Raw genomic sequence first — 72089 nt, forward strand, 5'->3', positions numbered from 1 at the left:
AAATAATACACAGTTTTAGACACTACTATGCAGCTTTGTACAATAAGGCACTTTGTAGAAGAATTGATCATGACACTACACGAGAAAGTCATAAGCCATCAATCTGGCATCAAAATGAGGGAATATGATTTATTTGGAGAATATTCAGGTGTGAGCCACATAAGTGTTCTGGGAAATGTAGTATAAAATATCCCCCAGCTAAAGTATTAATGCTGAGGTGAAAGTCATAGAAGTCACTCTGAAAAGGTGAGTAATTGCCATAAAGAGGAAGATTGGCACAACCACTTTTAATCATTGCAGCTACTTTTAATATATTTGCATTCTAAAAGGCTCTGCACAAAATACTGGACTAAAATATGTACCTGTTATCAATGAACATTTCCACAAGTTCGCTCTTTTTCCTCAACTATTATAACACAGGAACATCAAACAGAAGAATACGTCACCTGCCTATCACCGCACAACTCCTGCAATTAGGTTCTAAAACCACAAGATATTAAGCATTACGAGAATCTACCTCAATACAAAGATTTTATTCTTTGCCCATGCTAAAATATTCATTTTAATTGGAGAGACCTGTTGACAATGCTAATAGAAGGTCACAAATACAAGCACTAAGAAAAGATTAGTTGCACTGATGTCATGTACATTGTACTAGACATCAATATCTTTTTTTTCTCCTCCAAGTCAGACTCTTTTAAATCTATTTATTTTAACAAGGCAGATCTGAATAGATGAACATTTGAATTAATTAAATTGACCTACTTACATCGAAGTATTTTTTCATTCAGACCACCCATATTTTTAAAATGTCGGAAGTACGTGCATGACAATGGCTTTTTTTTTTTGATAGGCAAAGGAGCAATTATGTTAGTCATTTTAGTGTAAAGCAGTACCTTGCAAAAACAGAAAGGCAGGGCTGAAAAATGTTAAATGAAACTCTGTAATATAAAATTCTGTCTTGACATTTCAGAAAATGGCAAATTTTAAGAAGTGCCAACCATCACCCCCAACTACTCCTTACAAAGCTACATATTCAAAAGATTTAGGATAACTCAAGTATTTTCTGTGAGGACTCCATAACATTTTGAAGGCATCAGCATCAGAAGCACAGTGACAGAGGAAAAGTTGGCTTACAACAGAGCCTGGCCACTTGATAGGGTGACTAGATTTAAGCACTGCAGTTATCACAGCCTTGAACCAGTCGCCTTCTAGAATCATGCGTAACTACTCTCTTAGGAGTTTACTTCAGATCAGCTTTTATAAAACAATTTCCAGTCACCTCCAGCTTCATCATTCCTCTTTAAAGGGGTGGTTTCCTCCCATGGATCCCAGAAAAGAGATATACCTCAGGAAGTGGCAAAATAATCCTCTGTTCTCGATGTGTGAGACAACAGCATATTCCTTACGCTTTTAGAGGTAAACATGACTAAACACAGCTATCTAGGTAAATAAAGCCTACCAGAAAGTGGAAATGGGATATTAATAATGTAAAACAAGAAGGCAGTTCTTCTTCCCCCTCTCCAGATTTTGCCAGATAGAGAAAAGACTACAAAGTAAACTGAGAAAGATGCACTATGTAGTCACATTCTAAAACATGATAACTGCATAAGAGACTTACATTATTAGATTATCTGCTTTGGAGCTATAATTTTTGGCTGACAGATGACTGTATTTTCATTGAGTCATCCCCCTAACTCTGATGCAGTTTTTTGTTCTCTACAAATACACCTTTTTCCCACTGGCGAAAGGCAGTCTCCTTTGTGCTGCAGTTCTATCTTTGTTCCCTGCAGTGCCTGACAATGGGTTTTTGAGACAATATTGTTTAAAACATCTCACGTAGTGTGGATAATTATGAGTTTGCACAAGTCTATGTTGGCCATATCTACCCATTTATTCAAACACATATCAAAACCAGTAGGGTGCACTAACGAGATCCAACTGAGTGTGTAAGAATGTTATTATAACTCCCCTAGAATAAACATCTACTGCTGTGAACAACTCAAAGTCTTTAAATGCCATCAGCATGCGAGAAAATAGAAAATTACAAATCAATGTATACCACAGATTTAAGTGTATTTTCCAGCTGCCAAAATAAATTACTCTCATATGCACAACAGAGAACATCTGAAACAAATCAAGCTACGCAAATGCCTGATTGAATGAAGTATACAGCATGCAAAGACTCCCTAACAGTAGAACACTGAGAGTGTCATTTTTTGGAAGCAGTGCAGACAAACAACTATTGTAATTCAGTACTACTACTACTATTATTTACAATAATATTTATAATCTATTCTTGAGCATTTTCTCTAGCACCCTAATGATTTTTCATGTTTCTATCTTACCATAAATTTGCTGCTGCAATGCACATCTTGCTTTTTATTTCAGAAAATCATTTCTTACTACCTGTTACAATCATCTTTAAGCTCTCACTGGCATTTCATACTACTTAAGGTTAATCTACTTACTGCAAGCTACCTCCATTATGCCATATTATTGGGCTTCAATATAAACTGGACTATCCTTGGCCATCAGACATAAGAAATATTGTATAATTCTGTCATATTACTGTTGTGCCTCATTTACCCTCATCATATACATAATAGACTGTCCCTTGGCTACCTTCAGAGGCTGCACATCAATTTCAGAACCAGTGTAGCCCGTAGATTTAATTTATTTATTTTTTAATTCTGGAGGAGGACTTTCAAAAAAACATCTCAGATTGTTTACAAATTTTCAGCCTTGGGGCTGCCTTTTTTTTTTTTTTTAAATCAAATTATTTAACATTTCATTGTGTGCTGTGCAGAACAGTTAGAACACCCAAGCTAACATTTTGCTTCCAGTTCCCAAATTATATCAACACAGTCCTATACAAACACATTAGCCCTGTGTTGCCATAGCTATTCTTTTCCTTGAGCCTGCACACAGCTCTACAAGTCTATACTAAGGAAACACTTTGCCAAAGGTTGCACTGCCAAAAGTTTAATACAAACTATGAGATTTTCCAAACCCCATAATAAAAATAATACTTGGGATTACTCCCCCAAAACTTTGCCTTTTTGAGGTTTTTAAGTGAAGCAGAACATTTTTTGAATCTATCCAGCTTCATGTGGTACAGAAAACTGAGCAGTTCTAAGGGAGAACTAGACAAAAAATTGTTAAGATATCAAAGACAAATATCTACGTTATTTGCAGAGCAAGGATGATGGAGAGTTTAAAATTTATACAAATTGTTGGTTCACTGATGAAGATGTGCTGGCAAAAGAAAGATTTCAAAGCAATCTCTTGCTTCAAATTAGCTGAGCAACCATAATAATGAAGCAATAGGAAGTGAAATACAAACCACTTTATACAATCCTTCAAAGCAATGTCCAACTCTGACCCCACTTGAACATTTTACAGTGGAACCATCTCAACTCTTCCACCCAAAGTTTCTTTACATATCCCGTAAAAAATAACGCAGCAGGATATAGAAACACTGGGATTGACTCAGGTATAATGAAAATAAGGAGCCTGGAATAGATAGGAACTGCTGGAGGGCAGATGGATTGCTATAGAAAAAGCTGTTTAGAGCATGGTGCTAAATAACACCCAGGTCACAGGTTCAATCCCCATTCAATCCCTATACAGGCCATTCACTTAACTTGATGATCCTTGTGAGTCCCTTCCAATTCAGAATGTTCAGTGAAATCTGTGAAAACATTATTCAAGACAAAAATGCAGAATCCCCAGGATCAACAGTGAGTGTGAACTAGAACTGCACACTCAGTAACTGGCTCTTCAATGAGTGACTCTAGGGCGGTGATAACCAAGCACGTATCACCAAATAATCCTGACCTACAAACTAAAGGTTGTTCAGCAGTGCAACCCTACGGGGAGAGCAGTTCTGTAACCAGATGGGGAGAGCAGATACCCAGAAAGGACGTTTGCCTGACTACCCCTGGGTTTACTGCTGCAGTTTCAGGATACATGGACTGGAAAAAGGAAAATGGAAAAGGACATGAAAACTTCGCTTTGCCCAGCTAACCTAGCAAAATAGGAGCAGCAGTTCAGCTACTTTTATAATTCCTCTCAGCATCAATTTCCAATCATTAAAATTCACTTCTCAGGAAAAAAAGTGTTTTTCAGAAAGACCCCACAAAATTACCCTTCTCATAATAATCTGAGAAGGTAATCATTCCAAGGAGAAGTATTTTACCATTCATTATTACATGACTGCAGGTGCTTTAAGACAAGATCAGTAGTTTTTATGTAATGCTACAAAGATAAAGAAATTTTCCAATGAACACAAGCATACACCTTCTCAAAAAGTCAATGAGGGAAATATGAACACAGAAAGTAAATTATGTATTGACTGAACTTCAGACATTTCAAATATATGCTCACATGTTTAACTATGCTTATCACTTAAGCCCTGCTGGGATCAAACCCTTTCCCACAGATATGCTTCTGTCAATATTCTCACTGAAAAAAACCTCAGGACCTGAGGAAAAGCAGATGGTGAATTCATTCACAAAAATCTAAACAAGATGTATGCATCAATAGTCAAAGAGATTTTGTAGAAAACACCTTTCAAGTCACTGGTTAAAATTTAGTCAAAGAAATTCAACATAGATTTCTCTCATAATCAGGTAAAATATGCTAAAATACATATAAAATACTTATAAAATTTCAAGGCAGCAGAATAAGATAGGCCTCGTAACTGAAAAGCAGGCAACACAAGCATGAACTGCTTGCATGTCAAAACCTATCTCTCCCCACAGTTAACTGAAGATGTGAAAGTAATGAAGCTGCAGGTTTCCACTACTGTGGGATGAAATTTCTGGATGATGATCTAACTTGCTTCATCATCCTTACTATCTCTAGAAAAAGCAAAGCTGAAAGGACATCACTGGGGAGCTACTTGCCTATGTCTGAAGGTGACATTCCCAGGCTGAAGTTGCTGATGCACCCTGCACCATTCTTGACTCACTTAGAGCATCTCTGCCTAAAGAAAGTACTTTCCACAGCCTTATATCCACTTAAAATGCAAAGTAGGAAAAGCATCACCTGTAATATCAACAGGAGCTTTCTAAATCCAATGAATAAAATTAACCAATTTCAGTGTCAATTACAAAATTCCTTTTAAGCTAACTCATTAAACTCACTTATGTGCTCTCATTAAATTCCCCTTCATGCTAACATTCTTTAGTGGCAGGAACACACACACACACAGACACACTGAGGCTCAGAGAAGTTTCCTGATTGTTATCATGCAAGACCACAAGCCCCAGTCTGACCAGGTTATATACACCCTGCCAGAAACCCACCCAGAGTGAGGTTTTCCTGGGAGTAGTGGGTCTCTAAAAGGAAGCCCTTCCCTTGGGGCTGGGTACTAGACAAGGACACTTCCTGGGACTGAGTGCCCTCAATACTCCTCTTGTGGCAGTGATTTTCCTACTGGATACTCTTTAGTGACCCTTTGGGCAAAGCAAACCCAAGCACCCCTGAGTGAGAGGGCCTTCGGGAGGGTGGGGATGTTACTCCTTTTGTGTGCATCCATGACAATCAGAAACATGCCACAGAAGTTAAATTGAACTTCTTCACAAAAGCACCCCATCTTTTCTCCCCTCCCTATTTCTCTCCCTTCCCTGTTCTGCTAGATGACATAAATCTCACATGCCTGTGTGACTTCTCTTGCTGCCTCTCAAAGTTATGGAGCACAATGTGAAAATGAGCATTAGTGGAAGTTTCAGGGGAAAAGTGATGGTTTATGATTTATGTCTTTTAGAGAACAGATGACTAGAAAGTTCACAATGTCACTGTTGCCAGATTGCAGCTACATATTAAGTTAATGTTTCAGTTCACATATTCCTTACAAATGGTTGAAATCTGTTCCATAACCTGACCGATTCTGCCAGTAGTAAGAAGATGCTGCCCAAGTGACATACCCTGTATAAACTTTACTGGTTTATAAGTTTATATTACACTGCAATCTTCTGTCTCTCAGTTTCTGTAATCCATTGCTGTTTTCATCAAGGACATCAGGATTTGCCCCTACAACTGCTTAAGACAGTTCCATGCTTGTGGGGAGAGATCAAAAAAGATTTATGGCAGTAGCTATATGGCAAGACAATTTGCCTGACACTGATGAGGCTAAAAAAGATAAGGCAGCTCCCAGCAGCAAACCTGCCAAATAATTCAGCAGATAAACTAATCCTTCTATGATTCCCTCTATGAATACCACCAGGATTATGATAAGACAAAGGCAGAATCTGATGTAAGTGAGGGAAGAAACAGGTAAAGAAGCAGAAGTAGTAGAACAAAATAAGAGAAAAGAGGTAGGGATTGAAGTACAGAATTTTTTTCCACCTTCAGCTCCAGCCTTTATCCATGTTGTTACATATTCAACCTGTATCTTGCAGATTCCTGCTGCAGTTTCCAAGCTGCAAAGAGTAGCATATGTTGGCTACATTTGTTGTACCAGTCCTACACCACATTCCCTGAATCCTTAAGAGTGGCTCACAGCAAAGGACACAGGTCACTAGTAACACAGAAAGGCTTGTCGAAAAAAACCAGCAATTACTGCTCAGTAAACTGCTTCTGGACAAACTATGCATTCTGAGAGAGATGCTGGAAATAAAAGAAATTCACCTCTCCATAAGGAATACAACAGACCAGTGCATTCCATGGGCTATCCAAAATGACTTTCTGCTTCTACCCGAACTCCATCACTCTTTGGGGACTTGTCCCATGACAAGCTCTTTACCTTGATCCAAGAAAGCTCATGTCTAAGGCTCAAAGACCCTAGATTTATTTCACCTGTTTCCATGAACCTTAGCGGAGTTCCCTGTTGCTACAGTCATTTGCCACCTTCATGGGAAAGAGACACCTGAAGGAAGCCAAGGAGGGGAAGCATTCCTTTTCCTCAGAGAGCAGAACTTTGGAACTTGAGCTCTTCAGATGAAGTTAAGTCTCAGCATGCCATACAGGAAACATGGTAGCGACCTGTGCCTAAAAGTTATTAGGTTTTGCCTACACTATAAACCCTTAGTGATAAAAAAGGTCTTCGCTTTCTCATACCATCTTTACAGGATATAGCAGGAAATGGAAGTAGCAGGCAAGCATCTACAAGACAAAGTCATTCAATGGAAAGAGATTACAAAGACGGCCAGACGATCTTATCTTAGACCAGCTATTTAGGTGTCCTACAAAACACCATAACAGTAGAAGAAACGAATGCTTAACCTGCAGGTGACATTGTACAGGTGCCAGCTGCTTCCTGTGACAGAAATAGAGTGAACTGTCATGGGCCATTCTCTATGAGCAAGGCTTTGCATGCACACTTGTGTATGTTCCACATCACACTGAAACAAGAAAAAGGGACTGAAAGGATTAGATTGCTCTACACAGATATGCTGGGAATGTCTAATGCTTGGTGCTTCCACAAGGCTAGAAGAAAAAAATCACTAAGGGAATAAACTAAGAATTATTTGCTACAGTGACGTGACATAGGCCTCCAGAGACAGAACAAAAAAATCACAAAAACCCCAAAAGAATTCAAAAGAAGAGACAACCAAAAAACCAAAACAAACAAAACAAAACAAAAAAAAAAAAAAAAACAAAAAAAAAAAAAAAAAAAAGAGAAAGTGTGTGGAGGAGGTAGGAAACACAGACATCTTGTAGCTTAAAATCACATTAGGGTTTTGAAAAAAAAACAACTTCCAAAAACTCAGTCCGTGGAAAAAGATTCAAATTGAAGATTTAAAGGAGGCAGCAAATTATTTACATATAGAAAAAGTTAAGATTACCTGTTCATCAGTTTTCACAAACAGATACACACATATGCTCTACCTAGGTAAGAATGCCTACAATATGAGAATATAAATCTAACAAGAGCTTGACAAAATATTTTCTAATTACTCATTAGCAGTAAATCAACTTCTGTTATTCTTCTTTTAAAAACAGAATAAATTACTTTTTTGAAGAGGAATCTCAAAGAAAGCTCTAGTAGCTGCTACAACATTTGGATGGTATGCAATGCTTTCAGTAGACTAAGTCATAAATTTGAGGTAGTCTGGTAAGTTTCTATAGAGATTCTGGCCAAACAAGAGCAAGAATCAAGACTTTTTATTTGAATATCCAAGTATTAGTTGGAAACAAGCCATTTGCTTAAACAGAATTTTCAACAGTCAAGACAAAACTATCAACACAAATCAAAAATTTAAGGCTGCTTCTTCTTACTGAATATAATTCTGTCTAGTTTCACTGCAAGACCATTTATTTGAGCTCTCACAGAGACAGGCCATTATAAAGGACATCTACACTGGAAATCCTTACTGCTCAATTAGTTGGAATAAACATAAAGAGCTGAGCTAAAGCTCCAACCAAGACTCCAGTTTTAATAAATCCTGGAATAAATGTCCCATGTAACACAAATACGAATGTGCAGTCTGACTTGCAGATAGGACTCTCTTTGGATTTCAAAATTTGCAAACATTTTCCTCTTTGCACTGTAATATTACAGTACACAATTTGCACAAAATTACTGCAGGTGCAAAATGAGGAACCAAGGCATAACAGAAGAAATAAAGGAGAGCTCTGTGACAGTAAATTTAAATTCCACATATAAGTGCACCAAGTAGCTAAAATGGAAGGCCCCAAGTACATTAGCAATTACACTGTACTTGCAAACAGTGATTGTAGGGAGAAGCCAGAAAAAAGCTTCTGTTTCTCGAAAGTGATAAACTTTGTGAGTTTTTTTCCAGTTCTGCTTGCTGGCTAGTGAGAATGAGGCAATGTACTTACAGTAATGGATACATTCTGAATCCATGTTTTTTAGAAAGAATTCACTGCAGGTTGGCTCTTAACAGAACAGAGCTGCATAAAACCATGCAAACTTGTTCATATACTGTTTAATAACAAACAGGTTAACTACTTCAATCCAAAAGCATACCCTAAATCAACCTACAGAGGTCTCCAGCTGCATGAAACTGGAGTCCCAATCCTTATGATTATGATCCTTCAGAATGACTCTTCAGAAATACTGAGGAATACGGGCAAAAATCTGTGTGCTCCACAAATTCCTACATAGTTACAAAAAAGTGAAAACTGAAGGCTAAAGTAACTGCCTTCTGCTCATGCTTTGAGTAAGTAAGTTATAAACATGAAATGATGAGTTTCTTAAAAAAAAAGCATACTATCAATTACTTCTACTTAAAGACAGAGTTATTTCCAGTTCAATCTTCACCATGTGTCCTAAAATATGTCAAAGTGTAGCCCTGGTTCATGCCAGACATGTTTTGGTTTCTGAAATTCCTTTCCCAGGGAATTTTCGGTAAACAAGAGGCATGTTTTGCTAATGACAAGAATGTTTACATATTTCCCCTAGGAAGGGCTTCTTCTTGATGTCCCTCTGGTCTGACCAATGTGATTGAAGAGGTTTGTCTTCTTGTCACCAATCGAACTGGTCTGTGTAAAATAATATAAAAGAAGAAACATTTTCAGAGAATAAAGGAGTAATTTTTCAGCTTTCTGAAGTTGGAGTCTTTATGTCATTGTGGTGTACAATAGCGATATGAAAGCAAGTGCAAAACTTGAAATTAAAAAATTACTAAGTAATTTCATTACACCATTACTTTTTCATTAAATGTCTCTTCAGGATGGCAGAACACTAGTCTTACAAAGTTCTGCCTTTCATCACACACAAGTATTCCATTAATTACTCTACAGCAGAATTAAAACTGAAATTTTAAGACTCTTACATACATATGTCATTAAAACAAAACATGGTGGACATGTGGTATAGTTGCTATGATGAGGGTTTTTTCTCAAAAATATTGTTTTAATTACCATCTCATCCAGGTAGCAAGCTCAGAATAAAATTATTTAGTTACAGAGTACTTTACTATTCTTTCAAGGTTTTTATTAAACATTTTCACCAGGTACACAAGTGTACCTGTCTTTGCAACAGAGAAGCACTGATAATCACGATTAAGAATAATTAACTTTATTCATTATTTCCAGGTTTTTCCAAACATGGAGAGTTTTCAGTATACTAAGGTTTCAGGGTTTTGTTTGGGTTTTTTTTTTTAATCTATAATCTTTATTTTCAGATTCTTCTAAACATCAAGCGTTGTGAGGGGTAGAAGAATTATAAAAGAAAGGCCTCACAAAATCAGGCCTGCTCTGTTAAATTAATAGCTAACCTGCCATCTCTTCTAAGTGTAGTTAGGCAATTTGCAAGTTCCCATGCAAAAACAATCTTGGTATGAAAGGTTCCTTAACAAAACAACCTATTCTTGGGTTGAAAAGTAAGTGCATCTGTGAAATAGATAAAGGAAAAATGTAAACAACCTGAATCTTAGCATATACACACAAATCACCTACTGACCAAAAATTTAAGCTGTAAGAAAACTACCAGCCAACAGGTGTTGCACACAAGGTTTGTGAAAACTGTAGAAAATAAGTGATGTGAATAAAGAATTGGCTTTTCCCGCATGAAGAAAATGGAGTCTCAGCTAACTTATTACAATAATCAAGGGGGGTTTTTCTGCCATATTTCTAAGTATATTGTTTCTTTGGTACAGAGGAGATATTGATGATTCTGAGCTCTGATATGCTAAGCATTTGCATTAGCTTGAGGGGTTTGGTGGTGTTATTTTTTGTTCAATAGTTAAATATTTTGCAAACCCTGCAGATCAAACTGCTTTAATGTATTTCAATGAATAAACAGGGCATAACAGGGCTATTACACATTTTTCTCTACCTTGAATTTTTTGGGTAACATTTCATCAGGACAGCTGAATTTAACTTTATGACTGATTCAGGACAGAAATAATTGTAAACACATATTCTAAGTGGCTTATATGCAGAACAAAAGTAACTCTACCTATCAACAGATGATCAGTGTCTGACTCAGAAGCACATTTCCCTTCAATAGGTTCATCTCTCTTCAACTTAAACCCAGAAAGAACAACTCCCATTTTAGTTTTCTTCAATACATTTTAAAGACTTACAGTTTTAAACTTCATTATAAGCCCTCTACAACTGAAGCGGCATTAACACAAAGTATCGTTACTCCTTTTTCACTAACGTTTTTAGAGGCACAGCCTGAAAAAAAAATTTAAGCCATTTTAGAGTCTGAGAAAGAATAGAATAAGCAGTGCTTTGACGTTCAGAGTGATATATTACTCACTACACTCAACTCCCTAGTTATCTGTGTTACCACCATTTCCCCCTCTGACTTATGACAGATGCAAGAGACAGGATTTAACTTTTCATACCAATGTCCTTCCAACACACTACACGCAACCAGAGATTAAAACCTATCACTTGTTCTCATTTTAACTTCTTGAAACACTTTTTTTCTGTACAGTTTCTAATACAATTATGTTTGAGCTCAGATTCAGTTATCACAGCTTACTTAGACACAGCAGATCAGCTAGCCATAGTAATACGCAACAAAGGCAGAAGAGCAAATACTTTTACCTAGATCTCCTTCTAATTGCTTGAATACATTGAACAGTCTGGTAAATACAAGGTAGGCTCCTACATAACTGTTGCCAGGCAGTAAATCATTCAGATATGCCTAACATATAAAACTTGATCGCTTGCCTAGATTCTTTATGTGAAACAGAATTAAACCATTTCAGCTGACAATATCCTGTTTCTATATTTCTGTTAAACACTCAATCCCTAGTATCAGGTGCCCATGTACCAGGGGAGGGAAGAAAAAAAAAAAAAAGAGGATGATAGTCCTTGTCTCAAAAAGCAAGTAGATGACAATGAGAACAGTTTGAACAAAATCAAGACCATTCCTAAACACGTACTGGATGATTGCAAATCAAAACACACTTGCTAATCAGGGAGAGAGGCCAGGCAGGGAAAAGCAAAGCCAGTGAGACTATCCACCATAGAACTGCTTTCCATATTAAATCACAGGTACCAAAATGCACTTTGGAAGTGAAATGTATTATAAACACAATTGCAAAAAGAAGGGAAGAAAAAACAAAGCAACTGAAAGGCCAGTTGGAAGAAAAATACTGTGATTACTTGCCTGTGCTACAAAGTCTTCAGAATATATGGCTGCTATTAGCTTCCCACTATAGTAAGCCAACCACAGTAAAGAGCACTCTGATTCCAGAGTGGCACTGTTAAAATTAAAGACAATTGTTCAGATTATATAAACCAACAGTTCCAGCTCGTATCAATGGAATATCACATTAAATGCCCAAAAATATTAATGAACTGCTTATTGAAGACATTTTCCCTTTAGAAATACCTCCTAAAATATTTTTAAAAAATAAAGAAGGCACACAGCAGACATCTGGCAAAACAAGCATAAATGGCACAATTACCATTTAGATGTAGGTCTATTAAATGACAACTCCTCTACTGTTACAATCATCTCAAGAAAGCCCTTTCACTAAATCACTTTCACACTGATTCCTTTTCAATGCAATTTAAACTCCTTGTGTTAAATGAGCACTATTATATTTGCACTAAAATAAACATAAGTAAGTACTGTTTTTATGCTTGCCTACTGTGTAAATCACCCTCTAAAAATATCACAGTTCTGTCTGTTGCAGAGTACTTAAACATACACATTTAGAAGCTGGTAGGGGTTGTTCTATTTTTAATTGGATGAGCTGGTACCTGAAGTGTACAAATACAAGTAAAATCTTTAACTACAAGTGTTTATACTTCTTCTCACAGAAATTGTTTTACTAGTTGTATAAAGGATAAAATTACAACAAATACACTGTTCTGTCTTCAGTACGTAACACAAAATTATTAAAAGCAGCTGCAAGAAATCCTGAGGCATTAAAGGAAAAATGTGCTACAAGGCTTTTTGTCACGACCAATTGTGACATGACCAGATTTCAACTGGTGCTTCCATCTTTCCTGTTTGTTCTAATAATTGTCTTTTACTGTAGATTGGGACATGCAACTCACTCTACCATATTTTACACCAGGTATATAAAAGGGGACTTAGAAGACTAGATGATAATTTTATCAAAGCATCAGTTTTTGGAAGAGATGCTTTCTTTCATGAAATGGGCCACTGCAATTTACCTAATGTAAACCCTTCCCTCTTTCATGAAATGGGCCACTGCAGTTTACCTAATGTAAACCCTTTCCTCTGTGGAAGTTCTTATCATTTCTGGAGGTTGTAGAGTGTATATCCTTACTTATATAACAAAAGGAAGATGTGAGTTGAAGAAATGAAAGCCTGAGTTAAGGCATATGTAACTTACCAGGTTTGATCCTACAGGTGGTACCTACTGAATTTGCACAAGTTAAAAGCAACTGAAATCAAAGGAGTGGCATAAATATGAAATCAAGTTTAGGTCCATCTGAGGCCTGTTTCAGGACACATCCTTCATATCTTCAGAAAGGACACAATTATAGCCAGTGAAGATACAGGAGAACAGCTCTGCAACAGTTGGGTCCATTTTTTAAGATCTTGGAACAGTTTGCTTGGGTTTGCTGAATACACATGTCGTTTATGAAGAGCAGAAGTAAGCCAGCAATAACCTGAGGAAATTGCTCTGCCTTGTATCACCTTTTAGGTTGACAGAGCTGTCAAAAACTTAGTCTCATCCTAATCAATTCAGCTAGTAAACTTCTAAGCTACTAGATTAGCCTGTCAGGGGCAGGGACAGCATATTCTTGTTACACTTCCAACAGTGATGCCAGAATTTTCTATAGAACATTCAGTTGTATACAATAATCAAATACTTTAGAAATTGAAATTGCTTCTTAAAGGAAGTACTTTACTTTTATTTTAAAAAACCCTACACCCAGAAACATTGGAAATACAACAAAAATTCAGCTAGAATGAACAGCGACAGACCTTTCACCATTTGATGGCTGCTGGGTGCCCATTGACTTTGATAGCTTCACAGCAGTGAACAGAACATACTTGCACATTTCAAAGGAACAATGTAGCCAGAATAATTCTACATTTTTGTTTACAAGCTTAGCAGTAAGGCAAATGACTAAGACAACTTCAGGACTGAGCTACCATTTCCTTGCTAAAGCTGGTATCTCAAAGACTAAATCAAAACCAAAAATCTAGACAGGCCACTTGTCTGTGCAGATCACTTTCAGTGTCTGTCGTTCTGGCATTCATCACACCCAGCCCGCATGTTAAAACCTTTGTATCACTTCAAGGGATCCCTGTTCCCATTAGCAGTCAGTAAGAAAGAAGACAAAATACAGCTGATCATTCTTGCTATTCTGGCTAACAACCAAAGGCAGAAACATTTCCGCTGCTTCTTGGCTAAGGTTAACAAGGTGAACTAGAACTGAATCAGCCTCAGCTTATTGTCTTTGAAAGTTAAATTAAGAAACAACTCTCTGGCTGTAATATCTACCTCTGTAGCATGGAAAACAAGTGCTTACATATGAACATTGTTTGCACAAACCAATAAATGTATGTAAACAAATAAAGAGAGAATTTATTTTTAAGGAAATCACTACCATAATAAAGTCAGAGCAGTCAACAATAGAATTGTCCTTGATAGGTAAGGACACTGGACTCTCAATTTCATGTAATTCTTTAATTTTTTAAATATAGGAAGTAGAAAATTTGATCCTAAGTTACCCCAAGGAACAAGAAAGACCAGGCACATATATTCAATTTTTAATTGTATTCATATTGTTAGATAAACAGTATCAGATATACATTGTTTCCAAAACAACTGGATGTTACATACATTCAGTAAGAACAGACATCAGCTCAGGTTGGCTGATAATTGGACACTTACTCATAGGCCAATATGTGAGGCAAATATCTAGGCTCAAATCAGACAAGGTTAGAGCATGGGAAAACAGAACAAACAGGAATTTAAAGAAATGTCATAAATGGGTTTTACATATGACTTTCTTAACAAATGCCTTGACTGACATATTTTTCAAATCTGACTTGTCATCTACCCTTCCAATCTTTTACTAAAATACATTTAAGTTTAGTTTTTCTGGAAAAAGCATTTAACAAAACCTGTCATTTACCAATAACACTCCAACAAACCTGGAGCAAACAGCACACATGCTGTTTTATTACTAAGCATAAAAGTCAACGTTCTCAAAACCAGTGCTAAAACAAAGGCATCTTCACAGTATGGCTCTCAAAAGCAGCAATTCCTTAGCCATAGTAACAAGTGTCTATAAAGAAAAATCTTCCTAAAAGTAATTTCAGTATAGCCAGTGAGAAACAGACTAATGCTCAACAGAGCAGAAAGCCTCTCACTTAAACCAATATGCCTCTTTGATCCCTCAATTGCCTATTAAAAAAAATAGGCAATTGCACTTTTTACTGGAAAACTTGCAGGAACAGTCTTGCTTGTTGGTGTCAATCTTAAACATCAACAGTTTGTGTTTTTTTGTTGTGGGAGGGCTGTTTGTTTGGTTTGGTTTTTAAAGCAAGGAAATTAGTGACCTAATTAAGTCAGTAGTTTGTTCCATACCAGCTATTTACCTTTTTGGTGCTTACATAAAGCACCAAACTGACTATAATATATTCCTTGGTTTCTTCCAACCATACAAACTCAACACAGACTTTACCCTCTGAATCTGCATAGTCTGCGGTGTAAATATGACCCATGTAGTCATAAAGGCCGGATAACCTGGTAGACAATTCCATGTGGACTGGAGCACTAAAACACCAGAAGGGCTTTCCAGTTTCATCCAAGAGAGTCAGATCCATCACAAAGCAGTCCTACAAACACAAGCAGAAGAGATTATTTCCCCATGACCCGGTAAGTAGATCTGTCCCCGATGTTAGAAGAAACATAAAGGGTTCAGAGAGTTTTGTACGAAGGCTAAAACCTCAAAATAAAATTGATAATGGTTCACTGACCTACTGCAACAAATACTTACTTAGAGGTTTCCTACAGAAATCAAAATTGCAACCTACAGACATCAAATGCTGCAGAACAGAAGGTACCACTCCCAAACCAAATCAGGTATTATTTCTTGAACATTTTTAAGCCCTTAACATTTGTTTTTCTCAATTATTAGTTACTTTACCATTCAAATAATGATAGTCCCTTCAATATGAGAAAGCAACCTAAGTTTAATGTCGGCTGCTAAACTTGTGCAAACGTGGCAATGTTTGCAAAGATACTCAGGGACCACTCAAGGCAGAGCACACAAAATTACCCTTCCAAGACAGCTGTACACAGTACTTTTTGAAGGGCTCACAGCTTCAGTTCCCAAAAAGGTAATAGCAATAATCCTGATGTAATTCCTCCTCTTACAAATTCTTGAAAATATTTTTTTACAAGATTACACAACTAGATAATTTTAAAACGTTAATACCAATTCTTTGGTCTTTGCAAACTGATAGCTTTGCATATCCCTTAGAAGCATAGGAGTTGTGTATCATCGTTAGTATCAGCTGTTCCTTATTCTCTTGAGTTCTGAATCACTAAATGAATCAAATTATCTTAATTATGTTGTATCTGCAGTCCAAAAGCATAAACAAATCAACACCATCTTCCATGCCAAAAAAATTCATTTGGAATGCTTTATTTCTCTGTACCACATAGTTGTGCTTCTGTTGCTCTACCATTGCTTCCACTATTACTTTACTTCAATCAAACAACACAAGGACAGATGGCACAAATATGAGGCAATGTGATACACAGTTTCCCTAAGCCTTTTACTGTAGACTATGCTGAAAATACAAAATTCAAACCAAACCTAATGATGGTGTCATAAACTTATATGAGCTACAAAATCACTGGAAACAAGAAAGAATTAAAATTTTCTGGTCTGACAATTTGCATATACAAGGCCAGTCATGAAAAGTAAAGTGGGATGGTGTTGGGGGGTGGGATGGTGGGGTTTCCATGCATTTCTTTCCTGGTTCTGGTCAGGATCAGGTTAATTTTTGCAGTAACCAGGAGGGAGCACGGCTAACACAGGCACGTTGTTCTATACCATCTCACCGCACTTCCAGAAGCAAGGAAAACGTTTTCTTCTTGGTCAGGCTATTGTGGCATGGTCAGGTTGTGTCCTCCCTTCACATGCATTTGCATGTGAATCACTCGCCTCTCTTGTACGTTCTTGTTATTAATTTTGTTGCTGCTACTCTCCATTTTCTTATCTCATTACCTCATTGCTGTTTCCAGTAAACTGCTCTTATCTCAACCTTGATCTTTACCTTCTGTGCCTCCAGTTCTCCTCTCCAGCCCAGCGCAGGGGAGAGGAAGGGGAAAGAAAGCCAATAATGTGAGAACATTAAATTGGAGAATACCATTCCTAAGCCATGACAATTTCCAACTATCTGTACTTCAGCAATTAATTTTTTTAATAAAAAACCCAGAATTGCCAAGAAAGTTTTTGGGTTTTTTGGCTTTCTTTAAGAGTATTAAATAAAGTTCAAATAAATTCAAAGTAGCAGAATGTCCTACTTCTGTGGCTGATGTTATTTGGCCTTGACACATTTTAAGAATTTTAGAAAGTTATGGTAAAGACCACACTGAATTCAACCCACAACTATATGCTGACAAGTTCCATCTGTCATCCCAATATGAGGTGTTTAAAAACAAAGTGTATTCTTTATTTTGTCCTATAAAAAAATACTCAATAGAATTTATGCTGTAAGCACATAGGAGGGAGACTAAAACTCAAAAACTAAAGACTACAGCCGTAGCTCTCTGTTTCCTCTGACAGATAACTTCCTGAATTCTTATATACTACTCAGGACTATTTTCATGGAAAAAAAAAATCCTGCCAAGCAGCTGGTTTTAGAATCATAGAATGATTTGGGTTAGAAGGGACTTTTATAAGTCATCTAATTCCAACTCCCCTGCCTCACCATGCTCATCATGGGAGAAAGAATTTTTTTGTTTTTTCTCTCAATGTCCAATTTCAAACCACCCTCTTTCAGTTTAAAAAGATTGTCCCTTGTTTTGTCACTATATGCCTCGGTAAAAAAGTCTCCTCTTATCAAACAGAAATATTTCGTTCCACGTTTATACGGGATTGGCAGAAACAACAGTTTTATTAACTTTGAGGGTTTTTTCAAAAGAAGTGCCAAAATTGAAATCAAGCATTGAACTAGATGATTTTTCAGTAGTGCTTAAATTACGTTCATCAGAATTTTCACAACTTCTGAAACATTCATACTGACAAAGTACATTTCAAAATATGTGCCTTCACCACTATAGCAAAAGGTATAGAAATACACTGAAGCTTTGTTTGAAGTAACTCTTTTAGGAATTTTATCCAATAGAACATGTGAGCATTCCTCTAAAATATAAAGAGTTAATCCAGCTGAGTGATGTACCTGACTGGAGCCAGGTGCTGACTGTGTGGATGTGGTCTGTAGTTTCTGCCTGTGTCCACTGGCACTTTAACATTCCCCAGCAGTTCCTAACTTTCTGTGCATACACAGCACAGAACTGCAGAGTATTTCCCCAGAGGTTCAAGGCTTATTGCTCGCAAAAAAACCCCAACCAACCAACCAACCCAAACCAAACAACAAAACACAGAAAAAAAAAAAAAAACAAAACCCTCACACTAAACAAAAAAAAGCCCTCACAAAAAGTACATCTGCAAGGGTATTTGTTTTTTGTCCAGCATTTCCAAGCAGGGCTGGTCAGCCAAAACATCTTTGCTGAGTGGAAAGCACTGGAGTGATACACACATAATGAGTCTATCATGCAATCCAGACACTATGACTGAAAGCAGAAAACATTTTTCCTCAAAATTCACTTATTTTTTGGAATGTTGGAACACAGGTCTTTGTCTAGTAACAAACACCTTCTACAAATTAAAAAAATTGTTTTAAAATTAACATATTTAAGATGCACTAACATAATTCTGTTTTGAGGTAAGTATTTCCAGAAACAAAAACTATTTCTGACCTTTACTTTGCCTTTGAACACATCTGTTTCCCAGCATATGCCAAGTGTCCCAGTAATAGGAAAGTGCTTCCTATTATCCTTCAAGTTTACTACTCTGAGCCTCAGGTATCCATTTTCAATGTCACCTGAAAATATAAACAATACACAACATTATAGTAGTATAAATCATATTCAGCCCAAGTACACTGTAAATGTTCTCTGATCTACTTTTCATGTCTTTTTTTCTTCCCACTCACCAGTAAGAAACCATGCCATACACCAACAGCTAAAGATCAAGCACATTATAGAGGAATTAAGTTGCAGTTCGGAGTTTGATTCTGCGATCCACAGCAGAAATAGCAGCTAAAAATTCTTCTGTATTTTTTAGTATAAAAATAGGAATGCCACCTAAAGAACTTACACAAGGATACAAGGAGTAAATTTCACATTCAACATTTCAATTTCATGCCTCCATCACTGCCCATTTCCCACAAGTCAAGCTCAACACTAACACTCAAAATAAAATTATGAGATACTTCTCCCAACCTTTTTTTTTCCCAAGTGATTTAAATCTCTCAGCTCTAAATGGAAACTCAACCCAATACAGACGGTATACAGATAACAATTCCTCCTTAGAAAGGATATTGCATCATTTAAATTGACATGCAGTATGATTTCAATCAAGTTTTTAAATTATGGATTTTAAAAATTTTTAAATGGCTTTCCAAAGCCCCTGAGGTTGGTTTTTTGGGGGTTTTTGGTTTGGTTTGGTTTTTTTTCTGCAGAATTACTATGATTTGTGATTTTTACATATAACCATATTTCTTTGGTATCTCTTCCTCTCCTCTCAGAAGAGACTGATCTTTTTTAAAATTTATTTTTTCCTTTGCTATCAGAGAAGGAAAGTTAACCAGGGATTCCAACAGTCTAATCATAAGTTTGGGAACATTATAGTGAACACAATCTGACTACAAAGAAAAGTGAAAATAAAAGCATCACATGACACAAGCAGATTTCTTGGTAGGACATCCCTTAGACAAGTTTCCTTGAACAAGAGATACTCTCTCAAAAGAGCAAAACAAAAGCACTAGAGACCTCAGTGCAAAAAAAGAAAGTATCTAGCACTTGCAGGAGACAAATGGGAAGGGAGAGAAGAATTCCCAGGAACATAATGCTTGTGAGGACCCAGTAGCAGGTCCTGGATGGTAAGGGAACAAGTGAAGGGGCTTGCAGAGGTTTAAGATGGAAGTGTCAGAGTGAAAAAAGAAGTGTTTTGCCTGTGATTCTCCTTCAATCAAGCCCAAGTAGCAGCATGAGGCTACAGACAGAAGAAGCCACATCAGAAAGGCTGGCTGTGAGTTAAAAGGTTGCATCCAGCACGCAGTGGCAGCAAACCTCTGCTTGGTGGCTGCTTGAAGCAGATCGTTAGAGGCAGTGATGGAGAAAGAAAGCCCACACTTTAACACAGAGGCCAAAAACTTCTCTGAATTGTTACTGCAGAGCCAAGCCACAAACCAATGCTGGAAAGGCAACACTCACCAGTGGGGAGTCCAGAGAGTACTTACTCTGGGGAGGAAGCAGCCCAACACATGAGAGAACAGCAGCTGCAGGTTTTTCAATACAGACACTGTGGAATAGGAGTGTGAATACAGTGAAACCAACATGACCATGCCCAGGAAATATTTTGCAAGAAATACTTTGTATGGTTGAAGGAAAATGCAATCATCCAGACCGTGATACCCACTGTCCTTGCAGTGAAGTACAAGAGAAATCAGTGAGGAAAATGTAAGCAGAATTCATTTCCAGGACCTAGCTAAAAGTAGAAAAAGGCCATTAAGTCTCCAAACGGTTCAGTTCCAAAACCTCAGTAAATCAAATTCAATGACAAAATTTCATACAAGGCAAAAATATCTTACTTAAATAGTTTACTGACTAATCATTGAAAGTCCAATTTAAAGCTGAGCTTTTGAACAAGAGACTTGAAAACATCAGTCAATGTGCATTTTTTTTTTTCTAAAAGGACTATTTGGTTACCCACAATTCCAATCTGAATGGAAGTGGCTATTTCTCTTACTCATTCAAATCAAATGAAGTTTGAATGGACTAAAAATGGATTCAAAAAAGCATTCTGCTAATAAACTAATGAAGCCCAGGACATCACTGCTATTGCATGGCATTAATACACCACTGCTAGATAGATCAGCTGGGTAAGGTGTGTTGCAGTTACTTCTTAACTTTAGCCAGAATGGCAATAGGAAACAGATCAGTAATCTGAAGGCTAATTATTCATGGGCTGGTTAATCCAGTCTTTATATATGGGGTTTTTTTTAATATAAAATCTCCATTGCAGTCCTCATATTCAGGAGGAAGGAAAAGTCTGCCTTGAAACAAGCAAGAAACTGAAGGCTAAGTACTGAAATCTTCCCTTCCTCACCCCAGTCAGATGAGAAAATGAAATTAAAGGGCAGAACAAGCCATGTTAAACATATGAAGAGAAACACAGAGGAAGCAAATTGGACAGGGCTTTCTTCAGCCTGATCCAGACTTTGTTTCATTGTCCCCTTATAATATTTCTAGTCTTTGGTTTATGCAAGACACACATAGCAGCAAAGCAGCAGAGTAAGTTATAGGGAACAAATATTTCCAAATAAAGGTAATAAAGAACATATATCATGTAGAAAAACTTCAGAGGAAAGAAACAAATAGGCCAATAGTTCCAGAGAACTTATTTTAGCTAAAAGCCAAGAAGTTTGTTTTGCTAACCACGCCTTTGTTGCAAGCTGTCATTTGATTGGTATTTTCAGAGGAAAAGCTGTGCTTAACACTACTTCTGGTGCCAACAACCAGCCTTAACACACTGAAATGGTTATTTAAACTTGCAAATCAATCTTCAAGGTCAAGCAAAACATTTCAAATGCCTGATATGAGATTTTACAAACAAATCTTAAAAGCTCTCTAAAGACACAAAAATCAACTCATACATTTTGCAAGGACGACACATCAGTTTACATCAACAAGAAATGACATTGAAAAGCCAAAGCTTAAACTACCATGTGGCTACCAAAGCTGTGGTTAAAAAGTTGAAAACCTAGGTAAATACACTTCAAAAATATTTATTAAGAAGCTGGATTCATAGCTTCTGGGAGTCTTCTGGGAGAAAAGCCTGTCATACCTTCCTGAAAACAAGGATAGTTTTCTAAATATTTTCAATTCAGTTACAAAGTATTTAGCATATTCACCTACACGATCTGTCAATGAGACCATATTATCAATTCTGTTTACACGAAAGGGAGAATAAAACAAAATGCTAAACCCCAACCAAAACAGTGGCAAAACAGCTAGTTACTGTAATTTAAGTATTAGTAACAGCAAAAAAAATCTGAAGCCACATACAGTCCATCTGCTTGGTTCAATGAAGTGTGACCCAACTTTTTTGATTTAATATTAAGAATTCTGCAAAAAGAACTGAAAACAGAGTAGCAAAATGAAGCCAAATATTAATAAACACTAACAAAAAGCAGACAAAAATTAATATTGAACAAATAGATCAGTTATTCTGCAAAATACAAATGGGCATTCTCTGGTAACCTAGGAATGCCTAGAGTTTCCTGATGAAAACCAATAAATAAGTAAAAGAACAGTATAATAGCTGAGAACTGATCTGTGCCTCAAGTTGTAGAAACTGCCATGGGCATGTCACATCTATAATTTAAAATAAAACTGGACTGGGTAGAGAATTTTCAAAAATAGCAAGACTTCCAATGTTGCAGACTCCCATGCTTCAGAGTCCTCCCAGAGGATGGGACAAAGAGTATTATTAGAATGGAGCCTAAAAACAAAACACAAACCGTCAAACAACCAGTTTGGACAAACCTAGCCACCACATTCAGCAACACCATATTCACCAGAATGAGAAAAATGAACAACAAATTACAATGCAAAATGTGACAGCAGACAGTCATATGCTGCCTCACTACACCATTTTGGGAGGAAGTCAAGCACTTTCCAGAAGGAATTATTGTGCAAGCACATGGAAGGGACTAGTTGACAAATGAGCTTATTGTCTGCAGAACCATGGCTTCAGCTGTCTGATATCCTGCGAGACCAGAATCTGGTGGCTGTCACACTGCCGAAGGTCTCAAAACCAAAGAAATTCAGAAAACACTCGTGAGCATTAAACAGATTCTGTAACTCGCAAAGTGAGATGGCATCACAACTGCAGCTCATGGACATTTGCTAAAATTTGCATAAAGGTCAACTACCAGCTTATTAATCTTTTGTGGAAGTAGCTTCTAAGCAGCAAGAAAGAGATATCAAGAAAGGAAGTGTGCCACATAACACTTTTTCTTGTGCAACTCTATTGCTAGGAACATAACATTTTCATTTCAGAAAACAAAATATTATAAATGTTATAAATGTTTTTCAGCTAAACCAGAAAAAACAACACAATCCCAAAAACCCAACCCTCTTGCCAATTAAAGAGAAGGGGTTTTTTTGAGGATATAAAGAGGAGTCTTGTACTACTCAACACTTCAGGTAAGATTTCTTGCTATATGCATAGACTTTCACTGATGTTTTAGCCTTAGAATTATTCCTTTAATTCAAGCTTGGAGCTTTTCTGGAATCTGAAAATATGTATATTTCAGGTTCAAGGACTACAACACTCCACACTGCACAAGGCTGCAGTCAGTCTAAATTACAGTTCCTGGAATCACCAAATACAGATAAGAAAAACCAAACCAAACCCCAGGGAAGTTATGTGGCCCTGTGAAAGCGCTCACGTCTGACAACAGTGCCCTCTACTGACCGAAAAACAATATGTTCTGAAATCCACACTGCTCAGGAGGTGCCAGTATTAAAAAAAATTACCGGGGAGCAATAATTAATTTACAGTACTTAATTCTAAATTAAATTAATGAAAGTGTTTAATTTTAATATTTTAATCTGTCTCTGCTTACAGAAAGACAGCTATGTAGCTGTAGGAAGTAATGCTGAAGTTGTGTTGTAAGAGAGATCACCCATGTATTTTTCAAAAACCCAGTACAATTATGAATTTGGGCTGTATGAGAACAACAGGGATGGTCAATCACGCCTCATGGAAAGAAGTGCTGAAAACAGAATGATGCAGCAGTTAAAAACAATGACTGAAATTGTTTACCACACAATGAACAGATGCCAAAACAGACAACCTTAAGCTCACTAAAATAAAAACTATAAATCTTGAAGTTCACAGTAACTTCTACAAATTTATCTACATTTTCAATCTGTCTGTGCACCCAAAGTATACTTCAGGAGAATTCTGCAGAAATAAGCTTCCAAAATGTATGAGAACAAACTGTCTCTCCTTTATAAGATACAAGTGAAAGAAACATCAACCTGCTCCAAGAGCTATGCCACTGCATTATTAATGCAGCACAGAACTAAAAGAAAAGACCCTGACAATCTGAAGAATTCAGTCCCAGGCCTGACACTAACAATGTAACAACAGGCAGACTTCTTACAGAGCAGCCTTAGGATGCCACACAAAGCACCATGCAGATATAAAGAAACCACGCAACTAACAGACAGCTTACTCTTAAAATCCCATTTCAGTTTCACCCCTTAAAACAGAGAAACTGGATACAAGAAGGAAAGACAGGGATCATTTCTAAAACAAACATTATTGTTCTTTCAACTTACGTTTTCTGCAGAAGAGGCACTTGAATGATCCACACAGGTACATGCAGCTCCTGCCATGAAGGTCAAGATGCAGGCTGTAGTCATGCAGTCTGTATTCTGAGTCAATATCATCCAGTAAAGGTTTATTAGGTGGAGGAGTATATTGACTTGAAAAAACGAAAAAAATAATAGAATTTAGCAAGGGGAAGGGGGGAGATGACTTAACTGAGATGTAACACATAGCCCTACACCGAGACTGTCGTCTTAAGACAGTTTTGAAATCAAACATCTCTAGTTCATCATGCTTCTTTTAAGCTAATACATTGTCTCATACTGCTGATGAGCTGTTCAGCCTAGACAAAGGCAGAAAATATGGCAGTCAACTTTAAAAGGTACCTCTGTTAAACTTCAAAACATGGACTTTCTTCAACAAAGAAAAAAGCATCAGCTTAACTACAAATCTAAAAGCCCACTAGCTCTAGAAACTTCTCTGAAATAGCAAATATTGAAATTATTTTGTCTGTGCCTAACTAAATAACTACTGCACACAAATGACCTGAAGAGACCACGGGCCAGAGGCAACTGAGCAACTTCTACACAGGATCCAATTTGGTACTAAGGGTGATGGTGTTAAATCTTATGTTCTGTGTCAGAAGAGCCACACTAAGTTATAGTGGGCATTTCAGGCTGTTGGTAGATACAACAGTATCTGACCAGAAAGCTGAGTGGCAAAAAAATTCCCCAAATACTGTTCTAAAGCTAAAAAAAAATTGTATTTTTAAACAGTTTACAACGTATAAACAGGTATTACATTATACACTGCAATGTACACATACACAAACACTTCATAGGAAACCCAGCTACTTTCTCAATAGGACTAAAAGATAAATGCAGGCACGTCACCAGTTTACCAGAATTTTTCTCCCCTCTTACACAGCCAAAGATTACTTCTCTACTTCCTGAAATGTCTCTCTCTTTTCCATCTCTGTGTCAGATAGGAAGAGGAAATAGAAAGACTGCTTGTAAAAAGGGAGAAAGTATGGGCAGTGTATTTCTAACTTTCTCAATACAGCCAGTACTAGTACACTTTTTTAACTAAATTATCTTGTCAATAGTACAACAATGGCGATATTTTAGTAAGAAAATGCTTCTACATTTTTGTATTTAGTAACTGTAACTGTTGTTTATATTCAACAGGAGTAGTTAATTACTGCCTAAATATAAACCTCTTACCAGCAGGCAATTTTAATTGTAAAATTCAAAGCTTTATTCAAAAGGTTATCTTTACTACCCACAAAGGAAAACCAAACTTACACAGTAGCAGAACCCAAAATGCTTCTCTCAAGAAGTTGATTATAATGAAGATTCGCCATAACAAAAGCAATTTCATTTTTCTCCTGAAAAGTTAATTAAAGTACATGTATTTTCATCTGGAAATCCTTTTTGTCACAAGGTCTTTCTGAGCATTAAAATTCATAGATAAATGCTGCTGCTTATTACTCTGGCAATTACTGTAATAATGTTAGTAATAGCTTGCTTTAACACTTGGACTCCTAAAACCTTTACTATCTTTTCACAAGAGTACAGAATATATATAAAAGATTACAGCATTTCTGTATTATGGGAAAAGAGAGGGAAACTACCTATGCCTAGGCAAAATTTAGGAGAGCAATCCAAGAATTGTCCCTAGCTTCTACTCATCACTTTTAAAAAGATACCTAACAGAATCAAACAACACTTACTCCTAACTACTGAAGCATCAAGTTTATTTTCATATGTAAGGAACTGTGTCCAAAGAGGGCTAACATCAGTGAGGAATAGGGAATTATTCAATAGAAATTCTGAATTTCAAAGTAAAAATCATGTCTTCACCAGATTATTTAGTCCTAGGAAAACATTAAAAACATAACCTTCTGTAGATGTTTATACAGTCAAAGAAAACATCAATGTGAAAACTAGAGACAGAGGTATGAATTTACTTCAAGAGCACAGAATGCTAGGATATCAGGTTCTTTTTTCTCTTTAAATGCATATTTAAATCCTGCATTTACAAACACATAAGTCAATTGGAAAATTATTCACTGCCAGAAGTCTATTACTCTCCTGGAATGTGGGCAACTACTGTTTTCATCTCTCTGGGTTACCAGAAAATGACATCCTCTGTTCAAACTTTTGGCTTTTTAACTACTCCTGTATTTTCATAGTGCAAAATTACAGCTATAAAAGACTTAACTAGGGAGATCTATCAATCACATAATGTCTCAGTCTTTCTCTATCCAAATACCAGGAGGCCCACGTAATCTGCCCTTGGTTTCTGTTATGCAGATATGTGCAAAAAACAAGATGTGTGGCATTTACAATTATTACACCCACTGACACTTAACTACCTCATATTACTCTGCCTACACAGAGAATAAGAACTACTGCTCAGAAAAGCAGGGAAAATATACTAGAGTGAGGCACTCAATTTTTAACAACAATGTGAAACTTGGTTATTATGATTGAACCATTTCCAGGTGCTGAAAGAGTTCTCTTTCCAAGTGTGGATGGGGCCAATGCATAAGCAAGGCCAGAGAGCCAACAATAATGGGACACCCATCTACAAAACTTCTGAAGATACAAGAGAAATGGCTGGTCATTTAGCAGAGCTTTTCACAGACTGAAACAACCTGTAAGGAGTTTATGCCAATCAGGCAGTCTCAAGTCTTCTAGGAAATGGACTTTCTAGGAAATGGACTTTCACTCGTACCTTTAAGTAAGAGTGAAAGCAATAGTCCTTCTGGGGTTTTACACATTGCCTCTGGTGATTGTGTACATCTGAGGCAGCATGTTTGCAGCTGGAAATTAGACACAGCTTTGAGGAACTGCTCACAGCCTCCCTTAGGAAAGTCCCTTGCCAGTGCCAAATAACCCAAGTCTATGTCAATAGCATGGCTGAGGGGAGGAAAAAAGGGCTACCACCTCTCAATTCAGATCAAGAGCAGAACACCTGAGACAGGCTTCCACAGCACCCAGTCCTACACAGCCACAGGCTATGCCACACAGAGGTCACAGTGCATTCCATGCAAAAATGCAAATTCCTTCTGGAGTCTACTTCAGATGTTCAGTATTGCCCTCTAAAGACATTCCTATCTACACCTACCCTACAGAGGCTAACTGCTTAACTTAGACTCTTAATACCAAGAATTTAATTAGCCCAAAAGGGCACCATTTGCAGCATTTCTACTACTGGAGCAGGATACAGCTACCTGGTGATGTAGATTAAAGCTAAGTTGCTATGTGGGAACTCATCACTTTGAGTGATGTGGACAGGTAATGGCATGAATCAGAGGAAGAAGCACTGCTCTTCTCTAACCATTCTATTTAAAATTACTCTAGAATATCAAATTTGGGCATGTGAAGACTGAAAAACAAATAAAATTGAACACAGTATCTAATATGGAATGATACATAACTGAACTTTTAATTAGAAGTGGATTTTTTTTAAAGCATATATACTCCTGCAACAGCTCTTTAGGATATAATGAATCTTCCACTTACTGTCCCTACATGTGTTTTGTGGTTACTAATTTAGACAAGATCTTTCAAAATCCAAAGGGGAAAAAAAGGGAAGACTTTAAAAAAGGCCCTCCCCAAACCCAAATTACAAGCCAAAAAAATTTTTTTCATTCAAATAATAATAAAATACAGAAACAAAATGTTATCTTACCTTCCAAATTCCTACTAACAGTCCTGGACACAGACTGAAGAGCTGGACAAGCTCATCAGCACCAACTCCTACACTACTTTCAGTCAAGTTGCCAAGATAGTATTCAGCAATCAAGGAAAATCGACGAGGCCTTTGAAAAGAATACATAGAATGTAGCAAAAAGGCTATGTCTCCTTATTCACATAAAAGTTCAGCCTAATTTCATTTTTAAGTCTAAAGTCTGACCAGCAGCACATGATGAAAATGGTTTTGAAAGCATTTGCCATGCAGAGTCATAAACTATACATTTGAACAACTACAGTGTACTAGCAGGATCTCAACCCCTAACAAGAAGAGAAATAAAAAACACTATATGAACTTCTACAACATTGTTAAAAAAAGAACTTACGTGCTTGCCCAATTTTTCAAAATATAGAATTGCTTTATGGAATCACTTAACTTTTATCACTGTGAAGCAAAATTCAAAGGAAAGGATCAAACTGTACATATAATAAATTAAAAGTATGTATTACAGGAAGCTTTCCTTTTTTGGAATTTTTTTCTATATTTTACCTATAATTAAAGCCATTTAGCTCCAAAACAATCTTGAATATATATTCATGTACATTTATTAACCAATGACACGTTAAAAAAGAGCAGAAAGTAAAGTTTGCATTACCTATTCAGAATGAAGAAGTCTTCCTAAAATCGTCTTCAGATTCAGGCTCTTATTCTATTCAAAACAGTTCCTAGATTTCCACATAGTATCACTGCAGTATCACCTACAACCACACTACCTGGGATGGGGCATCCACAACCACCCCGGACATCCCGTTCCAGCGTCGCACCACACTCGCAGGAAAAAAACTTCTTCCTAATCAACATCAAACCTTTCCATCTTTAAGTCAATCAGGCCTGTCCCTGCTCTACTGTCTTATAGTCTTAACAATGACATACAGAAATTGGTGAAGCCACTGCCTTCATTTACAGTCACAATTTCTAAAAGCTTGTAACTCTGTGAAATAAATACATCAACTGCCTGGAAGCTTTTTTTTTATTTTCTACACATCAATCATCATCTTGGTAAAAAAACTAAATTTCCCACATAATTTGACAGCAAGACTTGTTCAGTTAACTTTATACAAAAGGCTTCTCTTGATTTATTTCTTTTTTAAGTAAATACTTTGCTTCTGGTTGAAGAACCAGGGGTTGTGTAGGTGAACAATTCTCTCTTTTCAGAGCTCTATGGCTAGGGGCTTTGTGTAAGAAGCATGTAGTTGACACTGTACCTACTATACACATAGGCCCAGATGTGTGCAAAACTCCTTGACAGCAACCAAATACTCCAGATAGACACTTTTCATTTAAATATATTTTTAGAATATAATGACAAAACTCACTGTACACATTTAAACTAAAAAACAAAGGACACGCTGTGGACTGTGTGACTTCATATGCATGCAGTGAAGACTGCACACATAGTTAAACATCAAGTTCCTTAAATTCACATACACACCTACCAGAGAGAAAATAAATTTTAACAATGTAGAGTACCTGACTGTAGCCACATAAATACTGATTAACTCTTCCAAGCTTAATTTCTCACAATAAACTCTTGTAGATTTACATTTTTCTTTCATGCTCTAAGGCTTAGATTCAGCTTTCCAAGTCAGGACCTATCAGTCTGCATATCACATGCCAATTATCCTATGAATTAATGTCATAGCTTGCTGGATTATACTATTTATACTATTTCTTCCCTAAAAAGCTCTACCAAAGAAGAGAAGAACATAGAAAGAACTACTGCAGGGAAGTTTTCTAATGAAGGGTTAATTTATTGAGTCAAACAAATGTCAGATAGGTCCTACAGACACATTATCAACCAGTTACACCCAAAAAATCCTCAAAAATCCTATGTTAAAACTCACCCATTCTTGTTGGGAGGTCTGCTTTGGTCAGGAAGCAACGGTGTAACACCAAATAGTTTTAGGGTTGACAGGACATCTAAGTACGGCCAGTCTGTACCATACCAAAGTATGGTAACAGATGTGTCCTTAAAGGATAGTTTTGGCTTCTCTACTACATGTTCTTTTCCATTTTTGTCCTTTAGAACAATTATCCAACTCAAGCCAGAGACTCTGTAATTTAGGAATTGAGAGGGGAGAGGGGTGTTTAAAAACAAATTCCCAAAGTGATAAAACTTAAACTATGCTTTCAACAGAGTTTTTAAATTTCTACTAACTGCTACTTACGTTCCTCACTTTCAGTCATGTATAGATTATCATCGTATCATCCCATTACTGTATACATTTTACAGCTCTAATTCTATACTCCCCCAAGCCACTAATATTTTGTACATTGTTCTGAAGTAAATCTTTGTGACAGGGCATTGCTTACTTCACAGCTTCTTTGTTTTTACATGGAAGACCTGTATAAGGATCTAGAAATTTTACAAGTCGCATTACTCTACTTTTGAAGGCACACATTTGTTTCAAGATGTATTCTTTCTTCCAGTACCCAGGCTTTTTGTCATGTACAGCAGCACAGCCCAAAGAAACAGTTTCTGTTTGCTTAGACTTCATTTTCCACTTTGGGTGCAAAGAACTGGAATAGAGTTTCAGCCAAATTCCACTGAAAATAAAAACAGAATAAAGAGGAATAAATTTCAAGAATAGTCACTTCATTTTTATATGCACATCTCAGCTACCCCTGAGCATAGGGTTAGCAAAAAACCAGTCTTGTCTGTCTTCCTGAAAATATGGTATCCAGGATGAAGCTCTGTGACAGCATAGTCATAGTCAGCAAAGTAACTGAAAACCGATAAAGGTTAAGCAGAAAATTTTGAAAATTCCACCCCAAAACAATGATACATCCTCCTCATAGAAAATCACCTAGTGGAAAAAGTGGTTTATTACCTCCTATTCAACAAAGATCAACCATACACTTCAAGTTTCTCAGATCCAGATGAAAGTGGGGTGGAGGAGAAAAATTAGAATCCCCTTTGTTTGGTGGTACCAATGTAATTTCAATCCCTTCTGCACTCTCTTTGGAAAAGCCCAGAGAAGATATGAGTTTCTGAAGTCAAAGAAACATGTAACTGTAATGACGGGTTACTTTCATGCCAGGAAAATGATGAGGACGCATTTCAGGCCCCCACACCCCACTGTCTCTAGGACAATTCACAGAACACTGAGTACAGGAACCTACAAGAATTCAATCATCTGTGAATACAGGTTGCCAGTAAGTTTTCTAATTTTGAAATGCTAGATACACAGCGCACATAACTGCACTAAAGAAAACGAATAGCAAGGGCAACAAATCCTTAAGAGACATTTCTACCATTTTTCAGCAAAATTACCTTTACCAGTTCTCACTTATCCTCAGGCAAACTTACACTAACACGTATTGTATGGCATCTTCCCCTCTCCTTAAGGCATTCAAGGACTAGATCCATCCCACACTGCCTCCTACCCATCAAAACCCTTCTCAATTCATTAGCTGCTGAGAATAAGTCTCCACATGCTGAGAGCCAAGCTCTGGTTATTGATGCAAGCACACCCAGGAATTCTGCAAAAACCTTCCAGCCTGCTGCTCTGTAGATACATACAGAATTCTCTTACAGCCATTTTTTAAGACAAAAATGTCTAAAACACACAAGTCAATAAGTTACCGTGACTGGTAAAGATGGGTTCACAGTCAACATGAGTTTCCAACCTTCCTTCCACCAAAAGCAGGGCGGGAAGGGTAACATAAAGAACAATCCCATAACTGAAACAAAGTTTTAAGATACTTCTATTTTAAGACCATTAAAGGCAGCCAAGTTACCAGACAGTATAAAACATTTCTGATGGAGGGAGAATATTCTTTTTTAACTCCAAAGCAGTTTAGAATTGTCCAGTGATGAAAAAAAGGAGAGATGTCCTTAACATAACATCACCAAGGGAATTTGAGCTGTGTATCATCCAACTGGTCTTCATCAGCCTAAAAAGTCCAGTAAAATAACCTCCTATAAAACTCTCCTGTTAACTAGAAACCCCTTCCCAAAAAGACATCCTTTGATGGAGAGGGATACTCTGCATCTTACTGTATGATACCGAAAAGACAGGACTTAGTAGTAGGCATTTCCTACATTTTGAAGTTGCAGACTCAGGCAATTTAGTTGACTGAAGATAGACTAATGACAAATACCTACCATCCTCATCCTCACTCTCAGTAACATATTGCATCTTCCTTTCCCAAAACAGTGTCATGCAAGCAAAGAAATTAGTTCAAGAAACTCATAAAATTCAGCTAGGGCAGGGAGACAGAAAAGATGATGAAGGAGGACTTGGAATCACAAGTGTTTATGAAGGTATCACTTCCCCTTCATCCTCAACTTCTGAAGAATTTAGGGTAGATAAATCAAAAAAGCATCCAACAGGGAAGCACAACTTTGTCTTTTTTCACAGCAGAATTACACACATGCCCTTCTTGCCGCAAATTGTTAATACTCATCTCAAGGTCTCTTACTGGACATTACTACAAAAAGCCAAACAAACCTTTTATTGCTAATTCAGATGCCAGAATAAGACACATCATCATTCAGTCATCACTCAGCCACAGTGGCAAAGACTTTGCCCTGTGCTCTCACTTCCTCTCACATAAGCACATTCTGCTGGTGATCAGAATCCTCAGATTTTCACAGGCAGACCACATCTATGTCGCCAGATGGACATGAAAAGGACACACTCAGTCACCCATCAGGGCAGAAACAAAGTAGGTTTATTTTGGGATTCTGACTTATATAGTCTTTGGAGTTTGGTCAGCGATTGAAGGACGAGGTTGACACCTCTTTGACCCCACTGGTCAACCTAGAAGTCCATCAATTTGTCCCTCCCCCGGAAGGCATGCATAATTTACAAAACATCATTCTTTGTTTATATTACACTGTGTGAGAAAGCTCCAGTACAGAATGTAAACATCAGAAGGCTGAAAAATCAGGGCAACACATCTGTGAACTTCCCACACTGCATGGTAGAAAGGCTGGAATATCCCATGCTAGGACAAGGAGGGTGCAGAAAGGGGGAGTCACAAACATTTCCCTGCCCTCAACAGTTATACTGGAGACATCAGTGCCAAGAACTGTTCAAGTGCACGCACTCTATGAACAGCCCAAAGACAAATCACTGCATTATGCAGCACAGACATTTCTCAATGAAAGACTGATGTTGCATCCAGGACAGCAGAAATACCCTAAAAAAGATACTCAGTCTAAAAACCAACGTCAGATTTGTCACAGAAATATGCAGGGACTTCAATTAAAACTTCTGTTCATTCACTGCAAGATTCAGGGTCTTGGGAAGGTCCATGAAAATCCATAAGGAAGAAATTACTGGGTCCCACTGAACCAGTCAGGCTCCTAGATAAGGGAAAGCAACTCTCCCAAGTCCCATTTGTGCACACACACTAATCTCTGGTGAGATTAGAAAATGGAAACAGACATCGTCGAGATGGTGACAGATGAATCATCTTCCCCTGGAGAGCCACAGTGATTTTATCCTGCCTTACCACTCTAAAGTGGAAAAATACATACCAAGATTGGTAATCTGTGTCAACTATACAATTTTTATCTACTCTCAAAACCTAAATCTGGATTGCAGATCTTCCCTTTAAATTCATCAGTTCTAAAGTTATCAATGCCAAGGTAAACCAACTAATTCACTGTACAAGTTTTAGTAAATAAGGGAGAAATAGATTCATACCCAGTAAAGCAACTTCCTATACAGGAAGACATTTTCTCATTCAAACAACACTAATGCAGCAGAATCCTACAAAAAAAAAGGATGCCCAGATCCTAGTTATCACATACCAACCCGAGTCTCTCCTCTTAACCCTTTCACAAAATTATCATGATAGTAGTTGGAGCAATTTATGAACTCTGTATAAGCAATCCTTATTAAAAAACGTATTGGTATTTATCTTCGTCTCTTTTGTTCTCATTTAGACATCACCTAAATTTCACAAACAGAGCAACAGACAAAAACCACTAGTGGATCATCTGATTGAATCAATCCCTCTGCAAAAATCTGATGAGATAAACAAGTATGTAGGACTTAAAAATTGTGAAAGATGTTAAATTCCATAAAGCTACTAGCAACACACCATTAAGGATCACCTGAACTGAAAAGTTTCTGCAGGTCCATGTGGATACAAACAAATATATGCAAATTTTAGAACAAAAGAAGTGCTAACAGCAACATTTCAAAGCACTGGATTTAGTTTTTGCCTCATAACTCCCAATAAACAACAGGCCCTGCACAGCTATAGAATTCCATGCAACATGTACTGTGGGCTACGCAGGGCAATTTCAGCAGAGTAACTGCCCAGAGGTGCATGCATCAGTGCTCTGACACCAGAGAAACTGAATTGGAAAGACTCATAATTCAGGTAAACACAACTGTGGCACAACTGGGACCTTCCCTCTTCCTTACTTGTCATTGGCCAGCTCATAGAAGCGCTTATTCACACATCCAAGAGACAACAGGGACACAGCATCCAAACAGGAAAGTATCTTCAGCAGCATTTCTGATGGCATGCTAGAAAAGAAGAGAAAGGAATTCTGTTGGACTTGCCTGCAAATTCCAGAAATTAAATTGGCCGAGAATTTTAATTTCAAACCAGACAAAAACAGACGAGGTAGAAACCAGCAGGCTGTAAACAGATGAATCAAAAAATCACCTAAAGAGTTAAACTGCAGAGTTTGGGCTCTAATTTCACTCTCTGGTATGTGGCATTTGCCTAAAATAATTCATCACAACTTATTCAAGTGGCACAGCACAATTACATGAAAAGTTATGAGTTTGCACTTTTATTATAAAGTTTGTTAACTTTAACTATGTTTGACATGAAACTACCTCATTTAGCTTCAGTTTCTTACTGCTCTTACCATGATTTTAACATTTATTCCATAATCACCAGCACATTTGCAAAACTTCAAGATATTCACTCTCCCTTTTGACTGCGGTGTCTGGTCTCAGAATGCACCAGGACAGAAATGTCCTAGTCTAACAGCAAGATCATGTTCTACCTCATCATGATCTTCAAACTGAATGTGCTCAGGGGTCCTGTGCAGTTTTCATTTATGTCAGCAGAAAGATGTGAACTTCAAAGTAAGAGCCAAGTGATATCTTGAAAATGCCAATGTCTCTGCATCTGGAAGGCTGCCTGAAATGCAGGTGCCAGTCTAAGCATGACAAGCAGAACATACCCTGGAACTGAGCCAAAGTGATTTTTGCATTAGCAGACAGGAACCTTATACAATTTGAGCAGTAGCTCATAGCTGCAGAGTTTAAAATACATGCATTTTATACTCTTAGTTTTCTTGAGCATTGAGCATGGTCACATCAAAATCACTGCTGAAAATAAAAGGTGCTGTGAAAGTCAACACCCCAGCTGTGCCTCTCGTCCTTTTACTACTGGGTTATTTGCAACACTTGTTGATTTATGACACCATTTCAGAAGCAGAGAGCTTTAAAGGGTAGCACAATAATGCCAATACACCTCAATGTATTCAACTCAGAATCTTAGTTGCATTGACATAGAAGCAACATGCCAAAACTTGCACTGTTATTATGTGAAATACCTCATAAACTGTAAGTCCAAAGCAGTTAATGCACTCATTCCAGCGACAATTTAGAAGTGATACCTTAAAAAGCTGCAAATTTGCTAAAATAATATGCTTGATCCAGAATTTTCGACAGCAGTTTTTACAGCTGTATTCTTTCTCCTTTGAAGGATGCTGATTTTTTTTTTTTTTTTCTCTCACCATTTACACCAGTCAAACAGCATAGAGGTGCTGAACCGGCCATCCAATGCAAAAACAGAGAAATCACTACACAGGAAGCTATCAAATGTATAAAACAAGGAAAACTAATTACTTCTTCAGGTAACATATTCTTAGAATTTTTTTTTGTAAAAATGTAACTAATTTTTCAAAAGGAAAACAACTCACAATTATATTGAAAGTATCCTTTCAGTGTCAAAGAGGAAAAGAAACATTTACCTTGCAGTAAATATGCAGCAGCCACTAATTCCTCCCCCCTTATCCCAATCCACCATTCTCAGCCTCTCCAGACACTAAGATACACTTGATGACAACCAATAACCAAGAGAAACATATGAAGCTGAATTCCAATCTGGCTTTTATTGAAGTAATAAAATAATTTTTATTCTCGGGGAACAACACTGCCCATGACTTCCAAAGGAGCTGCTAAAGGCTTCACATGGCTTGGAAAACCTACATAATCCTTATGAACTTAGAAAAGAACACAAAGGAGAACCATGCCAGAAAACATTAGAAGGTGAACACAGGATCCCAAAGTAGGCCAGGAAAGCAAATCTTTTCAACTCGGAATATTTGACATAGAAATCTCCAAGATCTGAATATAATTACTGCAAGCAGTCAAAAGACAGCTTACAGGGGGACTTCCACTCTTACTCCTAACAGAGACATACTCACCTCTCAAAGCACACATTTCGTTTCGGTTCTCTGGGAGGTGTCAAATACAGACTTTTAATTCCAGCATTTACAGTTTCAGAACATTCCCCAGACCTGGCAGCAAAGGTCCTTAACCTACTTGTAAGAAGGAAAAGCTATTAAGAGCCACATATTCACAAAATGAAGAAATACACATATTGTGCACACCTAGACACATTTCCACCAAGGCAGGATGCAGGGAATATACCACATGGCAATCATTATGATTTGAACAATCACACCCAAGTTAAAAGACCTGGCACCAGGAAGACTCAGGGTTTAAACTGACAGCTGTCAACCCTGTGACTGATCTCTCACAGCAGGCAAAGGCAATAATAGTGTTGCTCCCCCAAATCAGTTTGAATCTGGTGGAGTTTTAATACCCTTAGACAGCTGCACCCCTATGGCCACTACAACCAAGCTCCACTGAGGTCCCTGCAGCAAATCAAACTCACTGCTGGTTCTTCTGTTTCACAACACTACTCCAGAGACATTTTTGAGCCACCCGACTTTGCTAAGCTATTAAAAGATACCAGATAAAAACTATACCTTGAAACTTCCTCAGAAACTGCTGAGGTTCAAAAAGAATTTGTATCCTTTCAAGCATAAGCAAGAAGGGAGATTTAATCCATGAAACAGAGAGCAGCTAACAAGCTCTAAGGGATGTGCAGGTGTTAGACAGACAAATTACTTCTAGGAGAATTGCTTTGTTAAGGTTTAGGGCTTGACATGCTTCAAAGATTTCAGACCTAGGAAGAGGTTAACAAAGCTTGGGAAGAAGGATGGCCACTGAGAGTGGACACAAAGAATGCAGAATTTACAGGCCAGAGGGATACCTGGAACAACTCCCAAGATAAGAAAGAAACTATTAAAGCCAACTCAGCAATTGGGCTGAAATCAGCTCCAGCTTCCAGAAATGTGAGATTGCCATCACTGACTCAAAAAAGAGAAAGACTGAGCATGCAAATTGATTAGCGTGAGAAGCAAGAGAATCATTAACCAATATAAGATAGAAAATTAATTAATAAGAGAATTATGTAACTTGTAGCCAATGAAAACTAATTCCTTCCTTTGCTAAAATGTATAAAATAATAAAAAGTTTTGAGAGTTGGTGTGCTGGATTTGTGGATCTGCCACCCAGCAACCCCTTCTGTGCAGAAGTGGAAATATGTCAAATACCTCAACTCTGTGCCTGGATTTGTCTCTTGCACACCACGGTGAAAGAACCTCATTTACCAACATTTCCACATCACAATTTGGATAGAAAAGAAAGGAACTTTGCATATTTCTAACACAAATTCTTACAATCCAACTGCTCACACATTTTTCCAAGTTTTCTGATAGAAAGGACTTTGTAAGCTGTAACTCCAAACAAATCCTATCATTAATCCACAGAGAAATAAATATGGAGACAGAGTTTCAATCTTAAACCAAATCCTTACACATCATATCCACTAATGCCACCCAGCAGGCAGAGCTCCCATTCTCTGCATTATTGATGCTTTAAATTGCCAGCAGATTTCCAACACCTGGTCAAACCAGCTCTGGGTTTCTAGGCAACCAATCCACATGGGGGAGGAAAAATAGCTAATTTTGAAGTATATGGGTACCATATACAACTAATAAGTTCTTGATTTAAGATTGATTTATGCTTAAAGAAAAAAAATCAAAAGAAATTAACAGCTCTCGTATACATTGTCAACTGTGCTATGTAAAACAAAACAAATCCAAGACATTTTACTGAGAATTGTTAAAAGCTTAACAAGGAGACATGCAGATTTCAGCTTGGGTGCTAACCACTGATAGACCAACTAAATTAAGTACAAAAAAGTAGTCTTATAATAAATACAACCTGGAAATCAAACATGGGTTTTACGCATGTATCATTATGAAGAACATTTAGATGGTGAGGCACTAACAAGCTGCTGCCAAACGGATTTAGAGACACAGGTTGTGTTTGACAGCAGCAGAGCTATCACCTCTGTATGTTCAAGGACAGCACAACCCAGGCTACTCTGCCCTGAATCCACACTGAAAACAGAGTTTGGGCATACTTCACAAACTCCAGGCAGAGAAATAACTCAAGTAAGAAGCTGGATTCTGGATTTTAAAGCACACTACCTTGGACAAGCATAACCTGCATAGCCTGTATTCAGTCCTTCTTGCTCTTTTTAACCACCAACCCCCCTTCTTCACCCCAGGGAGAAATGTCTGAGGAAAGAAACATTTTGCCCACAGGTGCCTTGAAAACTTTAAAGTAATAGCTACTGTTTTTGTAAGCTTCAATTAAAAAAAAAAAAAAAAAACAAAAAAAAAAAACCACCCTGCTGAACTTTTGTATTTTCCAAAACAAAAATATTCTCAAGGTGTGAAGAAACAACCAGCAAACCGAATCCATAAATTACTTTTCAAGTACTGTGTGTGCTAAGATTTTGAATTAGCATTAACAAAATGCTTTTACACTGCATTGACACAGCTTGGGCAGATAAGCCTAAGATGAAAGTCAATGACAGCTGTTACACCCCCTCTTCAGGGACTTCTAGAACAACTGAGATGATCTTACTTAAGAGGCACAACTTCAATTGCTTTTTGATTAGCTTTCAACCTGTAGGGCTAAATTTTGTACCAGTGTTTTCACTTTCACACCCTGTAATACTTGAAATGTGCCTTGGTTTTATTGATGGCCAGCAAACAATTGTCTTTCAAGTAACATTTCAAATAATGTACGCAAATTTTTAAGTAGTGAAAAAACCTGTCTCCTCCACCTCCTTAAGCATACGTGGGGACAAAGAAAAATGACAATAAGGCTTTGGCATGGGTTGGTTGCGTTTTTTCCCTCAGCTAACTATTTCAATTTAGTTTTTAAAAGGTGGGTATTACCCCAGTACATCTGCAGGTTAAAAAAATAATTTAAAAAAAATAAAAATTACAAAAAAAAAAAAGAGAGAAAAAAAAAAAAAGCAGGGGGAATGAAACTGCCATGAAACCCAAGGTTGTACAAACGGGTTAGCAGAAAAACCTGCTTTCTCAGCTTTGCCTCTAAGACTGATGCTTTAAAATTTTGAAAGCCGAGCCTCTACTGTAAGAACTAAGCTAATCACACCTTCCACAGTGAAACCGTCCTATTTATCACAAAGGCCTAACCACCTTGAACGCATAAAGTAGCCATTAAACTAATTTTGTGGATACTTATTATAGCACCTCCTCCAAGCTGAAGGACACCGGTTTAGGTCCTCTTTCTAGGCAAAAAAAAAGTGTTAACCCCAGGTCTCCGTGCACCAGGCAACACCAGTGTTTTCCCACTGCAAACGTCCACTGGGCCAAGAGCAGGGAGAGGAGAGTATCACAGCCCTCGCCGTGAAGAGTCGAGAGCCAGAAACCAGAGCCGTGCAACACGTGAAACAAGTTTTCCAGAGGAGCAATAGGAGCTGAGGGAAAACAACTAAACCACCCTCCCCGGAAAAGGTGCATAAGGTGGAGCAGGCAGCCCCGGGCCGGCAGAGTCCCGCTCGGCACGCCCACGGTTACCTGCCCCGACCCGCCGCCATGGCTGCTCCGGCGCGGGACAGCGGCGGCCCCGCACCGCCGGCGGGGAGGGGAGGGACAAGCGCTGCCACCTCCCGTGCTACGCCCTGGGGCGGGGCGGGACGGCGTCAGGCCGAGGGAGGCGGTGCCCGGGAGCGTTGGCTTAGGGAAGGCGGGGCTGGAGCAGGCCGGAGTGGGGCGCTCGGGAAGCGTTAATTAACGTGTCCGGGAACGGTGGTGATGCTGCTGAGAGCGTCCTGGCGGGTCCCCTGCCCCACAGTGAGCTCGGGGCTCAGAATGACAGAACTAATTAGGCTGGAAAATACCTCGAGGTTACTTTACAACCTATGACCAAACACCACCGTGTCAATTAGACCACAGCGCTAAGTGCAAATTCCAGTATTTCCTTAAACACCTCCAGAGACGGTGGCTCTACCACCTCCCTGAGCAGCCCATTCCAATGTCTAATCTCTTCTTCTGTGAAGAAATTCTTCCTAATATCCAACCTAAACTTCCCCTGGTACAATCTGAGGCGATTTCCTCTTGGAGAACAGGTCGACTCCCACCTGGCCACAGCCTCCTGTCAGGCATTTGCACAGTGATAAAGGCCCCTGAGCCTCCTTTTCTCCAAGCAAAACATCCCCAGCTCCCTCAGCCACTCCTCATCACACCTGTGCTCCAGTGCCTTCACCAGCTCCACTGCCCTTCTCTGGACACACCCCAGCACCTCAACGTCCTTCTTAAATCGAGGGCATCAAAACTGAACACAGTATTACGGTGTGGCCTCAACAGTGCCAAGTGCAGCAGGACAATCACCTCCCTAGTCCTGCTCACAACGCTGGTTTTGACACAGGCCAGGATGCCCTTGGCCTCCTGGGCCACCTGGGCACACGCAGGCTCATGTTCAGCCGCTGTCGATCAGGACTTTTTCCACCAGCAAGAGCTTTCCAGCCACTTCGCCCCCAGCGTTGCCTGGGGTTCTTGTGGGCAGGACCCGACACTTGGCCTTGTTGAACCTCATGCCCTCGATCTCGGCCCATCGATTTAGCCTGTCCAGATCCCTCTAGCTGTCTCCATCCATGGAAACTTCAACTGCATCGCTTTAACTCATATATGTGTGCAAGACCAAGAAAAAACAGGTATGAAAACACAGCCTTAAAAGGGTGATCAGCACGGCAGGCGCCGCGAGCAGCCGGCCCTCCTCGCCCCCTGAAAGGAGCCTTAGGTCCCGCCCGCGGAGGGCGGGCTGTGGCTCTGGCGGCGCTGGGCATGGCGGGCGCTGTAGTGACCTCGCTGGGAGCCACTCCCGGCGGCGGGCGAGAGAGGGAGCCCGCTCAAACTACGGCTCCCAGGACCCGCTGCCACCGCTCGCTGCTCCTCCGTCCCAAACATTTCCGCCGGGGCAGCCGCAAGCGGCAGTGGCCGGCGGTAAAGGTTCGGGTGGGCTCCTGAGCCGAGGCAGCGGCCGCTCGGGGCGGGACGCTGCCCGGGCACTTCCCCGAGGGTTCCCGGGGAGAGCGGTGGCGAGCGGCCCAAACTCTCCGTTCGGCTCGCCTGCCCCGGCCGTGCCCCTGTGAGGGCGGCGGGAGCCGTGGCCGGGATGTTGCCCCGGGCACTGCCCGCCTCCCTCGGGCGGGGCTGCCTGGGCCGCTGGCTGCTCGCCACTCGCGGGTGGGCGCTCCTGGGGACCGGGACCGGCTCCGGCTCCGGCTCCGGCTCCGGCTCCTGCTCCTGCTCCTGCCGGAGGTGGCGGCACCAGCCCCCGCTGCTGCTCAGGGCTGCCCGTCAGAGCGTCGGGACGCAGGCGGGAGGGCTGAAATCTGCAAAACCTGGCGGTGATAGCAAAGATGTGTCCGTGCAGAGGACACTGAACGAGGAAACGCTGGTGTCGGCGGCTCAGAAAGGTAAGGCGGAGGATGCTGTATGCTGCTCAGAAGGGCTGGACACGTTTCCTTCTGCAGCTAAAGTTTTATAGTTCCAAACATCTAGTATGTAGGAAAAAATAAAAGCACACCAAGCCGGTGTCTTTTCACATCGTATTGTTTGGAGCAGCTGTTACATTTCTGTGTATGCATTGCACAATCAGAACAAATTATGTGACTTCTTCTGAACAGCTTGTGGATTTAAGTAATTATCAGGCACAAGATTTAATAGTCTCTCATCTTACTCTTCATAAGGAAAATCTATCATGTGCAGCCTGTCTGTAGGGCTGTTGAAATAAGTTCACCTCCAACAAAATTGTCAGAGCTGTACATGTCATGGTAGTCTGTTTATGGATTGCCTTCAGTCTAGTTGGTCTCATTCACTTCAGTGAAAAGTGATTGCTACATAATTAGCCTCAGAAAATGTAAGTACTTTGAAATTACTTATGAAAAATGCCTTCAACTGATTAGAAGACTGCAGGAAAAATAGTTATTAACGTTTCCTCCTTAACTTGTATTCCACTGAAATGCACACTTTATCACTAAAAGATAGTATTCTGTTGCTATGGGACACGAAATGAAGGACACGCGTGCAGTCAGTCATCAGGGCAAAAAGAGAGAGGTTTATTTTCTTACATTGATTTATATAGATTTTGGACAATGACCAGGAATTGGAGGATGAAGGTTGCCACCTCTCCAACCACACTGGTCAAGCTAGAAGTTTATCAATTGTTTCTTTTCAAGAGAGGAATGGTAAGCAAGAAGAACAGTTTACAATAATATTACTTTTGTTTACATAAAAATCTGTGAGAAACTTTACTACAAAAATGCAAACATTAGAAGGCTGAAAAAGATCGGAGTAACAGGAGTCTCTTTCCAAGTATTTAACTATTTTGAGAGAATCTGGTATGACTTATTTTGCAGTGTATACTGACACTTGTACTTTAGATCAAAATTGAAAGATAAAAACTAATCAGACAAACAGCAGTTAATTTTGTTAATAAATAAAATATGTATTTTGGGCTAATATTCCCCCTTTTATTGTTCTATTGATTGCTAATTCATAAAACCGGTTATTTGCAGTATGTGCAACTTTTAAGCTTTCACTTTTCTATTTTTACTTCTTTTCTTTGCATAAGGATTGCACTGATTGTGGGTTTAGGTGATAGTGTGAATACTGCAGTGCTAAATGCTTCATTAGTTCCTAAAAAATCTAGCTTTCATGTACCCAAAAAGTAGCAGTAATTGCTACTTTGAATCTTGAAAACATCTGGCAAACAGTAATAAGGCCTAAACAGACATGTAAACACGACCTGTACAATGTAGGAGATGTTCCATGGTCTCTTTTACAGCAATGAGGCATTATGGAAACTGTTACTGGAATTTTTTCTTCTGCTAAAATGTTATTTGAGCTACAGACTAACAGAAGAGCATTTATGTAAGAAAGGCATACAAGTGTTATTATCCAAGGTTGCAACTTATGTGTTGTTTTCTTTTTAATTTCAGTGAAAGAAGCTGGAAGAGACTTTACCTATTTTATTGTGGTGCTTGTTGGAATTGGTGTTACAGGTTATTTTTTTAAATTACATTCTTTATCAGAAGACACTTTTCATTAATTCCATATGGTTTGATAAGTTTCCATTTCATCTGCTGTTGTTTCTGTTACAGGTGGTTTGTTCTATGTGATTTTTAAAGAGCTATTCTCTTCTTCTAGTCCAAATAAGATCTATGGAGATGCCTTGGAGAAATGCAGATCTCACCCTGAGGTTGGTTTTTGAACTTCAGTCATCAGTTTGTGTTTCTCAGTAGTTACTGTCTTTCTTCAAGTCAAAATTTGGAACAAGGAATCTTACAAGCTACGTGAAGACCCATGTGGTGCTTTAGCAGTTCTGCCAGTGCTTTTGGCTGCCGTGGGGTGGGTCAGCTCCAGAGCAGAGCCTCTATTAGGAAAAGTCAGTGCAAGCATTGAACTGGCCAAGCTAGAAGCCAAGTGAGTGTGCCACAGCACAAAAACTGATGGCAATACAGTCTGTCCTTCAGAGCATGTGCTTGTGTCATCATACAGAAATTCTGAGGGACTTACCTGAGTTGCCTGCTAAATGTAGCACTTGAATTCTGTCGGTCAGAGAAGCAACTGGTCCCACTAAGTTCTGTAGATCTAACCTGCTGCCTTCTCTCAGCACAGTTACTCTATTGTGACGCTTCCCTATGGTTCTGTCATTCTGTGAAGCCCTGCACTGGTACCCAGGAATTGAAATTCTTCGTTTGAAGCACAATTAGCATTCCTTTGGCTAACAGGAAAACAGGCAGAGAACAGTCATGGGATCACACAGTCATCATAGCTACGTGTAAACAAAAAATCAATGTGAAACTAGATTTTAAAAAACACTACTTCAGGCAAAACATCCTTCAAAAAAGGTTGTAGCAGATGCCTTTGAGGATAACCTAGAAATGAAGTGACAAGTTGTTGCTCGAATAAAAATAAAAAGACTGCTTTGGAGCAAGTTTGTAGAATTAAGACTTCTTTCCAGTACTTGCACAGTAAAACTTAACCTCCTCTTCTAACCAAATTTAAAGTAAGTTTAAGACTAAGTTGATCTACTCTGACTTTATAGATCTGAAAAAAAATTACTGAATTTCTTATTCAGCAGTGTTTTTAGGTAATATGAAGGGGAATGCATTTGCATTTTAAGCTTGGAAACATATTCTCCTGGAGGAGATGTAAGCAAGTATTTTGTGCTTTTTTTTCTTTTTACACAAAATATCAATTTCCACTTCTTCATCTCAGAGAACAGTACAAATAGAAGATATCAGTAGGATTAATTATAGGCATTTAATACAGGACTGTAAAAAAAGACTGGAATACAGAGGTATTTTCCTTAAACTGTTTTCTTTCATAAACACTTCTATTCTTGTCAAGTTAGATTCTCCAGGGGCATTTTGTTAAAAGAAGATGTATTCACAGCAGAGGTGTGAGCTGATACTGGAATACCTGTTTGTATGTTATCCCTTCTGACAGCTCAAACGTCTTTTCTCTTGTAGGTAATTGGTGTTTTTGGTGATTCTATCAAAGGTTATGGGGAGGCAACAAGAAGAGGAAGACGACAGCATGTCAGGTACCCCTTGGTGTTTGCCCCATAAAGACATCAGTTTTTGCACAGCAAAGATATTTTTGGATCACAAGTTAGTTCTAGGGTGATGAACTATATGTGACATATCCTGTCACTTTTGATTGAACATAGAAGCTTTTTGCAGTGCCTCTTGTGTATCATATACCACTAAGTACAGTGTATGTATAATATAAAATGCCAATTCTGAGTGACTCAGAACGAGCAATGGTCATCATGGTAGACACAGACATCTCTAGAAAATAGGTACTTGAGGCAACATCTCTACTGTGTATTTAACAGAACATCTATCACCTAAACCTTTCATGAGTATGTCTTTTTATTACTTGTTTTTTAAAAGAAACAACAGAACTATTTCTTACAAAACATAAGTCCTCCCTGCTTTGCCTTTATTGGGTTATTTGGCAGGAATATATTCAATGAGGTTTCATACAGCACATAAGCACAGGTTGAACCATGAAATTGAGATTTTTTTATTTTGTCTGAGGAAAGTGGCTTTTACTAGTTGAAGCTTTATCTCTTCACCAGACTCTAAAAAATATTTGAAGTGAAGCTGCTAAATGAAGTCAATGTGCACAAACATTTTGAGCACCTGACTGTAAATAAGTAAATGTACTATGAATCGGCTTTCCTAGTATTTAATTTCCATTATTTTGAATGCCTAGTATCTTAAACAAAAATTTGAGCTGAGAGCTGTGTAAGATTGTAGAGTTTGCATCTGCAGTATAAGAATGATCTTAAATGTCTCAAAAATCTACAGGTTTTTTTTGTGTATGAACACCTTGAATGTAAATTTACTGCAGTAAGGCTCTTCATTCAGATTTGTTCTCTCTACCATCATGTCACTTTAAACTGTATTGGAATTTTATTTCACAGTGTGTACCTGGGCATGACTGATGGAAATAAGAGATTGGTGCTAAGCGGCAGTTAATAATTTCAGTAGGAAACATAGATTGGCACCAGAACTCCCATGGGATCGTTAGTTTCCCACAGTGGTCATTTTGAAAGTCATGTGCTATTTATTTAATGCTTGAGCATAACCCAACTCCAGACTAAATACCAGCATTTAGGTTGGAGATCTCATGTCAGTGCCAAAGTTACACAGTTTCAGCAGAACAAAATTATTGCCAAAGTGAGTAACTTTGCACATAGTAAACTGTTTTGATGTGGTTTAACCAACCTGATGATTAATTTGAAAAAATACGCTGTGTGTGTTTTGGCTTGACAACTTAGTTTAAGTGCCTAAAAAAACTCTGGAAGTCTTGGTGATGTGGGGTCCCTTCCTAGATGTCAGGCTCCAAATCTGGGGTTTTTTAGAATAAGTACAAGGAATTTCCATAGTCTTCAGCACTGGATTGCTTTTCAGTTTTGAGGGGAGGACTGGGGTGAGGACATTTAAGCATTTCATCTCTTAATCCTCAGCAGCTAATTAGCTTTTCTAACTCCACTAGTCCTTAGGCACTCACAGTAAAGCTTGAGAGGAGTAGGAGAGAAGGAACCCAAGGTAGCATAAGGACATCACTGGAATACACTTTCTTACAAAATAAGTAAGCAACTCCTCTAAGTAAGTTTACATTTGAAGTCTTAACTAGCATATAATCTGTATTCTTGCTGAGTGGTTGGGTTTTTGTTTTCTGTTGCTGTTTTTAGTCACATTGAATACGTAAAGGACGGACTGAAACATATGCGTTTGAAGTTCTATATTGAGGGCACTGAATCAGGGAAACAGGGAACAGTCCATGTGGAAGTCAAAGAGGTATGTACAATTTATTGATACACCTGACAAGCTTAGTCTTGAATTTAAACTACCAAAGAGAAAAAAACACTGAATTTTTTTTCTTTCCAGAACCTTGAAACAGGAAGATTTGAGGTTCGCTACATATTTGTGGACATTGAGACCTATCCAAGAAGAACCATTGTCATAGAGGACAACAGATAGCTAATGATCAAAGCTGCTGCCTTATCTCACATTGGATGATGATGTTGTAGCCAGTCTACACATGAATTGTGTGGTGTTGCCAATTGTGTCTCGCAGCTTCAAGGCTGTGTTATGGGAAGTAGCCTCTCAGGCCTTCCACTAGGGACCTTTGATAATAACAGATGGATTTAAAGTGAAACCAATGAAATATAGCGGAACTATCATGGCAGATATTTTTGACATAGGAAAATAGTGCCTCCTAATAAGTAGTTTAATGCTGGATAATACTTCTGCACACCCAAAACCTGAGTTTTCCAGGGTTTTAGGTTTGGATGGGGAGTTTTTTGTCTTCCTTGGCTTGGATTTCCCACTTCCACTGCAATAAAGAAAGAGGTAGTTTAACTGTAAACAGAACTCTGAACTGTCTTCATTTTGGATACCTTTGTAGGTAACAAGGTAAAATAAGACTGTTAGCAATGCAAAAGAGATCTAGGCATGTAAGGGTAGGAATGGTGGAGGCGCACACCCATGACAAACAACTGAAGATAAAGACTTCAATATTGGTGTCTTCTAAATAAATTGCCAGCAAACAGAACATCACTACCATCTGCTCTTTCCAGTGTTTGCCATACTGCTCTGCATGGTTGTAGCAAGATGGGGGTTGGCCTTTTCTCCCAGGCAGCTAGTGACAGGACAAGAGGACACGGCCTCAAGCTGTTGGACATTACCTTTAAAATGTTTTGAAAGCCACCATATTCCATTTAAACTTCTTTCCTTTCTTGTCTGCATCTACATGTGATAAATACCCGTGGTGTTTATCAGGGCATCTTGTGTCTGTGAAGTGTTCCACATTATTTTCTTTTACTGCCTGCATCACCTTGCTAGCTGAGATTTACCAGGATGCTTCTGTATATTTCATTAATGGGGGACACAGCTGCAAAGGGGATCATTTCTCCTGTGTTGTGAAAAAGCTGAGAATATTCTTGATAAAATGAAGACAAAATAAGGAGCAGAAGAAATCCGCCTCTATCTGACCTGATCTTCTTAATTTGAACAAATAACAAATGCAAGGCTCAAATGCTTTCCAATCTCATTGGAGGAAAGCTTTTTGGAATCCTTTTTCTTGGAAGATCTCATCAGTGAAGAAAAAAAAGAACTTCATAGCTTCTTTTATCAACTTTGTACTAGCTAGATACCTATCACCAGCAAGATTATTTAAGCCTCTTGAAATTTGAGGAGTATTAAAGCTTTATAGGAATATAGGTTGACTTCAGAAAAAAAAAGTCAAACATTTTTTGCTAAGAAGTTTTATGGGAAGTGATTACTTCTTTCCATATTCTCACTGAGTTCTCTTTATGGACTTGGCTGGCACCCATGCTTACAAAATTTTCAATTTCATACAAAGGAGACACCGTAATCAAAATTAGGTGAAGATTAGTTGAACAAGACATCTGGAATGGTGAACATTGATCTTTTGTGCAGTATCACCTTTCCTGGTGGTGGTTTGCACTGGAGGGGAAGACCTGCATTCACTGAGTTTAAACAATGTTTTAGAACACCCCTTTTATAATTCTGAAGAGTTAGCCTCAATTTTCCTTATGAAACTGCCCCTGTTTCACTGGATCATTGCACTGCCGAAAAGTCATGCAGAGATCCTTCTCCATGGCAGAGAGCTCAGTGTTCCATCCTCTCACTGGAAGGTGTTAGGTGGAGAGACAGCAAAATAACTGAAAGGTTCACCTTCAGTTGTCAGTAAACGCCAGCAGTAACCATTTCACTATTTTCTTTTAAAAGCTCTTGCTTCTTTTTTTGTTGGCAAAACAAAAAATTACAGCATGTAAATGCGCCAGTTATTTTTGAAGTAAAAGTGTCATGTTATTGTTACTCAAGCATTGAGAAAAAAAATCACTGCTAGCAAGTCAGAGCCAAAGAAATGACATTTTTATAGAAATTAAACACATTTTCCAGAGTTCAGTTTTGATTGTTGCAGAATTAATAAAAATATATATTCTCAAAACTCCCTCTCTCCTTTAGGAAATGAAAATATGTCACTCACCAGTGAAACAAAACCAGGTTGTTTTTTCCAGAAACATTGTGTGGCAGACTATTCAAAATGTGTTTTAGGTAGGTGTACAACTTGGTCTTAACTTTCCCATCTCTACATTCATTTCTGTGGATGCATCATAGGCAGCCAATATCCTTAGAAGTGGTTTGTACGAATAATGTTACTGTGTTATCTCTATGACCTTTGTTTGATTCTAGGTCCTGTGTATACTTGCTGTATAGCAACAAAAAGAAATATCCCTCCAGGAAGTGAACTCAGTGGAAACTTCAAAATACATTAAAAGAAAAAAAAAAGAAAAAAAAAAAAAAAAAAAAAAAGAAAAAAAAAAAAAAAGAATACTCTTTCAATAAGCTTCAATAAACAGAAGCTCTTGCAAAGAAAATGTAGTTGTAGATTGGGAAGCAAAAGCGTTGTTGTGCGTGACTGAGTTTAAAAATAACCTTGTTACCTAAATATTTCCTGCACAGAATTCAAGTTTCAACAACTGATTTAGGCAATAGAATCATGATCTTAGAAATGGTTGTGAATAAATGCGTGTCTGATACAAGAAACTTCAACAAACTCACTTAACAAGCAGAGAAGAAACAAGACAGGAATGTGAGTAAGACAATTACTGTATCACATGCCAGCTGCAGAGATAAAAAGCCAAAGAAAATGTGTTGGGAGTTTGCTTTCAACTTCCACTTTGCTCTCAGTCTCATTCACTATCAAAACGGATGCGATCCACCCTAATACTTACGGGATTATTCCAATATGTATATTGTCAGCAGCCTACCATGTTGCAGATTATGCCCAAAAAACATTGAGGACACATTTTGAGACCAAGCTCGCTTTTGTGATTCACTGCAGCTTGTATACTGACAGAAGTACATAAGGCAAGCACAGAGATTGGGGAGAAAATTTAAAGAAAAAAAGTTTGAAGGAGCAAGCTTAAAGGTGGCTGTAAGGGCTCATAACTGTTCTCTGTATATGGAGTTGTGTAGTGTACTTGAAGATCTGGAATGCATTTGGCACTGGGAAAACGGAAGTTTGAAAACAAAACCAAAAAACTTGAAAGCAAAAAGATCCTCCGCCTCTTTTTTTGAGAGGGGAAAAAAGGGCTTCGTCCCTAGAGAGATGTTCACTTGCTCCAAACAGGGAATAATAGAACTCCAGTAGAAATTTTCCTTAGGCATCTGGGAATGTATGTCTTATGGTATACAGTGATTCCAAACAGTACTATAAATAATTGAACAGCAGAAGTATTTGATAGTTTTTCTTAGTAAATTCTCAGGGTTTTTTATTCTGTATGTGTTGTGTAAAATAATGTATTGAAATTATAGAAAAATGTGAATTAATACTGTCCTGTATTCAAATTCAGTATATTTATATTTTTAAGGATACATACTTAAAAGTTGAAAATATAGCAAAAATGTTTCACAATTTAAAGGAAACAAAGGAAACAAGAAAGTTTTTTGGAATTCTTCTGGTTGTCCTGGGAGAAATATGCTGTATTTGATTCCTTTCATCTCAAATAGGTTATTGTGGAACATTTGTAACTCAGCAAATAAAAAATATTTAGCACAAATACCCATTTCAGTAAAATATATCAATGTGGAAAGCCTCTGTTTGCCTCTCAGGGTTCAGTATCAAACTACTTCATTTCATTTCAATATCTGTGTAAAAAAATTCTATCAGTTCTGGAAAAAGCTTAGTATGGGAGGGATGCCCTCACCTGCTCCAGTCCAGAGCCATCCTGCAGCAGATCAACTTTGGCCAGCACCCAGAGCTGCTCCCCCCACAGCAGGATGGGGGTGGAAATAGGGACCAGCAGAAACAAGAAATCTTGGAGTTGTGAGCAAGACAGGGAGATCACTTGCCAGTTAGTGTTGCAGGTAAACTGAACTTCAAAATGAGCTCACTTTATTTCGTTTTGCTGGCCAGAGCAGCAGCGTGGGCTGTGTGCCGCAGTGGTGAGCACTTAGCAAGGCTGTCAGCAGTGGTGTCTCAACTTCCAGATCACGTACAGGCGTCTGCTTCCACATCTCAAAACCTCCCGGTACTGTGCTGGGAAACCTTTTCAGGATAATCATGTTTATCCAACCTTTATTTAATTACAATTCCCCTTTATCAGAATCACAATTATCTTCTCTAGCATGAGTTGCTGTCTTGTATTACTCCCCACAATTAACTCTATTAACCTTTTATCCAAGCACATTTTTACCTTTTATGGGAACTGGGTTGTTTTTCAATTTCAATCCTAATTCTTCTTTTTTTTTTTCCATTAAAAACATAACAATCTCAGCCATAACAACATTTTATTACAGTTACACACGTACTAAATCATGGCTATATTCCCTGAGATGTGATTTGCTTCATTAGTGCTAGAACCTCTGTAGAGGAGCTGGAAGTGAATTGCTGTCTTGTATGCTGTCTGGGGCCATGCATTTTCCTGTGTTTTAATCAAACAGAGACAAATCCCAGTGTTGGAGTGCAGTTTTGCAAAATGCCACCAGTTGCTTTTTGGTGTGATACCTGGTGAGGTACGGATGCTGCAAAGCCACCACAGAGGAGGTCTGACACAGGAGTTGGGATAATAGCGGTGGAGAGAAATAACTGAGACATCTCAAGATTTAAAACAGCACCTTTCTATCAACTGCCTTGAGCATAAAAGCCTCTTAATAAGCTACAACTATTTTTACCCTGAAAACATCAATGAAAAATATCCTGCTGTGCTAACTTTTTTGTATTTTTCACACTTATTTTCCTTGAATTTCTCTTTTAACACCATTTTTTGTGGGGAGTCCTTCTAGCCTCTGCATACATTTCTCTTTTCCTTCAAAATACTGTGCTTAACTTCTATGTCTGCATGTCTCTTCTTTACCTATATTTAATTTAGCAGAATAAAAGCTAATCTCCGTCAACTCTTCTCATCGTAAGACATTTTCTAAACCCTTTGTCAGCGTCATTGCCCTTATACGTATATAGACCTATGCATAATACCACTATTATGTGTGGAGCATATATGTTATAGAAAATATATTATGTAGACAAAATAATACACATCTACATATATGTATATGTTTATGTTCCTCACTTCATCTTGAAAGCTTTTCGGGTAACATCAAAATAAACCAGCTTCTAGGACCATTCAAAACAGACACCTGCCATTACTGACCAAGTCATGTTGCAGAGCTGGTCTCCAGCGATGTTCCTGATAGCCCTGTGATCCTCATAAGCCACATGGAACAAACAAGTCTTGAATTCTGGGAGGTGGGTCTGATTGACACCTTCATTTTTAGGTAATATCCAGCACCCCATCCAAACCTTCGATGACTGACAGGTATAAAAGCTCCAGACATCTCTCAGTGGCAAATACTTCAAGGTGAATTATGAAGAAATTAGATAAGCAAAAGGATGTGACTTGTGCTAAGATTAGAGCCAGTCAATTCTAATCTCTTCTGTACTGAGTGAATCCTGATGGCAGTTCTTTCTTGAAAAGCCATCCTGCATTATAATGGTAAAGGCCAGTAAAGTTGTCCTGCTTTGCTGGTAGTTGTCAGCCTTTGGGATGGAATTAGAAGTGTAAGTATGTGAACATGGCTTTTGTGCTTTTGTAAAAACATGCATTTTTCATGTGGGAAGTATCCTAAAGCAACCATCAGTATCAGAATCAGCCCCATTTACCCACAGGCTATAGCCATCATGCTGTACTGCTCACACAAGGGATGTGACATAGGGACTTCTTTTCCCAGAGGACAAGCTCCATGCTTACTAAACAAAGTGTTCCTGCATAATGTCTCCAAAATAACTATCCACCTCAACATAAATACCAATGCATGCACAAAATCAAGAGAAAACTAATACTCTAAAAAATGAAACATCAAGAAAACACTATGTGTCCCATGGACTGAAATCAATGTTTTTAGATTCAGCACACTTCGACAAACATCACCAGGTAATGCTGTAACCAGTGAGTGATCTTGTTGTGTGACAGCATTAAATATGCTGCTGTGTGCCCATTTAGATACGGTTACATTGCTGTCCCTTGTGACAGAGTTCAGGAGTCCCCAGCACATACATATCCCTGTTGAGGTCATTGTGATGATTTTTATAAAGGGTTCTGCTGCTGTGCTACCTGGTGTCCTGCTCGTGGGAGTCTCCAGCTTTGAAACAGCAGACATCTGATGGCTTTCTAAAAATATATTCTCATTCTTGGAGCCCCAGGAATGGTTCGTGTCTAATTCTCCTCTAATTCATCTCAAGAAATAGGAGGCTGTTTGCTGGTTGGCCTCTTATTAAGAGACCGACTGCAGGCTGGTCTTTCAGACCTCTGCATAGCACACATGTCCCTCAGGCCATGCTTTCTGCAGCCGCTCCATGCAGATCTCACTGGGATTTTAAAGACCAGAAATAACATGGGTATTTTTGGAACAGCCTGTACATTACCACTGCTTCATACAGGGTTATGTGCAAATCACACTTTCACACTGAAATAAATTACTTAGTAGAAATAAGGACATGTTAGTAATGATACAGAATTTTTTTTCATTACACAAATAGGTAATAAGCACAGAGCTGACACTCAGAAAATACTGATTCTATGATAAATTCTATCACCCTTCTCTTCTGTGGACCAGGAGTCAGTATTTTTGTCTTTCCCTCTGCTAGAATAATCACCTGTCGCAAATGTTGTGAGAATCAGGTAAGGAACTGAAGCTGCAGACAGCCTGGGCAGGTGAGCAGGAGCCCTCAGAACAAAACAATGAGTCTGAGGAGCCCAGAAGGATCCATTCTTAGAAACCCTTGATTTTTAAACACATTTCAAGTCAGTAGTTGAAATCATTTTTCCAGGAAGAAGATCTCATCACTTCTGTCTGTTAAAGTGATGAGTAAAGGAATTGTTTGATAATATGTCACAACATTAAGAAAACGAACACTGTTAACCTTTCTCTCAGGCCATTTATCAAAAAATCCATTTTTGTATAGGAAGTTTCATAGGAAACTGAGAATATTAGTAATGATGATGTAGGGTGGAAGTGTCCAGTAGCTCAAGCCTGATATTCCTGGACATTCCACATGTCTGCACTGCAATTAATCACTAGTTTTAGTGAAAACATCTTTGGACTTGAAAAAGAATGTGACCAGAAGCAGAAGCTCACTTTTAAACTCAGGTTAAAAAACAGCAAACTGAAGAATTTTATGCATAGCAGAACAAAACCCATTACTTGAGGACAGAATGAAATTCTTCATGCATATGAAGAATAAAATATATTTTATCCTGCGCTGGATGCAGTTTTCTTATGATGCAAACAGCAGCTGCAGCACTGTGTGCTGCAAGTGGGAGCACATACGTCACTCTACAATAGAAACAGCCTAAAAGCCACAAAGCTGAAAGCAGATCTTGATTCTCACATAATAAAAGTACAAGATGCTGCAGGAAGGATTGAGCTTTCCTAACAATGAACTAAGAACTTCATCAGGAGATAAAAAATAATAGTATCCTAAGCCTATTCACCTTTTTTTTTTTTCTCACTTCCTACAGCATTCCTTCTGCAATCTTTCTAGACTTTAAGAAACGGCAACAGCCATCATCTTTTAGCTGCAGGGAGTGCAGCTCCTGCTGCTTTTTCCATAATTTGTAGTTTAGCACCACCTTCCTAGACATCAAAGAATGGCAGCTTTGCACTTCTAGAGCATTTGGCTTGAAAGCCTTAGAACAGAAGGGAAAGTGCAAAGAGAGGTGGTTATTTCCCTATCTGTTTTAATTACCAGACCTTTTTAACAAGATAGCATTCTCTGTCCTCAGCAACTTTTGCAGCTCATCAGTTTTCAGAAACCATCCCACAGACTAGTGCTCCATTTATTGCTCTTTAGCTGTGACACTGTGCTGTCACAATTTCAGGGCCCATCGCTTTTGTTCCCAAGTCATGGAAACTGAAGTTACTGATGTAAACTGTATTTTATGCTGAATGTAATGTATTTTAATGTTTAAAAATGAGCTTGTGAATGCTTGATATGAACATGGTACTTTCACTCAACATTCATAGGCATTCATAGGCAACAAATTTCAACCTCTTTTCTGCACTTCATGATAAATACCTGTTAAGGAGAGAGTTTTGATGTCTCATTGAAAAAACAAACAGGATTGACAGTGGTAGTCTGTAGTCTCATAATACAAACATAAACATTTTCTTCCATAATCCAAGGAGTTGGTAAGAAAAATGGTAAAGGTGACAGACGCATGGGTACTTGACCTGCTTTGGTGTCAAAGACAAACCCATACCTCAAAGAAAATTCATGCAAAGCATGTAGGGGTTTTTTTAATTCATTATTCAATTTTCCCTTTCTGTGTGTTACCCCAGCATGCCCTCACTTGCATGGGGTATGACCAGGATCAGCTACCCAAGAATAAGCTTAATCACAAAATTACCTTACAGTCACCCCCCACAAAACCTCCTTCTAGGCTGAGCTCCTTATCTTGTGACCCAGAAGCTGCAAATACCCACCATGACGTGACCTGTTTTGCAAAATTCTCACATATTGATCCCTGAAAACAATCTAGAGTCTGTGTGCTTGGTGATTGGCTTGGTACTTCCCATCAGCGCTATGTGAGGAAGTCCCAGGAGGTGCTCCCTAAGACATGGTCACAAAATTCTGGGTGACACATCACCATCCTCCCTATGTTTCTCTGGACAGTCCGGTGGCTAAGCCGCTCACTGCCATGTTGGATACTGAATCTCTATCCCCTCTTAAGCTTTTGCTTCCCTCTCTACTTTATTCACCAACTAGAAAACACTTCTATTGTTGAGGAGACCTCTTTGGCATTTTGTTCCTTCATTTCTTTGCCTGTGCAATTACTCAAGTGTAATTTGACTGTGAATATAAAACAATCCCTCTTTTTGTGCCTTTGAGGGAAGAAAAAACTTCATGATATTGCATATTAAGTAACATTTTCCCTGCTAGGTATCCACCCTTCTATCACAAACTTACTTTCCCAAAATCAGTACCTCAGTGGCACATGATGGCAGTTTTAATTAAGGCAGTGAGTTGAGAAATGGGCACTCATTTAACATCTGCTGACTGTGGGCAGCAACACAGAGAGAAAAGTAAATGATAAGAAAGGAGCTGCAAGTGTCAGCCTTTAAAATCTTCCCTGAGCTTCACATGTGAATCAGGTAAGTTTTCTTGAGGCAACCTCTAGGAAATGCATGTGAATGAGTCTTTTAAGGTGTATTAGTTTAATTTCTTTACACTTTTATCTGGATATGCTCATTCAGAATTTAAAAAAAAAATCCTAAAGTGGCCTTAATTTAATTTATTAATTTCCAAAGTGAACTAAAGCAGATTGAATTAAGGAAAAGGAAATTCTGGCTAGGAGTGTCCATGTAATACTTCTTAATGAGGTTTAATTCTTGACTTTTCAATTCACATCTTTAATTTGTTGAGACTGCATTTCGAGTGCAGCCCTGAGAAGCCAAACACCAAATGCATTACTGAGAAAAATGTCATGATAATGTGCAATGCTAAACAAATATATATTATTTTTTGTCCCATTTAATGGGTTCTACAAATATTTCCACAGATATTGCTACTCAGTAGAGGGAACTGCATAAACACATACAACTGTGTGCTCATATGGCACTTATTTTTGATGCTTCTGTTAAAATTTGAATTTTACTATAGTTACACCTGGAGTTTGCATAGAAAATGTGTTATATAAGAGTATTCTTTCAACTGTATGTGATATTTACCTTTGTAGGAACTACTCATTTTTATGTGCTTCTTCTTTCTCTCCATCGTCCTTCACACATAGCATTGCTGGCAGTGCCAGAGGCCACACAACAGCAGCACCTGGGGACTCTGAGGTATTGTGAAAGAGGAGCCTGGAGAAGGATCTGTGGGCTGCACATGAATGGGTGTTATGGACATCAGTCACTTTGATTTGATGCTTTTCTTCAGTGTAGTCTATCTCTTCTCATAAATGACAGATGAGGAAGTCAAACTATTGTGAGCAGTGAGATATGTCTACCTCAAATGTACTGGCCTGGTGAAGACGTTTGTTTGCCAAGCAGTTTTCCATCTTCCAGGTAAGTGAACTTCCCAATTAGCTCCTGAGCGTGGTATTTGTATGAAAATCGTTCCATTAACGACACTCCCTGTCTCCAGCTGCTGCACTTCAGATTTGATGGCATTGTGTGTTGTTAGAAATTGGAACAGAACAAAAAGCACACAGAGAGAGCAGAAGGCAAACAGAATTAGCAATTATTGTTTGATGAATACAAAGTGATAGCGCCAGCTATAAAAGCTGAAAAAGTTGTGCTTACAGTTCTTTAACAACTTGGAATTAAATTTTACACAATGAGCATCTGTTATCAGTTGATTTTCCCCCACACTCCAAAAGCTTCAGTCAAGATAGTTTGCCCATTTCTGGGGCCAAGGCTGAGGAAAAAAAACATCACTGCTTTTCCTCTTCCTGGTGTAAAGTACCAAGACCTTCTACCAGCTCCAGCAACCTCAGATTTGAAGTAGGCATTTGGACTTGCCTGTAGACAGTTTGTGCAGCAGAAATCTGCACTTTTATTCCCATGAAAATCCAGGAAAACTTTTCCTATAAATAAAAAAGTGATGATTGCACTTGTCTGCTTTGCACAGATCAAGGCCGAAGCCCCCTAGCTGTGGTAATTTCCCAGCAACCCAGACAGGGCAGCCACCAAATTCCTTGGGGTGCTCAAGCCCAAGTACCTCAGGGTGACCACTCCCCATGCTGCTGGGTCATATCCATGTAGATGTCCTGCTGGGCAGCAGGAGATCCTCTGGAGCTTTGTAAATGGCCTTTCTCCAGCATCTCACCCTTTCCTACAGCATTTAAAGCAAGCAACAGGGAATAGCTTTTCTGTGAATTGGAGGGCAATAAAAGTACTGAACAGCTATAAAACAAGTATCAAAAAATGACATCAGGGAAGAGCCATTTGCAGTAAGATGCTGGAGACATGCTCTTTGTCTCTCCCGGTCTGTCACAACAAAATCTAAATGTGATTTTGGGTCATTCCTTCAAACTGTGAAAAGCATTATAGTCATCTTCTGACTTAGGGTGAGTGGTGGCAGAAAGAGGGCTGGTACTGTGACTGCTTTGGACTACACATTCATTTCAGGGTGATTCTAGGGATAGAATTAAAATGTCATAGCATTTCATGCTGGATCTTTTCTGGTGCTGAGAAAAGAGGAGCAGAGAAAAGCCCAGAGAGCTGTGGGGGAAGCCCACATGGATCTCCTCGGCAATTCCTCAGCTTTCAAGCCTCCTGGGGTGAGATGCCTGGGGCAAACTATGATGAGCTGTCAGGGGGACATGAGAGGAGAGCTGGAGCCTCCAAGTCCCCACAGCACCATGCTCTTCACCAGACACCATCTGGATTAGCACAGGGCACATGCCTTCAGGAGGTGGTCAGAAAATCTGGGCGATGTTTGGAACGGCTGAAATCCCTGGTGCTTTCGTGGTATTTCTGGTCCCAGGGCAGGCACTAAGGATTCTACACAGCCCTGCACAGCTGAGTAGAGGAGCAAGAAGTGCTGGAAGTGGGTTTGAACCTCAGGGTCAGTGTGTGATATGAGGCCGGTGTACTAAAGATGGAGACCTAGAAAATAGGCACCCCACACTACAGTAGGGGAGCCCTGGTGAGCTCCTGAGTGCCGATGGAAGGGAGCACTCCAACTTAGCTCTTCCAAGGGCTTCACTGGGGGTAGAAGTTCCTGACCCTTGTCCCTGAAGTAAAAGGCTCTGAGATGACAGTTGAGGTTGGAAGGGACCTCTGGAGGTCACCATGTCCAAGGTCCCCCACTCAAGCTAGGTCAAGACGTACAAATACAGGTATTAGAGAGAATTTACTTGAGAGTAAAGAATTAGAGTTTTTATCTCATAAAATGTTTACCGTATTCTGGCAGGTTCTCTCTTTTTGGTCCTCTTTGTGCCTGTCTGCAATAGAGTGATCAACAAATAATACAATTAGTTGCTTCGTTGGAAATAGGTCCTGCCATATTCAGCATCTATCCTTCATGAGCAGCAGCAGTTGAATGCTCTATGTGTCAATGAATTCTTCATCTACCAATGCTGAAGGCTGTGAGCATTCTCAGTGTAAATTTGAAATAGACTAACACACACCCTGACTAACTTGTTTTCCCACTTTTCTCTGTCTTCTGCTCTGACTTGCCCTGTTACTACTTCCATGCAGAACTGCTAAGAGCCAGCCCTCCCTGCCTGTGTAACCAGTGGCAATACTCAGCGCCTGATGTGCTCACTCATATATAAAAATATATGTTTATTAATTATTTCGGTGATGCAACTATTTGTCTTTCTGCTACTACCTGAACTTCTGTGGCCTGTGACAACTGATTTTCAGGTTTCTGTGAATAATATTCTTGGTAGCTATTAAAATTATTAATATTTACATTATTACTTTTAAAGTTATTACCTCTGATTAGCACTTCAGAACTTAGTGAAGAACTGTGAAATATAAAAACTCAATGTTTCTATTTTCTATCTGCTCTAGAAGACCAGTAATTCAGTAACCTTTTTAATAAATGTAAATGGATCTCTCATTATCTGCTCTTCTGAGACTCTGAAACTGTTAGTAGAATTCTTAGGTCCAACCTTACCTATTCCAAAAATCCTTGTGTCCCTATATGTCTTTCTGTCTTCCTTGAGTCCCTTATGATTCTTGGAGACATGATGCATGTAAGAACTCTTCTTGTCTTCAGTTGTTTCAATGAAGACTCCAAAAAGGAAGATTCTTCATAAGGAATAAATGTTGCATTTCAAGGACATTTCTAGATCTAACAACCCCAGAATTTAAGACTTTGAAAAAACATTACACTTTTAGGAAAATGGATATTAATCAACCACAGCTTTTATGACATGATTGTTTTGTTGTATCACAACCAAACACTGCCTATTCGTTAATGGATTAAGGCTCTTGAAAAATGTTTCTAATCCTTTTGTTTTCCTTATTTATCTCTTTTAGGCTTTGAAATACATGTCAATATGCTCTGATTTTCATCACAGTCACAAAGCCTACAAACTCAGAAATTGAGAATCTTGGATAGATCACTTGACTCTAGAAATGGAAGAGTTATGTCAATCTGTTTTAAAAAAGCAGCACTGCAAGTAAAAGCCTGTAAACTAAAGGGAAAGTGAAGTTTATAAAGTATTTCTAATCAAATTGAAGGACAAGAAAATAAAGTAGGAAAACTAGATTAGATACTTTAAGTATTTCTTTTTTCCATAAGAACTCTTGGTAGACAAGATGAGGATTATTTAGAACTGAAAGTAAAATTTAATTGTTTAATCTTCACTGTTGTGGTTCCACTGAGAGTTCCTAGTCACGTGTATTGGCCATGGAACATGGGGATCTTGGAGGACACATAGGACAATGGAAATTTGGCTAAACAAATGGCGATTTCTAAAAAAGCAAAGCAAGGCTTCTTACTTCATATAGAAGTACAGAAAGTCTAAGCTCACTTCTCTGAAAATGGAAAAACCTCTTCCCTTTGGTTGTTTCTTTAGAATTCATGACATTCAGAAAAAGGCTTGAGTTTGATGACAGCAGAAGGGATCACATCAACCCTACACAGTGATGTCTGCTGCCTCAGATCTGCTGATGCTCCAATTTGAGGGGGATTGATCACCACATAAAAATCAGTCCTGTGAATTATGTCTTTGCTTCAAAAATGTTTTGTGCTTCCTACTATATTGCAGTGTTCCAGTGACAGGCATTTTACCCTGAATGAAAAATAGATGAAAGGAAGTTGGAAATGCAGTTTCTTGGGCTTTTTCCCTGAACAATATCAAAAATTTTCTCTATTCATAACCTAACTTGTTCAGCTGATCTTTACAAAGAGCAGGTATAGGATTTCATAGTGCTTTTGTGTACATCATGCATCACTTTTTACATAGCTACAGTGACATGCTATAAAATGGGAAGACAACTTCCAAACAACACTCACAAGTTTACAAACTTTCCCTGATAACCTGCAAATCTGGCTAGACGTTTAGTGATTTTCTTTCCAATGCCATATGTCAACAAACTCATACCAAATTCACACAGCCCCTAAGAGGATAGTAATAACTGTGGCTGAAGCCAAATAACTCAAAGTCTTTGTGTATGAGCAGGAAACAGATTCAACACAAATTTTTGTTAGATTAACATAGCAATGAAGGGGCTACAGCAGGCAGAGGAATGAGCTGTTGGGTTGGATATGCCTCGTGGTTTCTCAGAACTGACAAAATGCCTTTCAGAGCCTATGGGTATTACCAAAGAATCAGTAGGATGTGGCAAAAGTCCTACTGATTTAATTGAACTACTGCTGACTGGATAGATGTTCCCAGATATTTAAATGCTGACTTGCCTGGAATTCATCCTGACAGGTCAGCCTGCAGGCACTGATCCCGAATAACACAGAAGAATTTGTGATAGCTGTATTGACTATGCAGCACATGTTGTGTACTGCAAGCATAAGAGTAAAATTGTGTTACATTGCACAATAACCATAAAGAACATACACATGAAACCATAGTAACTATTGAGACTTAACAACTTTTAATCTTTCTCCATTGTGCCAGTACAGCAGAAGTAGCCTATTAGTTAAAAAAATGCATCTTTTTTCCAGCGCGGCTGCAAAGTATTTTAGTGTATCATCACAAAATTCAAGAGGTAGTGTATACTAGTTTAAATGACCATATACCGAATATATAAGCTATGCAATAGTTCGTAATGCAATTCTTAGCCAGCAAGGAGAAAATGTTAAGATTATTAAAGGAGATCACAGTAGCTTTTAGATCTTGTAGACTCCCCTGCTAATTTCCTGAAGTACGATCATCCATCTTTTAAATTAGTAAATACTTTACTAAAGTATTTACTAATTGGAGTATTTTTACCAACACAATTCTTTTTTCACCCACAACTTTTACTACTATTGGTTTTCACAACGAAGCCATGCAGCCAGCAGTCACTTGCCTTGCTGTGTACCTCTGCGAGGCAGAGGGAAAAGGGAGTGTGCAGGAAAGTGAAGTGTTTGGTCTCCTGCTGCTGTTCATACTGCTCCTGGCTCCAGGATCCTTGGAGGCCATCACTTTGGGTGTATAGCTGCATACTCTTGCTTCTTTCGCAAAGGAAAAAGATTAAATTCAATCTCCTCTCTCCCTCTGAATATCTAGATAGGTGTTGTATAAATATACAGAGATTGAAGCTTATTAGGTGGCAGCATTATAAAAAAGAGTACTGGAGTGGGGTTCATTACTAAGGGGCTCACTCGATTAACTTTTTCACCTCAGCTTCTGCCTGGCAGTTATAATAAATGAAAACTCTACACTGCCAATTACTGAACAGGCTCCTGATTAGTTTTATACCATACATTTCAATATTTTATTTACAATTGTAGCTGATGTGTTATGTCTATTTTCCAAAATAGTACCTGTGAATACCCTACCCCTTTACAATTAAACACTTGTTAAGAATTGCTTAGCTTTGCTACTAGAGCACAGGAGCAGAGTGTTTGGCAAATGTAAATTGCCAAAACATTCACTGAAACATGCTCGTGCGGAAAGTTGCAGCAAACAGGTATTGAAACTAGTCAGCCTCACTTCTGTACACTCAAACTGGGGTTTGAAAGAGCACAAGACACACGTGCTGAAAGCATATACCTCCAGGATTATTGTGGCAGCATGGAAAACTAAGGATATATCTTTGATATACAACATGGTACTGGGGAGGTATCTGCAATAGCTGAGACATTTTAAGCAGTGTATTAGGTTTGTGTTGATCCACACTGTGACTCAGGCCACCTTCTTCAGCCCACAAATGCTTCGTACTGTATAGACAAAAGGTCATTTTAAAAAAGTAATTGACTTCCAGTGTAAAAAGTGACAGCACCCACAGAAACTGTGCTCATCAGCTTTGCTCCAGCTTTGCCCAAAAGCCCATTCTGACCCTGTGTGGGACCTGTCACTTTTGCACAGTGCAGAACACTCTACACAGTGTAGAGAACACTCTACAATGTTTCCTAAATTCATGGGCCAGAGAACCTGGATGTCTGTGATTCCAATCACCACTGCTCCAACCTGTCATAGTTTTGCTGCTGACTTTTTCTCTCTTGTTCATACTTCCTTTGACCTCAGTGCCTAGACCCCCATTTGCTTAACTCATATTTACAGGTAAAGCACCCACAGAACAGCACAAGGTCAGTGCAAGAGAGCTGTGTCAGAGAAAAATATGGGAAACTACCCAACACATTTTTGAACTCACTGGGATATGTAGCTCCACAACAAAATCTGGAAATGCGTGGGACTTGCCCACGCACACCTCAGGTCATCATACACATCTCCATACCCCATTTCTCCTCTGCTTTGCAGGCACAAGCCACAGCAATTACTCAATCTCTCCTGAGCAGCTGTTCTCAGTGTGTATTTAGATACACAGGTTGCCAAGAATTTTAAACCCAGAGACCTTTTACTATACTTGCACAACAGAATGTTTGTTAGGGGAAGCCAGTGCATGCACACCCACCCTTTCAGCTTCCACTGTATCTTGATACTGCAAACTGCTTTTGGACCTGAGAAGTCATGGGAGAGACAGACTACTCTTATGAAAGTCATCTGAATCTAACACATCCCACACCCACAGCCAGCACTGCCAATACCAAACAAATAGTAAATGGCAATAAATGAAAGGGAAGTGTGTTGTAAGTGAAATATTTGCAGACTGTTTATAAAAAATAGTTAGGGGCTTTCCAGAGATGTAAAACAGGATCATCTTTTTTTCTGAAGAAACTAATAAACAAGGGCAGAGAAATTCTGGAGGATTCTCATGCACAAGATACAGTAGAAAGTCACTGGAAATTATTTAATTAGAATGTAAAGAAAAAATATTTTTTACCATCTGAGGGAAAATTGTTAAACAACTTCTGAATGCAGGTGAATTATTTTTAACCCAAAATTACCCTTACAAAATTTGTCATCTCATACCGTATTACTACCTGCCATGTTTAACAGGGAAAGAACTTCTTGCTTTAAAATTCTACTAATTTAAAATTTATCAGTAGATCATCTGCTGCAATAGCAAAGGCCACAGCAATGTTGTAAAATAAGTGTTTTCCAAGGCTGAAAGAGAGATTTCCTCCAGAAACCTGAAGGGAACTGCACAATGATGGTGCTGTTCTGTACCTTCTCTAGGACATACAAAATGTGGAACAAACATCAGAAGCTGTCTTCTGCAAATGTCAGCAACCTCACTGCATGGTTTCATGTAGGATATCAACTTCTCATATGGTAAAAAAACTTTACAAAAATGCTTTATGTGTATGAAAATTAGGTACCAGCATAAGGGCAACTCATTCTTCCTACAAAACTCATGTGTTTTTATTGCTGTTACTTTAAATATTTTTCATCTGCAGGTACAGACTGTTTCCCCCCTGGGTTTTAGAGGAAACACTCTCCTATAATTTCCATTAACTCATATTGATCAGCATCTTATAAATGGGCCATTTATGTGACTGAACTGCTCCAGTATATGCTGCCATACTGAAAAGAAAGTTTGATGGCATTTTTCTCATCCATGTCCCTGAGAGGTGATGGGCTATCCTAGTTCACTCTGAGCTCCTGCCAAGGCTTGGATGACAGAAGTGAATAAATCCCAAAGAAAAAGAATTACTGGCCTCTTTTTGTACATGATTGATTTGATAGTTTGGAGCACAGAAACATATTTCTTTGTGTATTACTAGCAGAAAATTAATAGCCCCTTTATTTTGCCACAAGAGCATTAGGTGCTTGCCTCATGGATTCTGCCCCCTTTCTCAGCTTAATTAGCAGGAATGAGTTTAGATGAGAAGCACTTTGGATCCTAAACCTTAGCTGATGATTAATGCTCTTGGGACACTTCAACATGGTAGTGTTTTAGACTCTTCTCCAAAATACATGAAATGTGTTCACCCTTCTCCAAAACATCTCTGATTCTGTGACATGCAGTGGCATGCTACTCATCTATCAGAGCTGCTGATCTTTACAGTTGTGTATACTTTGCCTTGTAGTACTCTGACACATGTAAATAAATATCCACTGAACACATTAAACAGCTTTTTTCTTGTATTTATCTAAAGCTTTTGTGGTCTGTTCTTGTTCCCTGACACAGGAGTTAATCGATGTGCCAAGCAAAGCTGCTTTGACATCTCACTGCTGAAATGTAAAGCTGTTAAATACTTAGGAATTGATCTGACTTTCCTGGTTTAAGGAAGGCTACTGCATGCCTTAAGTCAAAATGTCTATAAGAGAACAATTCTTGCCTTATAGGGACTGAAATCATGCAGCATTGCATAGATGTAGTTACAGAAAAGTACTGACACAAAATACGTATTTTGGGCACCATTCAGTAAAAAAATTAATTTGGCCAAAATATACTTCAATTCTTATTTTAAATGAAGATTTATATGTACTTGAAGATGTAAGTCTGAACAGATAGGTTTTAAGCAAGTGTGAGAATGATGCTTGGTATCTACCCTGTCTCTCAGATGTGTTTTGAATCTGATGAGTTTACAGGGTCAAACAGTTCTTACATAGTCAGCGCTGCAAAGCCTGCCAGAGAGCTGTCAAATTAGGAGGGTTTTGTTGTTTTGTTGTTTTGTTTTATTTTTTTTAATCTTCATTAATTAAGTTCCCACAGGAGCAAAGGTTTCCATTTTTCAGCACCAGCAATTGTACCCTACTCTTTATTAAGCCATTTAAACTATACTGAAAACTGTGAAGTGGCTTGGGGTTTTTGACTGGCTTCCTGATTGCAAATAACATCGATTCTCATCCCAAGTGCACTTGTAGTAGAAAAATAATTTGTTGTGAGCATGTTAGTTTATGGGTCTTGCCCACTGCAGGGATTTTTTTAAGACAAAAATCCCCAGTCACTGCAAGTAAAACTGAGAAGATACATAGTTAATGTGCTGTTGAAAAAAAAAGTGAGGTGCCCTTAAATTTTGTATTTGGAATATATCGAAAATTAACATTTGGAGATGTGAATTCATTAGAGGGAAGGTAAAAGATCTAATTACAGATGGGGTTTTTTATGTCAGTATTGTGATGTTAACAACTCTAAAACACAGAAATAATTTATTTTAATTTCTAAAACATGCATAATTGATTTCAAATATAATCACAGAATTACTAGGTTGGAAGAGACCTTCAATATCATCGAGCCCAACCCATGCCCAAACACCTCAACTAAACCATGGCACTGAGTGCAAATATAGCCTAGATGCATTTACTGACACAGAAGACACCATTCTTCTTGTCATGTGCTAAAGAAGAATTGCTCTTTAAATATAATTAAAATCCTCAGAGAAACTTGTTCAAATATTTAGGGATTTTCAGGTCGTGCTAAAGTGATGCTGATTATTTTTCAGATTCTGCAGCCTTCCAGCTTTGGGAGAAATTTTTGCTGTGAGTGTTGCATGTTCACATAGATATCTCATGACCACTGAGCCTGAAATTTAAAATTAACAGGATGGTGGAGGTTTTTCCAATTGTGATGATCATAGGATATGCAGAGTATCTGGCAACTCTAATGTCTTTCCGTCATCCACTTCTTTAAATATTTGTTAACAGTGTCTTTCTGCGCATGCTGAATATTCTGTGAAGAAAACCACATTAAATAATTAGAGTATAATGTGTGGAGAGGAAGATGGGGGCAGAGGGAGAGGCTGATGACTTAAGGAGCAAGCTGTAGGGAAAAAATGAGATGATTTCTAATGACTGCAGGTGGACAGCTGGTCCCTGGCCTGAGCTGATGCCATCTCTCTCAGCAGGACACGGAGAAATTGCTGGTGGTGACAGATGACAGCAGGAGAAACTAGGTTTCACAGGGGGCTGAGGGGAAGGTGTGTGAGCAAGGGGCAGACATGACAGCTGAAGGTTGTGCTGGGGACTTTTGGGCACATTGTACCTCCCGAGACCTGAAGATCTACTTTGGTAATGCCCTCCAAAGCTGAGGATGTAACCAATAGCAAAGTTGAGGTGGGATGCAGCAAAACTGGGAGCAGTGAGGAAAAAGTGATTCGGGGGCAGACTGTTTATCTAAGTGGAGATAGGGGGAGGTGGGAAAAGGGATGTAAGAGGGAAATTAAAAAAGTGATCAAGAAAACAAAAAGGAATGGATAAGAGACAGGAAGATAAGGCATAGAAACAATGTTATCTGGAGGTTCTTGCAGAGCAGCCCAGCCTTGGCCACAAGCTCACAGCAGCATGCAGGAGGTCTCAGCCCAACCTACTGCTCACAGCCCTGAGGTCAGACTTGGCTGCTGCTGGCTTTGCCCAGCTGAATCTTGAAAAACTGGGGATCATCAATACCAGGACACCTAAACTATGATCGGTTTTCTCACACACACCAAATTTCCTCTGTGCATCCACAGCCCAGATGGCTGGAGGTGGTGGGGGGCTTCCCTTCTCCAAGAAACTGGACACATTGGGCATGGACCTCCCTTACCAAAGCTGCACATTTTGGCAATGCAACCCTCCAAAACTCTGTTTGCAATGTCCCCAATGACTGTTTGAAAGCATCTTATCCTTTCTGCCTCACCTTGTCCTCATGTCTTAGGTCATCTGATGGACACAGACACAGGGCAAGTTTTGTCGGAGGTGAGTGACTGTACAAGTCAGGATCAACAAAAAATTTGCCACCATTCACCTCACTTTAGCACTTTGCATCAAGCCTTTCCTGCAAAACTAAGGATAACATATGGGAAAGTGGTTTTAACCAGGATACAACCCATTTATGCAAACCAGGTTGCCTATCCAGTGTTTCAACTTTATTAATTTGTGACCAATTCATAAATTAACTAATTTAAAATTTTGGTACCTAATCAGGTAATCAGTCAGTTCTCTGCATTTGTCAAATTGAACAGGACTAGAGAGGCCCTATTTCCTTTTGTTTAATTTTTGGTTGACTATTTACTTGAAAAACTCTGTGATCCCAATGCCATCACCTCATCCTCAGGCAGTAAACTGTGATTTAACCACAAGAAATATAATTTGTGCAGCCAAAAGGCAGTAAAAACCTAAAGACATCAGTGAGTCTAGGTCCTGCATCAAGGCCAGGGAAAACTACAGGTAAAAATAAACTGCTTAACCTGAAAACTTTTGGTTGTTTTAGCTCCACAACCACCTATGCAGGCTCTTCCACTGCTTTATATCCTTGGGATGTTACTTCAGCACTGCTGGACCTGCAGTCCCCAAATGTTCTCTGGTCCTTCCCTGTGCAGTGACCGTACTCAGTGACTCCTGCCCAACTGTACCACCTTTCTTTTTATCACTGTGATGAAAGTCATCCCTGTCTCAAATTTCTCATTGTTTAATTCAAACCTTGTTCCCTGCTGCTCACATCTTCTTGTGGCCATGAAAGTCCGTGTAAGAGACACCTCGAGCTAGGTGTAAATTACCTGCTCTCTAATCTGGTGTGAGACACCGGTGCAGGTGTGGCTGGGTTGTCTCCATGTCAGCCTCCCACAGGCATTCTGTGTCCCCACAGACTCTACTAGTGCTCTGATGCCCTTCAGGACATTTTTAATTAGTTTTCCTTTGTAGATATCTAGTTATTTTACAAATAGCATCAAACTTAGTATCTCCAAAACCTTTTTCCCACTGCCAAATTCATTTGACAATAGCCAAAAATTTCATCATTATTAAGGGGGAATAATATAGACTTCCAATGCCAAAAGTGTCAGCTCTTTAGAAAATGATAAAAGGTTGGTTAAGGCATTTTGTGCCCACATTAGTTAAATAATTTCTTCACTGGCTTAGCAGAAATAGAGGAATCCACTCCTTTTTCTGCTATAATTTTCAGGCCCTATCATAGAATGATAACTGTTAAAGTAGTGTCTCAGGCTTGGAGAAGATGAGATATATTCCAAGCACTAAGGGAAAACAACTGATGAAAGAGTTATTTGTTCCATCCAAAAATACACTGTGATACTCAATTTAAGAGGCAGCCATTTTCTATACAGAATACCAAACTAAATATAGAGGCATATTTACTGCAAAACTTTGTTTCTAATTGTTTTGATTGTTTGGTTTTTTGGGGTTTTTTTTGTTTGGGTGGTTTTGGGGTTTTTTTTGCTTCATTTGTTGGTTTGGTTGATTGCTGGGATTTTTTCTTTCATAGTAGAGAGTGCTGTTATTTTCACTTTGACTTCATAGTGTTCCAGACAGCAGTAAGCTTCTGATTCTCTTTCCTTCCCCTCCCAAAGTGTCTGTTCAAAAGAAGGAAGAAACAACTATTTGTACTGTGCCAGCACTTTAGATATGTAGAATAATCTGTAGTTGACATATTTCATCACTAGAGGGAAATCATTACAGTGCTCTTCTCAGTAATGCTGGTAGGCACACTGTTCTCTAGAGCTGCAAAATGTGCAACAGGTTTCAGTTGGGACGCAAAAGTCAGCACCTGCCCCAGGCCCTGCTCCAGCCCTCACATCCCTGAGAGTGATCCACATTCCTATGAGAAAGACAGAAATGAAAGAGAAATGCTAGCAAGGGAGCAAGCTTGTTTTTCAGTGCTGTCTCTTTGGGATTTTATAGTACATTTTTCCTTTGACTTCGTTTCGTAGAAGTCAAAGCAAGTCAGTGAGAGAAATTCTCGTGTAAATGTTTAATTTCAAAATAATTTTGATTTCTCTCTCCAGAAATACCATTTACACTGTTTTTACAGTGACCTTCTGAGGTGAAGCACTACAGAAAAAGGTATTGCATGTTTGTGGCATTAATTAGGTATTTAGTCAAATATTCATTTTTAATGGAACAGTTGTCACAATTCAATCCTTACTTTTTTTTTTCTTTTTAAATAGTACTGTGTTCTTTGCCCTTCAAATGTTTAATTTAAATATCAAGATATTTCAAACCCTGAACTTAATGCTATGAATGAAAGAAATAATAAAGAGATTGCAGAGTGATTTCTTGATAGACAAATCCTTACTTTTACATCCACGCTTTCAGGGTTTTTGTTTTGCTTTGCTTTCCTCTCCCTTGAAGTACTACACACCAGTAACTACACTGCTGCTCTGGCATGCTACTCACAGATGCTGAAAGATGGAATAAATCTTTGGATTGCCACAGGGTTACATTGACTTATAGTGGCATCACCCTAAGTTCTGATCAGGCTTCTATTCAATTTCCCAATTATATTATTCCTTTAACCCACTGCAAACTGATTTTTGTCTTCTTACACAACTTTGAAGGCAGTTGAGCATTAGATTACAAAATTTTCAGGCTTCACAGATGACTGCCTGAACCTAAGCCTCATTAAACCCTCAGAGATCAGAGTGAAGAAACACTTGGTATAGTCCTAGTTTTGAACTGCTGTCAAAATCCATCCAACTTTCAAAGTTTCTTATTCTGTTCCAAAAACCGGAGTAGCTCTCTGTTTGCATGTTGAAAAACCAACACACAGTAATACATCATGTGTCCTAGGAGGCTTTTTCTCCTAATGGTGTTTCATCTCCAATGAGCAAATACTTCAGCAGACATATTACAGCCATCTGAAAAGGGCTTAGATGGGGTTTACATTCTCTTCCTAGATAACTGCAACTAGAAGAGATAACAAGATGAAGGAGAAAGGAATAGAGGGAGGAAAATGAAAAACACCTGGGAGATTGCAATCAGGTTACCAGCAACAGTTGATCAAGTCACACCAATGGAGACAGCAACACCCTGTCTCCACACTGTCTTAGGCCACAACCTCTGCCTTGTTGCTGCTGGTAACTTTTTGCTGTGCAGGCAGGCAGGGGTTCTAAATTCCCTGTTTTGGAGTGAGAAATACAAAAAAAACAAGAACTAGATTTTTTTTCTCCTGAAAGAAATAAGTATCTTGGGATTTAACTTGCAGAAATCTTCAAATAGTGGCCCCTTACTCACATGGGTCAGCTGCTCGGTAGCTGATTTAATTGCTTTTAATGCTTTAGAATTTAATTCAGAAATTAGAATTTAAATGCTTTAGAATAGCAAGATAAATAATTTTCTCTACTCACTAATTTAGCCAAAGTGCCCTATGACAGATTGCACAGTGATGCTTTTGGTATGAAACTTACATCCTCAGCCTGGAGCCAACGAGTAACCTCTTTCAGTAATTGTTTGCATACACATGTATGTAGACGTACACAAACTCCTAGAAAAATCTCAGTCAGTAGGATCCTCCTGATCTCATCTACTCTGATCCCTGCTCAAAGCAGGGCCAACCTTGAAGTTAGAGTCACTGTTAAAATTAGATCAGATCGCTCAGGGTCATGTCTCGTCACGTTCTGATTATCTCCAAGGATGGAGATATATGCTCTTTCCATAATAAACAAGTGGCTTAGATCTAGAGCACAGACAGCTCAAGGACTTAAGCTTTTGGGGTTTATCTGCAAAATAAATTAAGGACACTAGTGGAAGGGATCGTATAAAAGCATAGACACTTCATCCCATTCACTAGACCCAGACCTAGGCTTCAATTATAATCTACTGCTCTGATGATTAATTTTGCTTTTTCAATTACAGTGTTTTACTGTCATTCTAATATCACAAAAATCCTAGGTCTTTTTCCCCTTAGGAGAAAAAAAATTAATTACATTATATACAGGTATGCAATTTAAGAGTTAAAATTGTCTCAAGATCTTTCCTTTTAGGTTCTCTCTCATCCATGGACACTAAAACACTTCTTTTATTCATTAATAGATTCTGGCAATCAAACAGTCCAAAGTTTTATTGGCAGAACTGAACTCTTTTGCACTTTATCAGTGATGAACCTTTTCAAAGAGCTATAAAAGTAATTAGTTAGGCTTTTTAATA

The 72089-nt window shown here is 38.6% G+C and overlaps 2 protein-coding genes across 4 annotated transcripts; one reads left to right on the forward strand and one right to left on the reverse strand.

Moving 5' to 3' along the window:
- Window positions 1–14615: 14615 nt before the first annotated feature.
- Window positions 14616–40383, reverse strand: FBXO15 (F-box protein 15). Of its 3 annotated transcripts, none has more exons than XM_066205640.1 (10): window positions 40232–40383; window positions 36686–36799; window positions 34659–34763; window positions 30586–30819; window positions 30117–30326; window positions 28210–28339; window positions 25815–25897; window positions 24522–24667; window positions 18864–18988; window positions 14616–15706 (listed from the first exon to the last, which is right to left on the reverse strand). In XM_066205640.1, exons 1-10 carry the CDS (start codon window positions 40249–40251, stop codon window positions 15437–15439), a joined length of 1437 nt encoding a protein of 478 aa, XP_066061737.1. In that variant the 5' UTR covers window positions 40252–40383; the 3' UTR covers window positions 14616–15436. The 3 variants fall into 3 exon arrangements, with proteins under 3 accessions (XP_066061737.1, XP_066061754.1, XP_066061745.1); XM_066205657.1 differs by lacking the exon at window positions 40232–40383 and adding an exon at window positions 38146–38157; XM_066205648.1 differs by lacking the exon at window positions 34659–34763.
- Window positions 40384–41617: 1234 nt separating this feature from the next.
- On the forward strand, window positions 41618–49597 carry TIMM21 (translocase of inner mitochondrial membrane 21). The gene is made up of 6 exons (XM_066184413.1): window positions 41618–42132; window positions 43657–43719; window positions 43819–43916; window positions 45193–45266; window positions 46929–47034; window positions 47125–49597. Exons 1-6 carry the CDS (start codon window positions 41829–41831, stop codon window positions 47215–47217), a joined length of 738 nt encoding a protein of 245 aa, XP_066040510.1. The 5' UTR covers window positions 41618–41828; the 3' UTR covers window positions 47218–49597.
- The last annotated feature ends 22492 nt before the right edge of the window (window positions 49598–72089 follow it).

Source organism: Chamaea fasciata, unplaced genomic scaffold (assembly GCF_029207755.1).
Source record: "Chamaea fasciata isolate MVZ Bird 193981 ecotype frontalis unplaced genomic scaffold, bChaFas1.0.hap1 SCAF_1, whole genome shotgun sequence".
In the NCBI taxonomy this organism is placed as follows: Eukaryota; Metazoa; Chordata; class Aves; order Passeriformes; family Sylviidae; genus Chamaea; species Chamaea fasciata.

Excerpts from the sequence above, each read along its gene's own strand:
- FBXO15 (XM_066205640.1), bottom strand. The coding sequence starts at position 40,251 with ATGGCGGCGGGTCGGGGCAG. Across the intron at positions 34,764-36,685 it reads CGAAATGTGTGCTTTGAGAG|CATGCCATCAGAAATGCTGC; the intron begins GTGAGTATGTCT and ends CTTCTTTTCTAG. Across the intron at positions 24,668-25,814 it reads ATTTTGGGTTCTGCTACTGT|TCAATATACTCCTCCACCTA; the intron begins GTAAGTTTGGTT and ends CGTTTTTTCAAG.
- TIMM21 (XM_066184413.1), top strand. The coding sequence starts at position 41,829 with ATGTTGCCCCGGGCACTGCCCGCCTCCCTCGGGCGGGGCTGCCTGGGC. Across the intron at positions 42,133-43,656 it reads GGTGTCGGCGGCTCAGAAAG|TGAAAGAAGCTGGAAGAGAC; the intron begins GTAAGGCGGAGG and ends TTTTAATTTCAG. Across the intron at positions 45,267-46,928 it reads GGAAGACGACAGCATGTCAG|TCACATTGAATACGTAAAGG; the intron begins GTACCCCTTGGT and ends TGCTGTTTTTAG.